Source organism: Psammomys obesus, unplaced genomic scaffold, assembly GCF_907164565.1.
Source record: "Psammomys obesus unplaced genomic scaffold, mPsaObe1.curated_primary_1811, whole genome shotgun sequence".
NCBI classification, from domain to species: Eukaryota; Metazoa; Chordata; class Mammalia; order Rodentia; family Muridae; genus Psammomys; species Psammomys obesus.
In genome coordinates this window covers 15,954,491-16,026,579 of record NW_026596166.1, presented here as the reverse complement: position 1 = coordinate 16,026,579, position 72,089 = coordinate 15,954,491, and positions in this window count along the sequence as shown.

The window sequence follows — 72,089 nt, the reverse complement described above, 5'->3', positions numbered from 1 at the left end:
TCTGGGAAATGCAAATCAAACCGACTCTGAGATTCCATCTTACACCCATCAAAATGACTAAGATCAAAAACTTAAATGACGTGGACTTGGAAAGGGGCACGGTGGAGATGAGGGAGGGAGAGAGGGACTGGGAGGGAATGAGGGATCGGGACACGGCTGGGATACAGAGTTAATAAAATGTAACTGATAAGAAAAAATAAAATTCAAAAGAAAAAAAATTTAAATGACAACACATGCTGGAGATGTTATGGAGAAAGGGGAACTCTCCTCCATTGATGGTGGAAATGTAACCTTGTACAACCACTTTAGAACTCAATCTGGCATTTTCTCAGAAAATTAGAAATAGTGATACCTCAGGATCCAGCTATATCACTCCTGGGTATATATCTGAAAGATGCTCAAGTATACAACAAGGGCATTTGCTCAACCATGTTCTTAGCAGCTTTATTCATAATAACCAGAATCTGGAAATAATTTAGATATTCCTCAATTGAAAAATGGATACAGAAGTTGTGGTAAATTTATACAATGGAATACTACCCAGCAATTAAAACCAAGGAAATAATGAAATTTGCAGGCAAATGGTGGGATCTAGAAAAGAACATCTTTAGTGAGGTATCCCAGAAGCAGAAAGACACACATGTTATATACTTACTTATGAGTGGATATTAGACATATAATATAGGATAAATATATCAAAACCTGTAGTCCTAAAGAAGCTAAACAACAAGGAGGACCCTAGGGAAGAGGCTAACCCCCATTCAAAAGGATATGTACTGTTTTAATTTGCTTTTGTTCTAGAATATCTTGTTTTCTTCCTCTATGGTGATTGAAAGTTTTGCTGGTATAGTAGTTGGGGCTGACATCTGTGGTCTCTTAGCTTCTGTGAGATATCTACCCAAGCCCTTCTGGCTTTTAGATTTTCTGGTGAGAAGTCAGGTGAAATTCTGATAGTTCTACCTTTTTTGTGTGACTTGGCCTTTTTTTCCTTGAAGCTTTTAATATTCTTGCTTTTTTTCTGTACATTTAGTGCTTTGATTATTATGTGGCAGGAGGACTTTCTTTTCTGGTTCAATCTATTTGATGTTCCTTAAGCTTCTTGTATGTTAATAGACATCTGTTTCTTTAGGTTGGAGAAATTTTCTTCTATGGTTTTTTAAAAAATATTTTTGGGGCCTCGGAGCTGGGAGTCTTCTTCTATTTCTAACAGTCATATGTTTGATCTTTTCATAGTGTCCAAGATTTCTTAAATATTTTGTGTCAGGAACATTTTAGATTTAACATTTTTTTTGACAGATGTATCAGTTTCTTCAATTGTATCTTCTATACTTGAGATTCTCTCTTCTATCTCTTGTAATCTGTTGGTGATGCTTGTGTGTGTAATTCCTGTTCTCTTCCCTAGGTTTTCCATTTCCAGGATTGCCTCAGATTTTCTTTTCTTGATTGTTTCTATTTCCATTTTTTGGTCTTGAATAGTTTTATTCATTTCCTTCTCCCTTTTGATTGTATTTCCTGTATTTCTTTAAGGGATTTATTCAGTTCTTCCACCTGTTTTATTGTATTATTCCATTCCTTCACCTGTTTGTATTTTACAGTATTTCTTTTTTTAATTTTAATTTTTAATATTAATTACAGTTTATTTACTTTGTACTCCAGCTGTAGCTCCCTCCCTTATTCCAACCAATCCCACCCTCCCTCCCTCATCTCTTCCCTGCCCCTCTCTAAGTCCACTGATAAGGGAGGTCCTCCTCCCCTTCCATCTGACCCTAGTTTATGTCTCATCAGGACTGGCTGCAATGTCCTCCTCTGTAGCATAGCAAGGCTGCTCCTTCCTCGGGGTGGGAGGGAGTGGAAGTCATAGAGCCAGCCACTGAGTTCATGTCAGAGACAGTCCCTGTTCCCCTTACTAGGGAAAACCCACTTGGATGCTGAGCTGCTATGGGCTATGTCTGAGCCCATAGGGGTTATAGGTTATATCCATGAATGGTCCTTGGTTGGAGAATCAATTTCAGAAAAGACCCCTGTGCCAAATATATTTGGTCCTCATGGCACTCTTGTCCTCTCCAGGTCTTACTAACTCCCTCTTCTTTCATATGATTCCCTGCACTCTGCCCAGTGTTTGGTTATGAGTCTCAGCATTTGCTTTGATACACTGCTAGGCAGATTCTTTCAGAATCCCTCTATGATAGGTTCCTGTCCTGTTTCTGGTTTTCTCCTACTTCCAATGTCCATCCCATTTGTCTTTCTAAGTGAGGATTGATCATGTTACCCCGGGTCCTTCTTCTTGCTTAGCTTCTTTAAGTGTACAGATTTTAGTCTTATAGGTCTAGTATCCACTTATAAATAAATATATACCGTGTGTGTCTTTTTGCTTCTGGGATACTTCACTCAGGATGATCTTTTCTAGATCCCACCATTTGCCTGCAAATTTCACGATTTCTTTGTTTGTAATTGTTGAGTAGTATTCCATTATGTAAGTGTACCACAATTTCTGTATCCATTCCTCCACTGAGGGACATCTGGGTTGTTTCCAGGTTCTGGCTATTATGAACAAAGATGCTACAAACATGGTTGAACAAATGTCCTTGTTGTGTACTTGAGCATATTTTGGATATATGCCTAGGAGTGGTATAGCTGGATCTTGAGATAGCGCTATTCCTAATTGTCTGAGAAAGCTCCAGATTGATGGCTCTAAGATCAACAATCAATAAATGGGACCTCATGAAACTGAAAAGCTTCTGGTAAAGCAAAGGACACTGTCGTCAGAACAAAACGACAGCCTACAGACTGGGAAAGGATCTTCAGCAACCCTATGCCTGACAGAGGGTTAATATCCAGAATTTATAAAGAACTAAAGAAGTTAAAAGGAAACAAATCAAGCAATCCAATTAAAAAATGGGGTACAGAGCTAAACAGAGAATTCTCTGTAGAGGAATATCGAAAGGGAGAGAAACACTTAAAGAAATGCTCAACATCCTTAGCCAACAGGGAAAAAAATCAAAACGACCCTGAGATTTCACTTTTACACCCATCAGAATGGCTAAGATCAAAATCTCAAGTGATAGCACTTGCTGGAGAGGTTGTGGAGAAAGGGGAACCCTCCTCCGCTGCTGGTGGGAATGTGAACTTGTACAACCACTTTACTGTATTTCTTTGAGGGATTTATTTTCCTCCTTTAAGGCCTCTATTAATCTCACGAACTCAGATTTAAGATTGTTTTCTTGCACCTCAGGTGTGATAGTATTTCCATGGCTTGCTATGGTAGGATAGCTGGTTTCAGGTAGTGTCATATGGCCCTGGGTTTTGTTGCTTGTGTTCTTAAACTGACCTCTAGTCATCTGGTTGTCTCTGGTGTTAGCAAGCCTGGTGATCCCTCTGCTAGCTGTGTACCAGGTAGGTCAGGCAGATCAGGAGTCAGCAGGAGAGTGGGGTCTAAGCTGAATGCTGCTCAGTCCCCCCAACAGGCCTCCTTGGGATGGTGGACAACGAGGGTCGGAGCCCATATATGGCTCACCTCTACTGGCTGTGTCCCAGCTATCTCAGGCTGATATTAGACCAGGGGATCTTGTAGGACAGTTAAAATAAACATGCATTCTTGTTCTCAGAGTCAGTTCTCAACGAGGTGTGACAACTTACTGACATAATATATATTGCAAGCACTTAATCCTCTAACACATAGCAAGACTCTTGTAAAGATTATTTAGTTTGCATTCTATTTTTTTACTACAACCAGGCTTTAAGCTATTTGTGTCTCACCTCCTTAAATTACAATAAGAATTTTGTTGAAAATATGTGTTTATTTTAACTTTTAAATTTACTTTATTTTATTTTATTTTTCTTATTAGTTACATTTTGTTAACTCTGTATCCCAGCTGTATCCCGCTCCCTCATTCCCTCCCCAATCCCACCCTCCCTCCCTCATCTCCTCCCTGCCCCTTTCCAAGTCCACTGATAGGGTTGGACCTCCACCTATTTCATCTGACCCTGTTTTATCAGGTATCTTCAGGACTGGCTGCAAAGTCCTCCTCTGTGGCCTAACAGTATTGCTCATCTCTCATACAATACATTCTGACCACAGTCTTCCCCTCCCCCTTCCTGCCAACCACTCCCCTCCTTTCTCCCACAAATCCACTACTCCTTCATTTCCCTTCAGAAAAGAGCAACATGGTTTTGACATGGAGATTTCAGTTTAGGATAAAAATAGCATGTGTCTTACTGAAGTGCCAGATAGTCCTTAATTATCTTTTTTAAAGTAGCAAGGATTTAAGAGTTCATACACTGACTTAGTACTTTAAGAGTTAACTAAAGTTCTCATCACAGGCAGACACCAGCAAATGAAAGCTGGCTGAATAAAAACTATTGGTGTGGGTACTAGAGTGCTATGCATATAAAATATGAGTCACCTCTGTGACAGTGTGAAAAAGATGTTGATTGCTCTGAATGTTCCCGTGGGGCACACACTGAGCTTAAGAACATTTCTCTTTGCTTTTATGTGACTTCCTTCTTGGTTGATTTCCTAAGATTTCTGTTTGTAAAATCATCCCACTTCAACACAATCTAACGACTTCTTCCAGACTATTTTCTGAGTCTCAGGACTGTCAGATGAGCAGGCAAGTTCCAAGACATGTTCCTGCCACATGCCACCCTTGGGCATAGCAACCTCTCTTAGAAAAGATACTAAATTTGGGCACTTTGAAAATGCTCTTAAGTGACTGGAGTATTTTTACTTTGACTTAATGTAGAGAACCCATCTCCCACACCCCACATACATACACATTCATCACCACAAAACACAATTCTAAATAGCATGCATTTCACATGTAATTGAACACTGAAGTTATTCAAGATCCCAGGTTTGAGAATCAAGGCAAGCTCACCTGGTCTCTTAAATGTACACTCTTAGCCAACTCACTCTAACAGAATATAATATTGTTTTCCATGTTGCAAGAACTGTGCTAAATGACAATCATGGATTAGCATACTAAATTCTGTAGTAAACTATAAAGTTGATGCTATTGTTATTCTCATCTTATAGGTGAGCAAATTAAATCTTATAAATAAAATTAATGTTACCTTGCTAAAATTACATAGATAATTAGTAAGGGACTTGGAACAACACTAAGGGCATAAGATTTGAAAGACTTTTTATTTGATGACTTTATTGTATTGGCTCTCAGAATTAAGGAAAGTGAAAGAAATCTACCAAAAAAAAAAAAACTCTCCAGAATACCGTAATAAAAAGAGTAGATTTTAGTATGTTTATCCTATATTATATGTCTAGTATCCACTTATGAATGAGTATATACCCTGTGTGTCTTTCTGCTTCTGGGATACCTCACTCAGGATGATCTTTTCCAGTTCCCACCATTTACCTGCAAATTTCATGATTTCCTTGTTTTTTATCGCTGAGTAATATTCCATTGTGTAGATGTACCACACTTTCTGTATCCATTCCTCAACTGGGCTGTTTCCAGCTTCTGGCTATTACAAATAAAGTTGCTACAAACATGATTGAGCAGATGTCCTTGTTGTATACTTGTACACCTAAGGAAGCTAATCAGGAAGGAGGACTCTGGCTAAGATGCTCAATCCCCATTCAGAAAGGCAAAGAGGATGGACATTGGAGGAGGGAGAAAACAGGGAACAGGACAGAAGCCTACCACAGAGGGCCTCTGAAAGGCTCTGCCCTGCAGGGATCAAGGCAGACGTTGAGACTCATAGCCAAACTTTGGGCAGAGTACAGGGAATCTTATGAAAGAAGTGGAAAATAGTAAGAACTGGAGAGGACAGGAGCTCCACAAGGACAGCAACAGATCCTAAATGTCTGGGCACAGGGGTCTTTTCTGAAACTGATACTCCAGCCAAGGACCACTCATGGAGATGACCTGGAACCCCTGCACAGAGGTAGCCTATGGCAGTTCAGTGTCCAAGTGGCCTCCATACTAATGGGAACAGGGACTGTCTCTGACATGAACTGATTGGCCTGCTCTTTGATCACCTCCCCTGAAGGGAGAGCAGCCTTACCAGGCCTCAGAAGAAGACAATGCAGCCACTCCTGATGAGACCTGATAGACTAGGATCAGAGGGAAGGGGAGAAGGACCTCCCTTTACAGTGGACTGGGAGAGGGACACAGGTGGGGAAGAGGGAGGGTGGGATGGAGAGGGGAGGAGGGAGGGAAGTACAGAGGGAATACAAAGTGAATAAACTGTAATTAATAAAAATAAAAAATTTTAAAGTAACGTTTATTCATCTGGTGAATTGTTAAAAAAAATAATAAGTACAGGTAGTTGCCTAATACCAAACCTAAGCTAGGAATTAGAAATTACCTGAGAAACAAAAATGGTTGATAGGGTACACAGGGAAATAATGTGGCAATTGTTCATTTGATGGATAAAAAGGGATTCCCCTATCCATCAGCTTGTCCTCCACAACTTTTAGAAGAAAAAAATGACACGTTTTGTGTTGTCACATTTAGTCCTTTAATGGGCTTCTGAAAGCACTAAATGGAAGTGTCAATAGAACTACTGTTCAGCTAGTACAGAAAAACATCAAAGTCCAGAATTGGAGCAAGGAAGCAGAAGGTTCTGCTGATAGACACAGATCTCCAGAAAGAATGAGTACAAAGGGGACTGAGAAGAGTGGAGATACTACAGGGAAATTATAGATAACACCGAAAAAGATATAGACCAGTTTTGCAGAAACGCATGCCCAAAAGTGTAATTTCTTGACTTTGTAGTGAACACGGTTTACTCAGCTGCAACTACTGAAACGCTAACAGCACTCAGCTTTTTAAAATAATCATTGGGAAGTTCCTTTTTTCAGAAATACAATATAGGAAATATAAGTCAGTAGAGCACTTGCTAAGCATGGACAAAGGGCTGGATATAATCCGCAGTGCCAGGTAGAATTGGGCACGGTGATTCACACCTGTCACCTGCTACTGGAATCAGACCAGCCTGGGAAACACTGGAGTCTGGAAGGCAAAGAAAGAAAGCAATATTGTAAGGTTAGTGTCTTGGTTTCTTTCCCTCTTATTATGATAAAATACCCAACAAGGCAACTTAAGGGGTGAACAGCTAAGTCTTTCTCACATCACAGTCAAATCTTGGTAGGGAATCAAGGCAGCATGTACACGAAGCAGATAGTCACATCACATCAGTAATCAGGAAGCAGAAGGAATGCATGCTGCTATCCAGTTTCTTCCTTTGTTTTACAGTACAGGGTCCCAAGAAAGAAATGCTGCCACCCATAGCAGGTAGGACTTCCTACCTCAATTAATGAGACCAGCACCTCTCCATAGGCATGCCCAGAGGACGGCACCTGCGTGATCCTTGACGCTGTCAAGTTGACAATTAAATGTTAACCATCACATCATATTGACTTCAAGTGTGGGAAGGAATCACTATGGGTGACTTAAACATAATGGAAGCTGATTGTCCTTCGACGAGAGCCCAGTGCTGTGGAAGTGAGTATTGTTTGGCAATTCCTTCTTAACTGTATGCACTGTATACACTGTATACACAGTATACACTGGGAAACAACCACTCATTAAAATTCAGGTGGTTCTTCTTGGTCATTCAAGACTCCTCTGTTGAGATTTCTGTTTAGCAATATACACCATTTTTTAAATTTATATTTTTACCACAATTTATTCACTTTGTATTCCTGCTATAGTCCCCTCCCTTCCCACCTCCTTCCCGATTCTCCCCATGCCCATTCTCTACTCCACTGATAGAGAAGGACCTCCCCCTCATCTATCTGACTCTAGCCTATCAGGTCTCATCAGGGCTGGCTGCAGCATCTTCTTCGGTGGACTGGCAAGGTTATATCTTCCAGACAGGGGTCATCAAAGAGCTGAGGTCATCTCAGAGACAAGCCCTGCCTCCCTTACTCGGGAATCCACTTGGAAACTGTGTAGCCCATGGGCTTCCTCTGAGCAAGTGGACCAGGTCTTCTCCATTCATGGTCCTTGGTTAGAGTATTGGTCTCTGCAGGCCCACCTGGGCCCAGGTTTTTGGTATCCTTGTGGAGTTCCTATACTCTCCAGGTCTTTCTATCTCCCTTTTCTTCCATAAGATTTCCTGCACTCTGTCCAAAGTTTGGCTATGAGTTGCAGTATCTTTTAGAGGCCACATGTGGAAGGCTCCTGCCTTGTTCCTTGTCATCTCCTACTTCCGATTTCTCTCCTGTTTGCCCTTGTGAATGAAGTTTCAGCATCTTCCCTAGGGTCGGCTTTGTTTTTTAGTTTCTTTAGGACTATAGATTTTAGTATGTTTATCCTATATTATATGTCTAAAATCCACTTATAAGTAAGTATATACCATATGCGTCTTTCTGCTTCTGGGTTACCTCACTCAGGATGATCTATTCTAGTTGACACCATTTACCTGTAAATTTCATGACTTCCCTGAGATTCCACCTCATACCCATTGGAATGGCTAGGATAAAAAAAATCAATGGATGACTCATACTGGAGAGGTTGTAGAGAAAGGGAAATCCTCCTCCACTGCTAGTGGGAATGTAACCTTGTATAACCACCTTGGAAGTCAATCTGGTGCTTTCTCAGAAAATTAGGAATAGTGCTACCTCAAAATCCAGCTATACCAATCCTGGGCATATATCCGAAGATGTTCAACCACACAGCAGGGACATTTGCTCAACTATGTCCGTAGCAGAGTTATTCATAATAGCCAGAATCTGGAAACAATTGAGATGTCCCTCAACTAAAGAATGGATGCAGAAATTGTGGTACATTAACATAATGGAATGCTACTCAGCAATCTATTATTTGGTTTGTTGGTGTCTAATTTTTTGAGTTTATATATATATATTCTGGATATTAGTCTTTTGTCACATGTAGTGTGGATAAAGACATTTTCCCAATCTGTAGACTGTCATTTTGTTCTGATGACAGAGTCCTTTGCCTTTCAGAGGCTTTTCAGTTTCAAGAGGTCTTATTTATTAATTGTTGATCTTAGAGATTGAGCTGTTGGTGTTCTGTTCAGGAAAGTTGTTTCCTGTGCCAATGAGTTCAAAGGCCAAGAAGCACTAAAAGAAATGCTCAGTGTTTTTAGTCATCAGGGAATTCAAAGAAAGAAACCAAAATTGTTAGGTTATTGTCTTAGTTTCTTTTCCTTTCATTATGAGAAAATGCACAACCAAGGCAATGTAAGGAATAAAGGGCTTAGTCTTTCTCACATTACAGTCAAATCAAGGTAGGGAAATTGATGTGAATCAAAGCGACTCTGAGTTTTCATCTTACACCCATCAGAATGGCTAAGATCAAAAACTCAAGTGACAGTATGGTGAAGATATAGAGAAAGAAGAACACTCCTCCATTGCAGGTAGGAGTGCAAACATGTACAACCACTTTGCAAATCATTCTGGTGCTTTCTCAGAAAACTGGAAATAGGTCTACCTCCAGACCTATACCACTCCTCAGCACACACCCAAAAGATGCTCCACCACACAACAAAGACATTTGCCCAATTATATTCAGAGCAGCTTTACTCGTAATAGCCAGAATCTGGAAACAACCTAGATGTTCCTCAATCAAAGAATGAATAAAGAAACTGTGGTAGAGATGTAACTGGATGTCTACGTGCAGAAAAATGCAACTAGATCCATATCCATAACCTTGCACAAAAATCAAGTACAGTGGATCAAAGACTTCAACATAAAACCAGACACACTAAACCTGTTAGAAGAAAAAGTATGGAAGAGCCTTGAACTCATTGGCACAGGAGACAACTTCCTGAACAGAAAACAGCTCAACCTCTAAGATCAACAATTAATAAATGGGACCTCATGAAACTGAAAAGCTTCTGAAAGGCAAAGGACACTGTCATCAGAACAAACGACAGCCTACAGACTGGGAAAGGATCTTCACCAACCCTATATCTGACAGAGAGCTAATATCCAGTATATATAAAGAACTCAAGAAGTTAAAAAGCAACAAATCAAGTAATCCAATTACAAAATGGCGTACAGAGCTAAACAGAGAATTCTCAATAGAGGAATATTGAATGGCAGAGAAACAATTAAAGAAATGCTCAACATCCTTAGATATCTAGAAAATGCAAATCAAAATGGCCCTGAGATTCCACCTTATGCCCATGAGAATGGCTAAGATCAAAAACTCAAGTGACAACACATGCTGGAGAGGATGTGGAGAAAGAAGAACCCTTCTCTATTGTTGGTGGGAATGTAATCTTGCACAACCATGTTGGAAATCAATCTGGTGCTTTCTCAGAAAATCAGGAATAGTACTACCTCAAGATCCAGCAATACCACTCCTGGGCATATATACCCAAAAGATGTTCAACCATACAACAAGGACATTTGCTCAACCATACTCATAGCAGCCTTATTCATAATAGCCAGAAACTGCAAACAACCTAGATGTCCATCAACCAAGAACCAGATACAGAAAGTGTGGTTCATTTACACAATTTACACTGCTCAGTAATTAAAAACAAGCAAATCATGAAATTTGCAAGCAAATGGATAGAACTAGAAAAGATCATCCTGAATGAGGTAACCTGGAAGCAGAAAGACAAACATGGTATATACTCATTGTGGATATTAGTAGCTATTAGACATAATATAGGATAAACATACTTAAATCTGTAGTCCTAAAGAAGCTAAACGACAAGAAGGACCCTAGGTAAGATGCTTAATCCGCTTTCAGAAGGCAAACAGCATATTTATTGGAAGCAGGAGAAGATAGGGAATAGGACAGAAACCTACTGCAGAAAGCCTTTGAGAGACTCTACCCAATAGGGTATCAAAGCAGATGCTGAGACTCATACCCAAACTTTGGGTGGAGTTCAGGGAATCTTATGGAAGAAGGGGGAGGTGGAAAGACCTGGAGGAGACAGAAGCTCCACAAGATCAAGAGAGCCAAAAAAAATCTGGGCCCAGGGGGCCTGTAGAGACAGATACTCCAAAAAAGGACCATGCATGGAGAGGACTTAGACCCCTCACCCTTCAGGGGCTGTCTCTGACATGAACTCAGTGGCTGGTTCTTTGATTACCTCCCCATGGGGATAGCACCCTTACTAGGCCACAGAGGAAGATGATGCAGCTAGCCCTGATGAGACCTGATAGGCTAAGGTCAGATAGAAGGGTAGGAGATCCTTTCCTCTCAGTGAACTAGGAAGTGAGCATAGGGGGAGAAGAGATAGGAAGGGTGGGACAGGAGGAGATGAGGTAGGGGGCTACAGCTGGGATACAAAGTGAATAAATTGTAATTAATAATAATAATAATAATAATAATAATAATAATAATAATAATTTTTTAAAAGGACCATGCATGGACTGGACCTAGGTCCCCTATTCAGATGTAGCTGATGGGCAGCTGGGTTCTCATATGGGTCCCCTAGTAAGGCAAATGGATGCTATCTCTGACATGTGTCTTCTTGGCTGATTTTCCATCACTACCCCCTGGCAGAGCTGCCTTGACAGGCCACAGGAGAAGAGGAGGAGCTCAACCCTGATGTAACTTGATATGCTGAAGTGGGTCGTTGGAGATGTTCCTCTTTTCTAAGGAGTTGGGGAGGAGATACAGGGAGAAGAGGTTGGGAGGGTGGGCCCTGGAGGAGAGGAGAGAGCTATGATCATGATATAAAGGAAAGAAAGGAAGGAAGAAAGAAAGAAAGAAAGAAAGAAGGAAGGAAGGAAGGAAGGAAGGAAGGAAGGAAGGAAGGAAGGAAGGAAGGAAGGAAGGAAAGGGAAAAAGGAAAGGAAAAAGAAAAGGAAAGGAAAGCAAAGCAAAAGAAAAGAAAGGAAAGGAAGGAAGGAAATTTTTGAAAGATTCAGGAAGTACTTTTAAGCTATTAGAGGTTCCTCAGTTGAATATTATCCATTTAGCTCTGTACCCCATTTTTAATTGGGTTATTTGGTTTGTTGGTATTTCATTTCTTGAGATCTTTATATATTTGGATATTAGGCCTCTGTTGTATGTAGGATTGGTGAAGATTTTTTCCAGTCTGTAGGCTGCCATTTTGTCCTGTTAATGGTGTCCCTTCATCTTACAGAAGCTTTTCAGTTTCGTGAGATCTCAATTAGTTAATTGTTAATCTTAGTGTCTGAGCTGCTGGTGTTCTGTTCAGGAAGTTGTCTCCTATACCAATGAGTTTAAGGCTATTCCCCATTTTCTATTCTATTAGGTTTGATATATCCTATTTTATGTTGATGTCTTCTATCCACTTGGACTTGAGTTTTGTGCAGGGTGGTAAATATGGATCTATTTGCATTCCTGTACACGCAGACATTCAGTTAGACTAGCACGATTTTTTGAAGATGCTTTTGTTTGTTCCATTGTATGGTTTTGGCTTCTTTGCCAAAAAAAAACAGTATCTGTAAGTCTTCAAGTTTGTTTCTGAGTCTTCAAGTTTATTTTTGAGTGTTTGATTCGATTCTATTGATCAACCTGTTTTGTGCCAATACCATGTAGTTTTTGTTACTGTTGCTCTGTAGTAAAGCTTGAAATCAGGAAATGCTCAGTGTTCTCAGTTATGAAGGAAATGAAAATCAAAATAACTCTGAGATTCCATTTTATTCTTGTCAGAATGATTACAAAAAAAAGTGTTAGCACATGCTGATAAGGATCTGGAGCAAGGGAACACTCTTCCATTGCTGGTTGAAATGCAAACTTATACAACTACTTTGGAGATCAATCTGGCATTTTCTCAGAGAATTGGGAATAGCTCTACCTCAAGACCCAGTTATACAACTTCTGAGCATATATTCAAGAGATGCTCCACCATACAAAAAAGACACTTGCTCAACTATGTTCATAGGAGCTTACTTCATAATAGTCAGAAACTGAAAATAACCTAGATGTTCCTCAACTGAAAAATGGATAAAGAAACTGTGGTATATTTACACAATGGAATACTACTCAGTTATCAAAAGCAATGACATCAAGCAATTTTCAGGCAATAGATGGAACTAGAAAATATCATCCTGCATGAGGTAACCCAGACCCAGTAAAACGCACATAGTATGTGCTCACTTGTAAGTGGTATTAGCCATAAAGTACAGGATAAACATGCTACAGTCCACAGACCCAAAGAAGTCCAAGTGGAGATGCTTAAATCTCACTCAGAAAGGAAAATAAAATAGATATCTCAAGCAGACGAATGGAGGGATCTGGATGGGAGAGGGGGTAGGGAGTGGATTGGAAGTAGGGATCAGATATGGGGAGTGGGGAGAAGACTGGGAGAGAACAGAAATCAGGGGTCCTCTCTGGGACTGGAGAAGCTACAGAAAGTCTGGGGGGGTGACTCTAGCTGAGACTCCTAGCAGCCTGAGATATGAAGCCTGAAGTCACCACTTTCTGTAGCCAGCTGGGACTTCCAGCAGAGGAAGAGAGACACCAACCCACCCATAAAACCTTCGACCCAAAAAATTTGTCCTGCATATGAGAAGTGTAGGGATAAAGGTGGAGCGGAGATTGAAGGAAAAGCCAACCAATGACTTATCCAACTTATGACCCACCTCATGGGAGAGACCCAACCCCTGACACTATTAATGATAGTCTGTTGTGCTTGCAGACAGGAGCCTAGCATAACTGTCTTCTAAAAGTATTCATCCAACAGCTGATGGAAACAGATTCAGAGTCCCACAGCCAAACAACAGGGGAACATAAGAAGTCTTATGGAAGAGTGGGAGGAAAGATTGAGGGAACAAGGCCACCACAAAAAGACCTATGCTGTCAACTAACCTGAGAGCATGGGGGCTCACAGAGACTGAACCACCACCCAAAGAGCATGCATGGGCAGGATGAAAGTCCCCTGCCCATATGTAGTAGGTGTGCAGCTTGTTCTTCATGTGGGTCCCCTAACACTTGGAGCAGGGGCTGTCTCTAGGCTGTTGACTTCCTTTGAATCTCTTTCCCTTCGCTGGGCTTCCTTGTGTGGCCACAGTGGGAGAGGATGCACTTGATTCTGCTGTGAATTGATGTGCCAGGGTGAGTTGGTACCTATGAGGGGGACACCCTTTCTCAGAGAAAAGGAGGGAGGGAGATATGAGGGTGAAACTATAAAGGGAGGAGAGAGTGGGCTGAGATCAAGCTGTAAAGTGGTTAAATAAATAAATTAATGGGAAAAAGATTCAGGAAGTAAACAATTCAGAAGTCTCTGAAAGTTTCTGAGACTTACAAAATTAACCAGGCCCCTGCCCAAGAATATATAAGCAGCGAGAACTACTAGGAAATGAGACTCTCCAGTATGTCAAGGTGGCTGCAAGCTATAGGAAGTTCTGGTGATGTCGTTTTTATTCATTGTCACCATGCAGACTTTTCAGTGATGCAGAGCCCTTTGAGGCACCCTTGCTCCTTTAAGTCACTCCAATAAATTCATGGATTTATCAAATTGGACTTTAGTGAAATCTATAGCAAGTAGATGTTTCACGTAGATAACTTTTCTCATCTCTCCATGAAAGCTAACACAATAGGGCTTCAAATATATTAAGGGTTTAAAAAAAATGAGGGAATGTGGTTACTATTTTAATCTTTTTAATGAGAAAATATGCCAAGTGCTACACAAGCAAAGCAAAAAACTACACTGAGGGAACAGACAACTTTAAGTCTTTGATTCATCTAGTTGATGGAATCTTAGGTCTATAAGAGCATCTGAAACATTTATGGTATGTTGATGAAGGTGTAATCTAATAAATATGATGACAACTAGCAACAGATGTGACTTTTTTATTGTGTTACTTTGTGTCATCTTTGAAAAATAGCCTGCGTTTCTGGAGCAATGCCACATTTAAAATTCTGCACTTTTGTATAACATCAGCACAATAGAACCTAATGTCAGCAATGTTTTCCTGAACTGCTTGTATCTTAGGGAGGAAGAATGTCATCTTGACAAAGAGAATATTATGTGCCAAACAGTACAGTATATCACACTAAATTCTACTATTCAATGGTTCAAAACAAAATTCAGTCAGGTGCACCTTTAATTCTGCAAGATTGTGATTACAATAAAAGAATCTACCAATCTTATCATTTAACAATGTTTGTCTACTAATGAGTGATTAGCTTTCTGCAGGTAATTTAATGTGTTTTGACATCCAACAAACCTAAGAACTTTAAGCACAAGTATTGAAAAATACAAAAAATGGGTATAGTCCTTACTATATTGAGTTTGTTGGGAAAAATGTATTAAATTTTTTTCCCCAATTAAAATTAGCCTTGAGAGTCAGGTCCCTTCAAACTGAGGCATTTTAGTAAGATCAAATTAACAGAAGCAGAGCTGTGACTCTCCTGGGTAAGGATTGCAACTTCTAGATCATAAAGGGTCAAATTTCTTTGGTAAATACAACTATGCAAATCTGTTCACCCAGGGGAAAGAATTTTATCAAGAAACAGAACACTAAACCGAACTCCCACAGCAGTTCTCTCTGGGAAATCTTTGCTATCTGTGGTTTCTTTTCACTATATATCACTTTGTTCTGCAAAGGCTGACAGGAAGAAATCTCCCCTTCATAACAGCAAGGCTGCTTCAGAACCGCTGACTTCAGAACACTTCATGCTGTCATGTGAGTGATAGAACAAAACATTTTAACAAGGAGTGGATTTATTCCCTGAACTTTGGCGATTTCTCTTTGCTATGTTTATCTACAGTTTTGCTGAAATTGTTCTAACTAAATGGGTAAAATTGCAGTCAAAACAAACATGGTTCTTCGGGAGCACAAATTTACTGCATCCTACTCAGGACATTTTTATGTCTTAATTTTACTTTTCAACTTACAGTTCAGAGTTGAGGCAACAGTGAGAAAAATATTTTGTATAAATAATCTCCTCAATCAGAGAGATAAGGCTGTTTGTGCTGGCTGCTGGGAAGAATTTCATTTCAAGGTAGCATTTTTTTAAGTATCTGGGTACAACATCTCTCTCTCATTTTCAGTGAGGAGCTCCCACATCCGCACAGTTTCTTCTTTGGCTTGCCCTCTTAAATTCCATAGCCTCTCTTGTCTCCTTTCTTATCCTCGTTCTTACTTTCCTCGGTCTTCTGAGTTTATCTGAATGTGTTTCCAATAATATCCTCTATGTAGATGACTTCCCTGACTACCCCACTAGAAACATCTGTTCTGAGCTGTAGTGCTATAAAACTGCCTACCAAGATGCCTTCTTGAATAACCTAGGGATCTATAATTGAACTTGTCTTCCTGCCCTTATATTGTATACTCCTTTGTACCATCAGTAAATGACGCTTTCATCACCTGATCTAGAAAACAGAATTCTCTCAAGCTTTCCTAACTTTCCATTCCCCAGATACCTAATCCAGCAATGTGTCAGGTATGTTTGTTAGATCAGAATGGTCCTAAGAGAGGCCAGCAGGAATGTGGTGCAACGAACTGCAAATGTCCTTATTTGCACACACCGAGAAATATGTTCTTGTACAGTTTAGTTAGGTACATTTATTTTGCCTGAATAAAAGAGAGAAGACATGGGCCCCAGGACATGGGAAAGACAATGAAGTGCTATGGAAATGGAGAACAGTATGATATTTGTTTTGCAAGCAATTCAAAAGACAAAGTTTGATCCTCTGTATAAAATGAAATGCAAGACTGTATGCAGTCTTGAGGAAAGTAACTATAAGATTTCTTACTATATTATTTCCTTTTTTACACTTATTTATTTTGTGTGTGTGCTCATGCACAATCGCACATGCCATGTCACATTTATGGAGGTCTGAGGACACCTTTGTGACAGTTGGCTTTCTCTTTTCATCATGTGGTTCAGGTGATCAAACTCAGATCATTGGGCTTGGCAGCATATGCCTTTACCCACTGAGCCATTTCACTGGCTCCCGATTATGGTATTTTTTTTCACAGTCTGGTCTTATCATCTCACTGGAAGACATCTATGTTTGTCTATTAAGGCTTTTAGCTGTCTGATAACATTATTGGAAGTAGCCTTTCTAACACAGCAACATAATTATTTCATTTTCTTCTTAATGGTATGCTGAAATCTATGCATAGCTTTCAAATTATATATCCAATTTTCTATCTTACTTTTCCTACAAGTACGAATCCTTTGGCTACATCAAACTCCTGGCACTTATCTGAACAAACAGTAATGTTGTGTGTTACCATGAATCCATCTGTCTGAAGTTAACCTCCTTCCCACACAACAAATATGGTAACCCTCATTACTCACTCATTCTTGGGGGAACCTTTACTGGTCCCTACAATTATTTCTATGGCCGTTGTCTGAGTCCAGAGGCCTCCACCACACCTGCTCGCTGTTGCATATCACGCACTGCCATGAGACTGTACAATCTCTGAGGAAATATTGGTTATTTTTCTCTTATATCTGAACTGCCTAGCACATAATACAAGCACACAAAAAAACTTTTCTGCATAAACAATATAACATTGTTTTCATAGAAACATATTTTTCTAGTTCCAAGCAAATTGCTATGCAAATATATCCTGTGAACTCAATCTGTTCATAAGTTTTATAGATTCTATTCTGGGAAATTGTAAGTCACTTCATGGACCACATGTGAGCATCCGTTGTGGAACAGAATAAAGTCAAATACGGCAACTCCAAACTCACATCAATTAAACTCAGCTTTTACTAATTTCATACCTTCTTCAGAGCTAACAATGTCCCATTGGCATAATCATGGGAATCAACGCATGTTATATTACATGTGGGATGCTTACATAATAATAAAGACATTTAGATTTGCTAAATCACATTTGGTGTATTGACACTGACTGTTACTGCCAGAATAATGCTAATATGCCTATCTCACAAGGAATGATCTTGGCTGTACCTAATAGGCAAACAATCACTGTATTTCAAAATGAAATATAGTAATGTCTTAGACTCCAGTCCCAAACTTATCTGGAACTAAAATAAAGCTTCACATTCATCAAATTGTATGTTAGTTTTAAAATATGTTGTAAAATCATAAAGCTTTCATTAAATGCCTGCCTGAGTTAACCCCTAAAACACTCCAGCATGTCTACTAACTGAGGATCACCTTTGCAAGTTGCTAGTGGTCAACGGTTTATGTGAAATTGTTGGGAATATCCATATACAAGGGATAAAACAGTCCTTATTTATCCTGCTAAGAATCTTCTATTTTCAGAAATAATGAATATTTTCTATAAATAATCACTAAGTGTTTTATTGTTAAAGAAAGACATCTAACAAATATAACTATAATAAAAACCCATTATTTGGAATGAATGGTATAGACCCTGTGCACAACTTGCTAACTCTACATGATGTAAAATGTTTTCCATGTTAAGACATTTGTTGTGTGGTATGTGAATATGAAACTCCTTAGCTCCCAGCAAGATGAGTTACATTTTGAGCAGCTTTTCAAATGGGGGCAAAAACAGGTGGAGAGTCTATTAACTACCCACATCCTGATCAGTGGCAAGTGGCCATCATTTACAGCCAAAATACAGAACTAATGCATATTGGTACTGGCTCACAGCCAAAGATAAACTGTCTCAGACCATTCAAATTCTAGCAATAAGAAGAAAATGCCTAGATAGTTTAAACAGCTCAAACAACAAAGAGTTCTGGGCAGGGAAAGCTACTGGCAAATTGTGTCTCTTTTAGAAGCTGAATTCCTGGATCCTAGCTAGCAGTGATGGTGTGGGCTATCACAGGATCTGTAGGAGAGCTCTTGGCAGTTCTTGAACAAGAGAGCTAAGCCCACCAGTGAGATATCCACCTCATGACTTCACTCTCTCCCAAAGGTCCCACCTACAAATATAACATCAAAGATTAGCTTTCAACCTACAGATTCTTGGCAACATACCTTGAGTCCACAGTGTTACCCAAACTCAGAAAAGTAAATCTTGCAGTCTAAATCCCCAACTTTGTGGGTTCTCTATACCATAGTTATGGATAGCATGGTCCCTGCCATTGACATACCCAGTAATTAAGTGGATGTCTCAATAGTATCAATCATGATCTGTTTTTTTTTTTTAATCAAAAGTTAGATTTTCGGTTAGAAGAAAAAGTGGGGAAAACCCTAGAACTCATTGGTACAGGAGAAAACTTCCTGAAGAGAACACCAACAGCACAGGCTCTAAGAGCAACAATCAATAAATGAAACCTCATGAAACTGAAAAGTTTCTGTAAAGCAAAGGACACCATCATCAAAACAAAATGACTGCCTACAGATTGGGAAAGAATCTTCACTAACCCTTTATTTGACAGAGAGCTAATATCTAGTATATATAAAGAATGAAAGAAGCTGAAAAGCAGCAAACCTACAGATTGGGAAAGAATTTTCACCAACCCTTTATCTAACAGAGGGCTAATATCCAGAATATATAAAGAATTAAGAAGCTGAAAAGCAGCAAACCAAGTAATCCAATTAAAAAATGGGGATCAGAGCTAAACAGAGAACTCTCTGTAGAGGAATATCGAATGGCAGAGAAGCACTTAAAGAAATGCTTGACCTCATTAGCCATTAAGAAAATGCAAATCAAAACAAACCTGAGATTTCACGTTACACTCATCAAAATGGCCAAGATGAAAATCTCAAGGGACAACACATGCTGGAGAGGTTGTGGAGAAAGGGGAACCCTCTTCTACTGCTGGTGGGAATGTAAATTTGTACAACCACTCTGGAAATCAATCTGGCGCTTTCTCAGACAACTAGAAATAGCGCTTCCTCAAGATCTAGCCATACCACTCCTAGGCATATATCCAAAAGAGGCTCAAGTACACAATAAGGACATTTGCTCAGCCATGTTTGTAGCAGCCTTATTTGTTATAGCCAGAAGCTGGAAACATCCCAGATGCCCCTCAACTAAAGAATGGATACAGAAACTGTGGTACATCTATACAATGGAGTATTACTCTGCAATGAAAAATAGGGAAATTATGAAATCTGCAGGTAAATGATGGGACCTGGTAAGGATCATCCTGAGTGAGCTATCCCAGAAGCATAAAGACACACACTGTATATACTCACTCATATAGACATATAACATAGGATAAACCTACTAAAATCTGTACATCTAAAGAAACTAATTAAGAGAGAAGACCTTGACTAAAATGCTCAATCCCCATCCCGAAAGGCAAAGAGGATGGACATCAGAAGAAGAAGAAAACAGGAAACAACCTAGAAACCTGCCACAGAGGGCCTCTGAAAGGCTCTGCCTTGCACACTATCAAAGCAGACGCTGAGACTTATGGCCAACTGTCGGGCAGAGTACATGGAATCTTATGTAAGAAGTGGGAAATAGTAAGATCTGGAGAGAACAGGAACCCCACAAGGAGAGCAACAGAACCAGAAAATTTGAACACAGGGGTCTTTCCAGAGACTGATACTCCAACCAAGGACCATGCATGGAGATAACCTAGAACCCCTGCACAGATGTAGCCCATGGCAGTTCAGTGTCCAAGTGGGTTCCATAGTAATGGGAAGAGGGACTGCCTCTGACAGAATCTGATTGGTCTGCTCTTTGATCACCTCCCCCTGAAGGGGGAGCAGCCTTACCAGGCCACAGAAGATGACAATGCAGCCACTCCTGATGTGATCTGATAGACTAAGATCAGAAGGAAGGAGAGGGGGACCTAACTTATCAGTGGACTTGGGGAGGAGCATGCATGAAGAAGAGGGAGGGAGGGTGTGACTAGGAGGGGAGGAGGGAGGGGCTTATGGAGGGATACAAAGTGACTAAAGTGTAATTAATAAAATAAAATTTAATTTAAAAAAAGTTAGACTTTGAGGGGAATGCTCACAGTTTCTAAGAGAGCTAAAAAAAAATGTTTAGTTAGCCCATGCCTCATCAGTGGAAACATTAGTCCTTTGATGCACGTGAAATCTACCAGTCACCAGCAAGCAATGTATCTTCCTTGTTCAGATGGATTTCAGATAAGCCTTCTTTTCATACTCTGCAATTTTTTAGTAGCATGTCCCTATAAAATGGGCCTTTTTATTTTTAGCTTTGCCTAGATTAAATTCCCTTTGATGTATATTTCAAGCATCTTCTATGACTAGCTCAGCATTATAGACCTCACTAAATCCTTATTCAAATGGCAGGCACGACACTGTTCCCTTCCCTAATCACAGCAGCATCCTCTAACAGAAGCTATTCCAAGGCTCTTGGTAAAAAGAAAATTTGTGTTTAATCTATGAGGAGAAATTTAAAGTGACAGGATTTTATTTCTCTAATGTTATATACTTGTGTATAAAATGTAAGAAACTGCTTAACTGTTTTTCCTTTTATTTTATCACAAAAGAAGTATGTAGAGCCTGCCCTAAATATAATTTTTCTGGCTTAATTTAAGCACTGTGAAACTTAGCATGCAATGTTTAAGAAAGTTCTAAAAGTCAAGTACAAATGAAGGACTCAGGTCTCAGACAAAGACAAATTGAGAGGTAATTAGTAGCCAAATTGTCATGATTGCCACAGATTTTTTTTCTATTAGCAGAAGGACCTTTATTTATTTAACTTGCTATTTTCAAGGGGAAATTACAAGAGAAAAACCATAATTATAAACTTTTACAGAAGGGTTGTTCTGTTCTTTTATACGCATTATACCTTTATGTCCAAGTAAAAACCACAATTTCATTAGGGGTTCAGAATTTACTCCAGCATTTCTCTACTGGAGCAAAACTTAATCTCCAGTTAAACACTTTAAACTTAGTACTCACTCTAAGAGTTAGTATTACCTGGAGAGGACAGGAGCTCCACAAGGACCAAATATATCTGGGCACAGGAGTCTTCTATGATACTGTTTCTCCAACCAAGGACCATGTATGGATATAAGCTAAAACCCCTGCTCGGATGTAGCACATCATAGCTCATTATCCAAGTGGGTTGCCTAGTAAGGGGAACAGGGACTATTTCTGACATGAACTCAATGGCAGGCTCTTTGACCTCCCCTATCAGTGGACTTGGAAAGAGGTAAGGAGAAGATGAGGGAGGGAGGGTGGGATTAGGAGGGAATGAGGCGGCAGGATACAGCTGGGATACAAAGCTAAAAAAACTGTAACTAATATTAAAAAATAAAAATGTAATTAAAAAAAGAATGTATATGAATGTATAGATATGATTTTATATATATTATATGTTGTATATATTCAAGTGTGTGTGTGTGTGTGCATGTGTATCTGATTTTTACAGCCTATGAGCAAGAACAATTATATTCACTTACAGCTTAATGGATGAACAGTACATACACAGGAATATATTTCAAAGCAGATTTAAGAGCCCAAAAGTTCAAAAATTGTAAAAATTGGGGCTGACAGAAAGTACAACTGATTAGAAAAATTAAAATCTCCCTGTAACAAAGACTAATTGAGATATCTCAAAAGTTAACTTTGATTCATAGAGACAGCACAGGAATCTAAAATATAAGACAGATGCATGAGAAGGAAGCATACTGCAATAGCTTGAGGTGTACAGAGAAGAGTGAGTAGCATGTAATTTGGCTGAACTACACAAAGCAAGAGAAAAAGAAAATAGAAAATTAAGTTAGAAAGAACTAAACTAGTCATTGAAGGCAAAAAGACGGAATTTGTATCTTCATAATAGCATATATGATTTTAGCTAAAAGAAACAATAGGACACATGCGTGTAATCTCAGGATCAAGGCAGGAGGATTGCCTTCAGTTTGAAGCCAATCCAGATAACAAAGGATTGCCTCAATAATCAAGAAGGAACAAAGAAGAGAGAGAGTGAAGAAAGGAAGGAGGCATAGAGCCATCTAGAAAAAAAAATCTGCCAATTTTTTATTGTAAAAATAAAAACCCAGAACCTCCCCTATCAGTGGACTTGGGGAGTGGCATGCATGCAGAAAGGGGAGGAAGGGTGGGATCGGGAGGGGAGGAGGGAGGGGCTTATGGGGGGATACAAAATGAATAAAGTGTAATTAATAAAAAATTTAAAAAAATAAAATGAAAAAATAAAAGCCCAGACAAATGTGTATTTTCAAAGATTATGCCTCTAGTAGGTGGCAAAACTAAGAAATCAAGGTTTCCAAGTTCCCAGTCCACAGCTCCTTTAGCTCTGAAACACATTCCGAACTGCAGAATGCACACATTGCCCTTGCCCATCCAAAAAGTAAAAAGTACAACGCTGAAAATGAGAAAAGAAGCACAGATCCTATTTGGGAAAGCACATAGACTAAGCTAGGTGGGTGATCATAAGCCCCCAGCTAAAGCAAAAGTAATGAGGATGAAGGAGTAGCAGTAGGCTCACCATAGGGTGATTCTCCTTAGTCCAGGGTGTTAGTAAATCAACCTGGGTAAAGGGTATGTGATTGAGTTTGGAAATACTGGGTTAAACCAAAATAAACAATCATCTCCACTGAGTGATATTTAAGAGCCGTCACTATGTTATTATGAGCCAAAGGAGAGTGTGTGTGTGTGTGTGTGTGTGTGTGTGTGTATAAGAGAGGGAGAGAGAGAGAGACAGAGAGAGAGAGAGAGAGAGATTTGCCCAGAGTGTTTAAAATAGAATAAATCACTATAGTGAGTTTTCATAGACTAAATAGTTTGTAAAATACTATACACTCACATGGTAAAAATAAAGGATGTGTCAATATGAAGACTGATCTTCAGAATCACAAGTCTAAGTGTGGGGCCGAATTATTTTAACTCTGCTTATTGACTCTAAATGATGGCCATAAATATCTCATCAGTATCAATAATGAAAACCCAGTTAGCATTATAGCCAACTATCCCTGTTGCTATGCAATCTCCACCAGCTGGGAGGTAATCTCTCAAAATTGCTTGGGAAAGCATAGCTGTTTCCTAAAGGAGTAAACATTTTTTTTTTTTAGCCACAGGAAAATTTAAAAATGAGCAGAAAATGTTTTAAAGAAATCAAACCATCTTCTTAATACTTGCTTGTAGATTAGTTTTATGTATGTGTATCTTTGAGAATATTGCTCCTATTCAAATAATATCTGAGACTTAAAATTCCAATTTAAAATGTATAATTGAATCTGCTAGCACTTTTAGTTGGCATCTCACTCTTAGCATAAATTAAATTTCACCATAAATAAGATAACTAAGAATAAATTTAAAAACAGAGAAAACTTTGTTATTGAAAATGTGGTATTTTTGAGACAAATGAAATATATCAAATTCATAAGGAAATGCTTTGTCTTAATAAATTCAGATAAATTTACACCATTCCCAAATACCAATCAAAGACCCCTTAAAAAGTGGTGTTTAGGGTTTTGAGAGACGGCTTAGTGTGTAAATTACTTGACCCACAAGTTAAAGAACTGATTCCAATCCCCAGCACCCACATCAAAAGCCAGGCATTGTGATGCACACTTGTCATTCCAACAACTGGAAAGCAGAGCAAGGAGAAGCTCTGATACTCCCTGGCCAGCCTGGCCAGCCAATCTGAGAGAGGCCTGTCCCAAAACACAAAGTGGAAAATAATAGAGGATATCTAATGTCATCCTCTGGCTTCTATATTTTCATGGCGATGGTCATACAAATGCATAACACACACACACACACACACACACACACGAAGTGATAACTAAAATTTCATGAACTGTATAATGGAAAATAGAGCTGGGGAAAGAATTTGTCTTTATGCTATTTGTTTTGTTTACATTTTTGTTTGTGATGTCAATGAACTGAATAATCATTTTAAATACCAAAGTCTCCTCTGGGGACAGTATTGAACAACACAGTCATAAGGGAGTTACTGCATCTGGTGAAACCTTTAAGAGAATTGGTTTAGCCAAGTGGCCAGAGCAAAGCATGTGAGAATCCAGTGGTGAAAAATGCAGGATGACCAAGCAATGTTGTATTAAAAAAGTGTCCCATCAGATGCTAAATAAATGAGCATAATTTTATTGTTATTTATTTCTCTACGCCTAAGTTAGAACATTGTCATCTTTAGTCTCCACAGAGGAGACTGAACAGCTAATCTGGACAAGAAGATAGATCCAATGTAGGATGTTCATCTCCAGCTCTCTGTGCTTTAACATGACTCTGGGCCATTTATGTGGGTCACACATAAATGGCACAGCTCTTTCCAGGCTTCGGGCTTCATAAGCCAGCATGATAGAGTTCACACAGGGGCTTTTCACTGTACATGCCGTTATCTGTCACTCCCAAAGGAGAAGCCATGTGCAGAAATCAGAACAGAAGGGGGCTAAGAAGGTGCAGATCGAAGTAAACAGGGCCAGTTAAACTGAACTGTTGGTATTCCTTTCAGAGTGTGAAAAATCTGCAAACAACCTTCCAAATTGTTGACCATTAATGGATAATTTTATGTATTAATTTGGCTAGTTCTTATTATTTGATCAAATATCAATTTCATGTTGCCCCAAAATGGGTTTTTAAAGTTATGAACAATTTAACCAGTAGATTTTGAGTAAAGTATATTAGTTACTTTTCTTTTTTTTAATTTTTATTAATTACACTTTACTCACTTTGTATCCCCCCATTAACCCCTCCTTCCTCCCCTCCTAATCCCACCTTCCCTCCCCCTTCTTCACGCATGACCCTCCCCAAGTCCACTGATAGGGTAGGTCCCCCTCTCCTTCCTTCTGATCTTAGTCTATCAGATCACATCAGGAGTGGTTGCATTTTCCTCTTCTGTGGCCTGGTAAGGCTGCTCCCCCCTCAGGGGGAGGTGATCAAAGAGCAGGCCAATCAGATTATGTCAGAGGCAGTCCCTCTTCCCATTACTATGGAACCCACTTGGACACTGAGCTGCCATGGGCTACTCTGTGCAGGGGTTCTAGGTTATCTCCATGCATGGTCCTTAGTTACTTTTCTTATTGTGACCAAGTACCTGACAAAGCGCATACTGAAGAGCAACAGGATTTATTTTAGTTTACAGTTCAAAGAGATACAGTCCGTCACAAAGGTGAAAGTATGGGTACAGGAATGGGAGGCAACTAGTCACATTGCACATGAAATCAGGAAGCACAGAATAACACATGCTACTCAGCTTACTTTCTCCTTTCTAGTCAGTCTAGGATCCCTGACCATCAAATAGTGTCACCCACAGATAAGGGTCTTTCCCCTTCAGTTAAATGATCTAAAAAAAACCATCGCTGCCATGCCCGAAAAATGTCTCCTAGGTAATTCTGTATCCTGTCAATTTCACAACAAATATTAAAAATATAGTTGGATCTCATCTGATCATTTTAAAGCCCTGGTTTCGATCCTCAATATAAAAAAAGAACTATATAAAGGATGTTAGCAACCAAAGAGAAGGCAGGGAATAGAGTTGCTGGGAAAATGGGCTTGCTTTATTCATAGTAAAGAATGCATGAGGAGTCAGCTTTCTTGTCTTTGGTACAGAGTTTTCTTGATGGAAATAAGCAAAAGGAATGATGAGAAAATGATATGGATGAGTACAGAGAGGTCCATGTTGAGATGCCAGTTAAGAAAAACAACGGCTTCAGAAACAATGCATTCATGAAAGCTGAGACTTTCCCTTGGGCTCTCCTTGGAGTGACACTTAAAAAACAGGGTACAAAAACTCAAAACACTGAATCTGATCCTGAAAGCTCAGGTCATGCCTTCTATTTCAGTGTATATTCAAGGAGTGCATAAAAGAGACTATTATTTTCTTTCCTTTCTCCATTTTCCTAAGTTGTCATTGAATACTTCATGCACGAGAGAAAAATTATATCTCAAAGAGAGAGCACTTACTTATTTGATGATATTATTGTTCTGCCTTCTGCCTTATTGCTTAATAGATTTTTGTGCAGTAGAAAAGATAAATGCAGTACACAGGTGTGTACTGACAAGAAAAAGCAAACACTGATCTGTAACAAAAATCTCTATAACCAGCCCCCTGGATTTCTCATTCTTGTTTTCAAGCATTTGTTGTCAATGAGAAAGTGCTTTTTTTCGGGTAAATAGGGTCACACCATAATCCCAGCACTAGGAAGACTGAAATAGGAAGATCTTAAGGTCAAGGCCAGCCTCAGATAAATAGAAAGATCCTGCCTCAAAACAGAACAAGCAAAAATGAAAGGAGAGTGAAGGGAAAAGAGAAAAGGATAAGAGAGAAAGAGAAGGTAATTTTTCAAGTTATATTAGTAAAACCAAATCAAAATGAGCCTGAGATTCCACCTTACACCCATCAGAATGGCTAAGACCCAAAACTCAAGTGACAACACATGCTGGAGAGGTTGTAGAGAAAGGGGAACTCTTTTGCATTGCTAGTGGGAATATAAACTTGTACAATCACTTTGGAAATCAATCTGGCAATTTCTCAGAAAAGTAGGAATAGTGCTACCTCAAGATCCAGCTATACCACTCCTCGGCATATATCTGAAAGATGCTCAATCATACAAGAACATTTTTTCAACCATGTTCATAACAGATTTGTTTGTAATAGCCAGAATTTGGAAAAAACATACATGTCCCTCATCCAAGGATTGGATACAGAAATTGTGGTACTTCTACACAATGTAATACTACTCAATAATTAAAAACAAGGAAATCATAAAATTTGCAGCCAAATGGATGGAACTAGAAAAGACCATCCTGAGTGAGGTAACTCAGAAGCAGAAAGACATGTGTTATATACTCACCTATAAGTGGATATTAGACATATAATTTAGTATAAAAACACTAGAATCTATAGTCCTAGAAAAGCTAAACAACAAAGAGAACCATTGGGAAGAGGCTGAAACCTCATTCAGAAACACAAACAGGATAGACATTGGAAACAGGAGAAGACAGGGATCAGGACAGAAGCCTTCCACATGGGGCCTCTGAAAGACTTTACCCATCAGGGTATCAAGCAGATGCTGTGACACATAGCCAAACTTTGGGCAGAGTGCAGGGAATCTTATGGAAGAAGGAGGAGATAGAAAGACCTGGAGCCAAGAAAAAAAAAAAAAACTGGGCCCGGGGGGCCTGCAGAGACCAATACTCAAACCAAGAACTATGCATGGAGATAACCTAGAACTCCTGCTCAGATGAAACCCATAGACTGCTCAATCTCCATACGGGTTCCCTAGTAAAGGGAGCAGGGGCGTCTCTGACATGAACTCAGTGGCAAGCTCTTTGATCACCTCTCTGTCAGGGTGCAGTCTTACCAGGCAACAGAGGAAGATGATACAGCCAGCCCTGATGAGACCTAGGATCTCATAGGCTAGGGTCAGATAGAAGGGGAGGAGGTCCTCCCTATCAGTGGACTAGAGGAGGGCATAGGGGAAAAATAGGGAGGAAGGGTGGGATTGGGAGAAGATGAGGGGGGGCTACAGCTGGAATACAAAGTGAATAAATTGTAACAAATAATGAGAGAGAAGGAAGGAAAGAAAGGAAGAAAGAAAGAAAGGAAGGAAGGAAGGAAGGAAGGAAGGAAGGAAGGAAGGAAGGAAGGAAGGAAGGAAGGAAGGAAGACAAAAAAGAAAATCTGTGATTATTTTACTCCATGTTGTTTAACGCCTTAAAAACCTCATATATTATAGCATCAAAAATCCAAAATCAAATACACTGTGAAAGTATCCTTAATACTAAAGCTTGTCTTTGGCTTCTGAACAACTAAAAGTATTTACTCTAAATTATTTTCGTACAATCCTGAATTGTCACAAATAACCTCATTGTTCTCTGGCTCCAAGTATGTGGTAAGACTGACTGTTCCTTTCTGTCCCTGGAATTTGGATACATGTACCATTTCCTGTTGGGTTTATCTGGCACTACTATGTATTCAAATGTTAATTGCCTGTTCCCCAAGATCTTTACCTGTTTGACAAGCAAATTCTCACATATCCAAAATGATGTTGTGTAAACTTTGCCTCCCAATTATCCCTGATTAGCCAAATAAAGTCACCTACAGCCAGGAATGGACAGCAAGTTTCAATGGGTTAGCGTGAACTAGAAGCATGCAGTGAAGAGCAACTTGCCTGAGGATTGGAATGATGGAAAAAGCAGCCCAAATAGAAAACATATGTAAGTATTTATGGAGGTTTTGGCTTGGATTCAGACAAGATAGCTTAGAGGGTTAATATCTGCCCAGCCCCAGTGCATTAAGGCTTATTAAAAACCTAACAGGCTTCTGAGTCTTTTGTTTATAAAATAGCTGGTTAAGAAACAACTTCCTGCAGGGTCTTTTCTGAGACTGACATTCAACCAAGGACCATGTATGGATATAACCTAGAACCTCAGCTCAGATGTAGCCTGTGGTAGCTCAGTAACCATTTGGTTTCCCATAGTAAAGGGAACAAGGACTATTTCTAACAGGAACTCAATGACTGGCTCTTTGGCCTCCCCACCCCCTAAGGGAGGAGCAGTCATGTTAGGCCACAGAGGAGAGCTTTGCAGCCAGTCCTGAAGATACCTGATAAAACAGGATCAGATGAATGGGGAGGAGGTCCCCCCTATCAGTGGACTTGGAAAGGGGCATGGTGGAGATGAGGGAGGGAGGGAGGGACTGGGAGGGAATGAGGGATCAGGACAGGGCTGGGATACAGAGTTAATAAAATGTAACTAATAAGAAAAAAAAATAAAATTAAAAAAAGAAAGAAAGAAAGAAAGAAACAACTGCCTGCACTCTGCCCAAAGTTTGGTTATGAGTCTCAGCCTCTGCTTTGATACCTAGATCAGTAGTCTTTCAGAAGCCATCTGTGGCAGGCTCCTGTCCTGTTCCCTATCTTCTCCTGTTTCCAATGTCTATCACGTTTGTCCTTCTGATTGAGGATTGAGTATCTTCCCTAGGGTCTTCCTTGTCCTGATGAGACCTGATAAGCTAGGGTCAAATAGAAGGGGAGGAGGACCTTTCCTATCAGTGAAGTAGGGGAGGGGCATTGGAGAGAAGAGGAAGGGAGGGTAGGTTTGGGAGGAGACAAGGTAGGGGCCATAGCGGGGATACAATTTGAACAAATTGTAATAAATAATAATAATAAAGAAAAAAGAAATAACTGCTACCTTAATAATTATATGACTCAATATAAAATACTGATAATCTTTCAGCATGTCCAGGTGGATAATTAAAGAGCCAAGACATGTTTTCCAACTTCCTTTCTTTATCCTCTGCCACGGCAATGCTCTGGAAGGCAGGTGCTTTCCCTCAGCACCTGTCAAAAACATCAATGGCAAACACTCAACGATGCCTCCAGAAAGGCATTTTTAGTAAGCAAAAAGTATACTCAATTGATTTGAAGCCACGGAGTCTTAGAGGTGGCTGTTGAATATGTGCTACTGTATCCTGATAACACAAAGCACTGCAGCGTCTCTGTACTTCTCTACAACATTTAACCTAATATACAGTGTTTGAACTCCAAATTGGAAAATACAGATTCTTTACTCAGGAACAATTTCTCAGGGACTAAGGAAATACACAGGGCTGGTTTTCCTGCAGCATCTGAAAAGAAAATGGTATCTGATCTCACTTTGGCTGTGTGTTTGTCTAATGATAAGGCTATATCCCCTGCAACCACCCAAAATTTCTCCAAACCTTATGGTTTCCCCATCTTTAGCATAATGCCATAAAGGAAATGAAATAGGTCACAAAAATATAGAATTCCTATTCTTGATTAGTCAGCAATTTGATAGACTAAGTTATTTTAAGAGTCTCAGCCACTTTTGGTACTATTAAAATAGCAGTGATGCATTGTAACCAGCCTTCAGCCACATTACTTGAAAAAAAAAAAACCCTAAAGGATCATGGGTCATGGGACTGCTGAAAATAAACACAGAAAGATTAAACTAATTACTTTTTCATTCATTCAAAAATATGCTAATCATTTAACTGAATTTCAAACACTAGGCAACACTTCACATATAAAAAGGTAAATGGGACCTTAAAGATGAGGTCACCCAAACATTAACTATGTGCAGGATGCTATAGAAGAAGAAAGATGGAGCCGTGAGTGATCACGGATGAAGAAGCAATAATAAGCAGGGCATATGCTAAAGAAAAATATCCCAGGTATCAAAAATAGTTGCTAAAATTAAATGTGCACACATACATATACATTTACAAATACATGAGATAAATCAGCACATACACATGTGTGAATATGTATGTACATACATTTATAAATGCATAATTTATGTCTTCATTTATCAAAAATATTCAAAAGAATTGTAAAATTGACAGACAGAAATAGTAAGATATAGCATACTGAGGTTTATTAATTTTCAAAAGCCACCCTAAAGATGATGACATCTATCTTTGATCATTCAAAGAAGATCACAGAGTTATAAAAGGTCTTAAGTTAATTACCCACAGCAAGTAGCCTTGACCCCTTAACCTCAATATTCTTGATCTGGGAGTGGAGAAAAGGCCTCCCTTACCAGCCTTACAAATACAATGAAAGGTACCTACCTGGTACTTACCTTGCAAGTAATTTACTTCAGTACATTGTGAGGTTTGTAGCTGTAGTTTTTGTATTTACTATCATTTAAATAACTGAACTGAAGCAAATCCCCACCAACCATAAATCATCTTACACATCACCATTTGAACCCCTTTGAGGACTTTGTTACATATCCATCCAATTTTTGTTCTCTCTTTGTAAAAGTATAAAATAAGCTTTGCACACCTCCCTCTCCTCCCCTCAGAAACTCAACATCTGGGCTTTGGGGTTATTTGGATGCAGAATTGATAGGGGTTTATACGTTTTGTTGGAAATGAAAGGAATTGAAGCAGAAATATGATAGAGTAGAAAACACGTAAGGAAATAAAGAATATAAAGACATCTGGTAACTTCAGTCATTGACTCAAAATAGTACCGCTGGAGGCTCCTTCCAGGCAGAAAGCAACAGTATCGCCTTCAGCATCACATCCCCATAACAGAAGCAGAGGAAGTTATCCCACACCTAGAGAAGCACGTGCAACAGTGTTACAAAGCTACCAGACACAGTACCTATGCTTCCTATGTATCTATGCAATATTTAAACAGTGGGTGATATAATGGCATAAGAGCAGATATAATCTGCTCTAATAAGATCTTAACATGTGTATGATTTGGGGTTAAATTAAATTAAAATACAGTCAAGACATAAAAACAACTTTTCTTTAGCCTATAACTAAAGATGACCAGAAAGAGAAAATTCAACCATTACAGTTAGTGTTAATCACAAAACTACATAAATACTTCAAAATGTGTATATTGCATAGACACAGTGGAGAACCCCCAGTAGTTTCATGTTTCTGCACGTTTTACAAATAGCAACAAATTTTATTACAAATTACCATTCTCCTAACATTGATACAATACTTTTCTCAGTTTTTACATGTTTTTTTTTTACTCAGGTATAATAAAATGTGTCACTAAAATGGGCAAATCGACATTTTGATATAGGCATACATTGTGAAATAATCACCATAATCAAAGAAATTAACATATTTATGATGAGCATGCATTCTTGTGTTTTTAATCCCAGTGCTCAGAAGGCTGAAGATGAAATATTATTACTTTGAGGTCAAGGCCAGTCTGAGCTACATAGAGGAAGACGTCTCAAAATGAAAAATTGCCTTTATAGTTAGCATTTTTTATGTGTATGTGGTTTCTAAAAAAATAAAATTAAGATTTTAAGATCTCTTTTAATAACTTTCAAATATACAGCATACCATTTTTAATTGTATCCATGATATACAATAAGTCCAGAATTCATTCCTCTTCCATCACAATCCTATTTCAGGGTGTGTATCTGTGGTGGTTTGAATGAATCGGCGCTATAGGCTCATATATTTTCTTTTTTTAATTTATTTTTTTATTGAATTAAATTATTTTTATTACAGTTTATTCACTTTGTATCCCAGCTGTAGCCCCTCCCTCATCCCTTCCCAAACTTCTTCATCTCCTCTCATGCCCCTCTCCAAGTCCACTGATAGGGGAGGTCCCTATCCCCTTTCCTCTGACCCTAGCCTATCAGGTCTCATCAGGACTGGCTGCATTGTCTTCCTCTGTGGTCTGGTAAAGCTGCTCCCCACTCAAGGGGAGATGATCAAGGAGCAGGCCAATCAGTTCATGTCTGAGACAGTCCCTGTTCCCATTACTATAGAACCCACTTGGACACTGAGCTGCCATGGGCTACATCTGTGCAGGGGTTCTAGGTTATCTCCATGCTACATCCTCGTTTGGAGTATCAGTCTCAGAAAAGACCTCTGTGCACATATTTTTTGGTTCTGTTGCTCTCCTTGTGGAGCTCCTGACCCCTCCAGATCTTTCTATCCTCCCTTCTTTCATAAGCTTCTGTGCACTCTGCCCAAAGTTTGGTTATGAGCCATAGGATCTCCTTTGACACGCTGCTGGGTAGAGCCTTCCAGAGGCCCTCTGTGGTAGGCTCCTGTCCTGTTCCCTGTTTTCTCCCTCTTCCAATATCCATCCCATTTGCCTTTCTGAGTGAGGATTGATCATCTTACCCAGGGTCCTCCTACTGTCTTAGCCTCTTTAGGTGAACAGATTTTAGTATGTTTATTCTACATTATATGTCTAATATCCACTTATAAGTGAATATATAACATGTGTGTCTTTCTGCTTCTAGGATACCTCACTAAAGATGATCTTTTCTAATTTCCACCATTTGCCTATAAATTTCATGATTTCCTTGTTTTTAATTGCTGAGTAGTATTCCATCGTATAAATGTACCACAATTTCTGTATTCATTCCTCCATTTAGGGACATCTGGGTTGTTTCCAGATTCTGGCTATTATAAATAAAGCTGCTACAAACATGGTTGAGCAAATTTCCTTGTTGTATAATTGAGCATATTTTGGATATATGACTGGAGTGTGATAGCTGGATCTTGACAAGGAAACACTATTCCTAATTGTCTGAGAAAGAGCCAGATTGATTTCCAAAGTGGTTGTACAAGTTTACATTCCTCCTTGACACAGGAGACAACTTCCTGAACAGAACACCAACAGCACAGGCTCTAAGATCAACAATCAATAAATGGGACCTCATGAAAATGAAAAGCTTCTGTAAAGCAAAAGACACTGTGATTAGAACAGAACAAGAGCCTAGAGACTGTGAAAGGATCTTCACCAACCCTATATCTGACAGAGGGCTAATATCCAAAATATATAAAGAATTTAAGAAGTTAAACACCAACAAGCCAAGTAATCCAATTTTTAAAATGTGGTACAGAGCTAAACAGAGAATTCTCAATAGAGGAATATCGAATGGCAGAGAAACACTTAAAGAAATGCTCAACGTTCTTAGCCATCAGGGTGATACAAATCAAAACTATCCTGAGGTTTCACCTTACACCCATCAGAATGGCTAATATGAATAACTCAAGTGACAACACCTGCTGGAGAGGTTGTGGAGAAAGGGGAACCCTCCTCCACTGCTGGTGGCTCATATATTTTCAAGCTTGGTCCCCAGCTGATGCGCTATCAGGGAAGGAATAGGAAATGTGTCCCTGTTGGAGGAGGTACGTCTCTGAGGATGGACTATAAAATTTCAAAAGCCCACCACAGCACCCCCACCCCGTCCTACCCACAGATCAGTGTAAAGCTCTCGGCTACTGCTCCGGTGCCCGCCTGCAAGCAGCCATGCTCCCCAAGGTGATGAAATGGACCAACCCTCTAAACTTTAAGCTAGCCCCCAACTGAATGCTTTCTTTTATAAGAGTTGCCTTCGTCAAATAGAACATTGATTAAGACAGTATTCAAATATATATATATCATGCATACTCATGCAATATTCTCCAAACCCATTCATACCCACAGCAATATTCTCTATCATAGCCGATATATAGAAAGAATTAAACATTCATTGACAGAATCGGTGGGTAAAGAATAGAATATAAGAGCAAAGGCTTAATGGAATGCTAATTAGTTTAAAAAAATCATAAGGAAATGTTGACATTTGTTCATGTCAACATGAACCAACCTGAAAGCTACTACACTAAGTGAAGTGAGCCAGGCATAGAGAGCCAAGTACCACATGATTTCACATATACACAGACTCTTAAATGCCAAACTCATAACAGTAGAGAGAAGAAAGATAGGTGCCAGTAGTTGAAGGAGAGATGGGGAGATATTGATTGCAGGGTACAGAATGTCAATTATGTACTACATTTTCAAGGCTGGTCAACATATGGCCTTGATAACCGGCAAACGACTCTTTCTTGGAACAGAAAGAAAGTTATTTTGCTGACCAGAATAATAAAAAAAAAAAAAAAATCAATGCTCCCACACTCCCCAAAGTAAGCACCAGACAGTTTTGTTTAAAATTCACAATACAAAACTGCATATCCATGAGCTCAGTATTTCTTAGCTGTGGTACATTCTGTGGTGAATCATTTTCTTTGCCAATGTGACTGGGCTAAGAGAAACCATGCAGTTGGTAAAACATTGTTTCTGTATGTTTGTATGGGAGGGTCTTAGGAAGAGACTCACATTTAATCCAGTCGTCTGAATGAAGCTATTTTTATCAGTGTGTATGGGAGGGTCTGAGGGAGAGATCCACATTTAACCCAGTCGTCTGAATAAAGCTATTTTATCAGTGTGTATGGGAGGGTCTTAGGAAGAGATTCACATTTAACCCAGTCGTCTGAATGAAGCTATTTTTTATCAATGTGCACAGGCATCCTGCAATGCACTGAGGGCCTGAACAGAACAGGGACAGAATGAGAGGAAAAATACTTCCTTTTCCTTGATCCAGGAAACCCATCGTGCCAGGACTGTGGACACTAGTGCTCTTGGCTCCCAGCTTTCAGTCTTGGCTGAGAGTTACATCATGGACTCATAGGGCCCCATATGTGTGATGGTTGGGCTGAAACTAAGCCACAAGATTTCCTGGCTAGCAGCTTGCAGTTGGTAGATTGTAGAACTTCTTAGCCTTCATAACGCCATGAGTTAATTCTTTATAATAAACCTTTGTCTATATATCTTATTATTTCTTACTGTACTATAACTGAGACTTCCTTCTTTTGAGTCAGAAGTCTTATGCTTTTTACTAGAACCTACTGTTTCATAAAAGGATAACATGTTAGCCTGTATCTAATGTTTATCTCACACCCTCATGGTTCTTGACACAGTACACTGTAAAAGAATGTCTTTCAAGAAAGGAAATATTCATTGAGAAGCTTATACATACAAGAAACACTGCCTCAATTCTCAAGTCCCAAATTCTATTTATGGCAATTTACTAGATAAATAGATGTATGAACAGTTTCTTTGAACAGAAATCAACATGATATCATTTCTTCAGAAGACTTGAAGAAGAACAATACTTAAGTGTGGTTGTGATAAAACAATTCAAAGCATTCAGATTCACACACATGTTTCACCAAAATTAGAAATTCTGACATTTCATGGGTCTTCAAGTGAATACCAGTTCATAACAAAAGGATTGAACAGGCTCTTAGGATTTAGAGGAAGGAAGTGATATTTCTCATGGTTCAAAACAAGTCCTTGATCCATTGCTAACCCACTATTTTTACACCCAGTCACTGCTGAAATTATCTAAGAACATGTTTTTTTACAAAAACCAAACAGCTTCATCCTCAAGATTTACTACTGTTCCAGGAACCGTATAATATGCCATTCAACCAGGAACACTTGCAAAGTAGAAAGGGACACTGTTAACAATTATACTGAAGAAATAAGCATAAACCAGGCCTAAACAAGGCAAATTAAGACATATTGCCAGGCTGAATATATGAGGTACATTACAAGGAGTTCAAGGAACTCTCTCACTGAGGCTATTCAGAGTTGGAGAAAACATTGTTCTGTACACATCTGTTTTCATTAAGCTTCTCTCACTTTCCGGTTGAGTTAAAACTTATAATTAGAGAAAAGCTACCCCAAGTCAAACACATGTAAACAAGGTAGCTTTGCAAGACATTTCTAAACATTCTTCGGGACTGGCTCAGTGCACATTATCTTCTCACTGAGGGTTATTATATTTTGAAGTGTCTTGGAAGATTTCATTCAGTGTTGTTCCTGCAGGGGCACAAGTTGCAACTAGCATGGAGAGAAATTGTGTTGCTAATTCCCTAAATGCAACACTGTTAATGAATCTCAGTGAGTAATACGGTTTTAAATATGAATTATTCTGATGTCATCACTACCAACAGTATTTGTAATGACCTATATTGTTAAATATCAGGAGACATGCTTTAGTAGCCATGTGATAGAGAACTTGTACAAGCAAACAGTGTTATGTGGTTGACTGAAATCAGTGCTATCTAGGTCAACAAAAGGCTGTTTAAAAAGAACTTGAAAATTTTTCATTTCCAAGGAGTTGTTTTCTGTTCATTAGGAGTTATGGCAACGGAATCAGGACAGACATCAAATTTCACTAGTAAGTGACTACAAAGCAAAATGAGTAATGCAGAGCAATGCTGGCCATTTCTCTTCATGGAAAACTTCCAGACAGTTTTGATTTCCTATTTCTTTAAGCATTGTAGGTAGTTGCCAAGGAATGCCTATTGACATTGTTATTGTGATCTAAGTTTATATTCTAAAGAAAAAGGATTTTTCTATAATCAAGATTTTATAAGCCAAATCATACTGTTGTTTCTTCTCACCTTCATTTTCTTTTCTATGTTGTACATCTTAGCTATATATGAACCATACGCTCTGTAATAGTGGTAAAGATTCCCATATCCTCCTATTGTTGGTTCTGCCAAGAAAAAAAAAATAATTCTAGTTTCTTTTGCATTTTCCTTGGCTCTTTCAGCTGTAAAGATTGTTTTACTTCAAAGAAGTGCAGGCTAGAAATCTATTTATCCACAAAATTCTGATGTTTTTCTGAGTTCTTTGAGATAGGATTTTTAAACTAGGTAACAGAAACAGGCTCATAAATCCTACTACCTCAGCCTTAAACCTTGATGTCTTTGAGATTACGTATTTGTGATTTTAAAACTACTTGATTTTCTCATCCACCTATATTATGGCAGTCTTTTTATTAGTGTTAAATTCTCCAAATTTAAATTAAGCATATTGTTTTCTGGCTAGAGACTTTTATCCCCAGCTTTCTTAAAGATAGATACAAACTACTACTTCTGTAGTAGCCAGAAGTTCCCAAAACCAATAGAATGGCCTAACATACAACAGCCATTCCCCTTCATCCTTTCTCCCTTTCTAGGTTTCTAACAAGGAAATCTAGCAAGGAAATCACAGCTCAAGATGACACCTGCATTCTGAGGCAGTGGGTTAGAGGATGTCAGGGTCCCTGAGATTCCTTGTGGAGAAGGGCCACCTTTGAAACGTGGGCTACCTTACAGCCCTAAATTTTATGTCAGAGAAAAATTCCCTAACTTCTTTAACCCAATTCATTTTGATCTCTTTCAAAGGCTACAACTAGCACCCCAGTCAACAAAAATTAAAAGCTAATTCACTTCAGTAGTTTAATGATTACTTCTTTAAAGACTAGAATATGACAGGTAAATGCCCTTGTTAACAATATAATTTAGGAATCTGTTAGGAAAAAAAATTAAACTCATTTTCTAATAACACTTTACTCATTTCAATGAAAAACTTTCACGAAAACAGAGATTATACTAAAGTACCTTTTGCAAATGCTATTTTCTATTTTCAACTTAATTCTTCCCTGGATTCTTGCAACTTCCCAATCACACATTTGGCATCAAACTGACAGTACTTTCCCACTACTGCTAATCTTTCTAAAGGAGGAGAGCCCCGAGTTTAATCATCTACAGCTGACTACTGGAAAATTTTTCTCCAAAGAATATTATGTGCAGGAAGCTTTGGACTCTGCTGGCACCTTAACTTAAAACTCTTAATAAATGCCTCACTTCCTTCATGTTTGTATCAGTCATCTGTCAGTCAGTGGGACCAGAGAGCAGGAGTGAAATATTTCTGACAACTGTTCTAACAAAAACATAATGAAATTCTTCTGATGAATTCTATTTTAACAGGTCATGACTTCAGATTGACAGGTCTAGCAATTCATTTGATTGCTGGAGCTTTGCAGAGAAAAATGAATCTGAGAAAACCAGCTGATCAAAAAGTACAGCAAAGGTCGAACAAATCGGAGAAATGATCAGCCTAATGAGCCGCAAAATTATTTATTTGGTTGTAAAAAAGAAATTAGCCATAGTTCATCATACATCACCAATACCTGTCGGAGCCGATAGAACACAACTGCTCGAGGAGAAACAGGGTGGAGGTGTTGAGGTGCGCAACCGCTGGGGAGAAATATTGGATTTTGAGCAATTTAAAACCCACCAGAGACATAATGAAAGGCAAAATAATTAGAAAACCATTAATGAATGACTCCAACGTCTTGTCTGATGGGGCTCCCAGTTTGGTAAGGTGGGTGCTACCTAAATAAATGAAAGCCATGACTCCTACTTCATTTTCTTATTTGGCTTCTTATCTTTCGTATTCCTTAGAATGTGGTGAAGTTTCTTTTGTTCTTTAATCCTTCTGCTTTCAGGATAATCTACCTTTCCCTCTCTTAAAATAAACTATATGCACAGCAGCCTTTGCCCATCTTAGCTAAATCTTTTTAGTTGTTATTCTTGTGTGTGTGTGCAGTGGAAGTCCCTTGTATGGGTATGTCCTGTGGAACACATGTGGAGATTAGAAGTCAGCTGTGTGGATTTGGTTCAACCCTTTCATCTTTATATGGTTTCCAGGATTGAACTCAGGTCATCAAGCTTTCAGTGGAGGGTGCTTTGTCCACTGAGGAATCCCTCTTAAATAACTTTAATATCACAGGATTTTCTTGACACAGCCCTTTCTGCTACAATGAGTGCTAAAGTTGAATCTCTTGACCTTGAATTTATATGCATTTTATGCATATAACACTAATATTCATTCATAGATAACTCAAATTCCATATCTTATGTTCTACCCCTAGATTTAAAAAAAGAAAAAAGTACATATACCTAGTCCTTAGTCTGCTGATCAAATATATGTGAGATGCAGCAGTATGAGCGAGCCCTGTGAAAGGAGGGGCCTTTTCTCTCCCCAGTGCAGCACTGGCAGGTGGGTAGTCAGCTCTGAGCAGGCTAGAAGCCACCAAAGATGGAGTCCTCTCTGAAATCAGCAGTTTGGGAGACTAAGAGCTGAACTCTAAGACAAAAGACTAGGATTACTGAGTGAGCAAATGAGAGGAGCCCTAAACTTGACCATTGAGGGTAACATGACATTCTAATCTGCCTAAAAGATCACAATGTGATCTTCAAGCCTCATGTTTTTATTTAAAAAAAGAAGAAGAAGAAGGAGCACAAGCCTGGGTCAGATGCTGCACACCTTCAATCTCAACACTCAGGACACAGAGACAGGCAGATACCTGAGGAGTTCCAGGCCAGCCTGGTGTACAAAGTGAATTCCAAGACAGCCAGAGCTACACAGAGAAATCCTGTTTCATTGGTGGGGGGCAGGCTTGGTGGTGCAGGATCATAATCTCAGCTCTGGGAAGGTAGAGACAGGTAGTTTCTGGAGCTTGCTGGCCGGAAAGTCTAGCCCACTCGACAAGTTCTAGGACAGTAAGAGACCCAGTCTCAAAAAGAAAAAGTACAAGGCACTCAAGGGAAAAACTACATGTTGTCATGTGGCCCTTCCATACACACACACACACACACACACACACACACACGCACCTGCCTAGATATGCATATCTGTAGACATATGAAGATGTATGCACACACATGCATGCACATGTACACAGAGACATGAACATATGAATGCACATTCATACACATGTGCATACAGAGTTGATCCAAATGAGTTTGACAGAAAAATGTACCTCAGAAAAACTGTCAGTCCGAGAAACTTTAAGAAAGGGTACTGTGCAATAAGACAACTAAAGGAGATCAAGGGGATACAAATCGGAAAGGAAGAGGTCAAAGTGTCACTATTTGCAGATGATATGATAGTATACATGAGCGACCCCAAAGATTCAACCAGAGAACTTCTTCAGCTGATAAACACCTTCAGCAAAGTGGCAGGATACAAAATCAACTCAAAAGAATCAGAAGCCCTCTTGTATACCAAAGACAAAAAGGCTGAGAAAGAAATTAGGGAAACAACACCCTTCACAATAGCCACTAATAACATAAAGTACCTTGGTGTGACTCTAACCAAGCAAGTGAAAGACCTGTTTGAGAAAAACTTCAAGTCTTTGAAGAAAGAAATTGAAGAAGATCTCAGAAGATGGAAAGATCTCCCGTGCTCATGGATTGGTAGGATTAACATTGTGAAAATGGCCATCCTGCCAAAAGCAATCTACAGATGCAATGCAATTCCCATCAAAATACCAACTCAATTTTTTACAGACCTTGAAAAAGAGATTCTCAGCTTCATATGGAGAAACAAAAAACCCAGAATCTCCAAAACGATCCTGTACAACAACAGATCATCTGGAGGTATCTCCATTCCCGATCTCAAGCTGTACTACAGGGCAACAGTAATAAAAACTGCATGGTATTGGCATAGAAACAGAAAGGAGGATCAATGGAATCGCATAGAAGACCCAGAAATAAACCCACACACCTATGAATACTCAATATTTGACAAAGAAGCCAAATCCATTCAATGGAAAAAAGACAGCATCTTCAACAAATGGTGCTGGACCAACTGGATGTCTACATGCAGAAAAATGAAAATAGATCCATACTTATCACCCTGCACAAAACTAAAGTCCAAGTGGATCAAGGACCTCAACATAAAACCAGATACTCTAAATCAGCTGGAAAAAAAAGTGGGAAACAGCCTAGAACTCATTGGCACAGGAGACAACTTCCTGAACAGAACACCAACAGCACAGGCTCTAAGAGCAACAATCAATAAATGGGACCTCATGAAACTGAAAAGCTTCTGTAAAGCAAAAGACACTGTCATCAAAACAAATAGACAGCCTACAGATTGGGAAAGAATCTTCACCAACCCTTTATCTGACAGAGGGCTAATATCCAGTATATATAAAGAACTAAAGATGCAGAAAAGCAGCAAACCAAGTAATCCACTTAAAAAATGGGGAACAAAGCTAAACAGAGAATTCTCGAAAGAGGAACATCGAATGGCAGAGAAACACTTAAAGAAATGCTCAACCTCATTAGCCATTAGGGAAATACAAATCAAAACGACCCTGAGATTTCATCTTATACCCATCAGAATGGCCAAGATGAAAAACTCAAGTGATACCACATGCTGGAGAGGTTGTGGAGAAAAGGGAACCCTCCTCCATTGCTTGTGGGAATATAAACTGGTTCAACCACTCTGGAAGTCAATCTGGCGCTTTCTCAGACAACTAGGAGTAGTGCTACCTCAAGACCCAGCTATACCACTCCTAGGTATATACCCAAAATTTGCTCAAGTACACAACAAGGACATTTGTTCAACCATGTTCGTAGCAGCTTTATTTGTAATAGCCAGAACTTGGAAACAACCCAGATGTCCATCAACGGAGGAGTAGATACAGAAATTGTGGTATTTTTACACAATGGAATACTACTCAGCAATCAAAAAGGAGGAAATCATGAAATTTGCAGGCAAGTGGTGGGATCTAGAAAAGATCATTCTGAGTGAAGTATCCCAGAAGGAGAAAGACAAACTTGGTATATACTCGCTTATATAGACCTACAAGACATGATAAACATAATGAAATCTACACACCTAAAGAAGATAATCAAGAAAGTGGACAGAGGCGAAGGTGATTAATCCTCATTTAGAAAGACAAATGGGATGTGCATTGAACTTATGACAGGAGTCTACCACAAAAGGCATCTGAAAGACTCTACCTAGCAGTGTTTCAAAGCAGACACTAAGACTTATAACCAAACCCTCGGCAGAGTGCAGGGAATCATATGAAAGAAGGAAAGTTAGTATGATATGGAAAGGATAGGAGCTCTACAAGGACCAAATATATCTGGGCACAGGGTCTTTTCTGAGACTGACACTGAACCAAGGACCATTTATGGATATAACCTAGAACTTCTGCTCGGATGTGGCCTGTGGTAGCTCAGTAACCAAGTAGTTTTCCAAAGTAAGGGGAACATGGACTATTGCTAACAGGATCTCAAGGGCAGGCTGTTTGACACCCCCCCCAGGGGAGGAGCAGTCTGTTAGGCCACAGAGGAGGACTTTGCAGCCAGCCCTGAAGATACCTGATAAAACAGTGTCAGGTGAAAGGGGAGGAGGTCCTCCCCTATCAGGGGACTTGGAAAGGGGCAGGGAGGAGACCAGGGAGGGAGTGTGGGGTTGGGGAGGGAATGAGGGAGCGGGATACAGCTGGGACACAGAGTTAACAAAATGTAACTAAAAAGAAAAAAAAAGATATAGTAAAAAAAAAAAGGGTACTGTGAAAAGAGATGGGGAAGGACATTTCATACTCAAAGAAAAAATTCTGAACATGTATGCTCCAAATGCAAGGGAACTCACATTCATAAAAGAAACATTATAAAGCTTAAATCACATATCAAACCCTACACATTAATAGTAGGAGACTTCAACACCACATTCTCAATGGACAGGCCATTGAGACAGAAACTAAACAGAGAAATAATGAAAATAACCAGTGTGATGGATCTAACATATATCTACAGAACTTTCCATCCAAACACAAAAGAATATACCTTCTTCTCAGCACCTCACAGAACCTTCTCCAAAATTGACCACATACTTGGTAACAAAAGCAAGCCTCAACAGATACAAGAAAATTAAAATAACACCTTGTATTTTATCATACCACCACAGATTAAGACTGGATTTTAACAACAAAAGAAACAACAAAAAGCCTATACTCACATGGAAACTGAACAACTCTACTCAATGACCACTGGGTCAGGGAGGAAATAAAGAAACAAAGTAAAGACTTCTGAGAACTCAATGAAAATGAAAGCACAACATACTCAAAATGATGGGACACAATGAAAGCAGTGCTAAGAGGAGGTTATAGCACTAAGTACCTTCATAAAGAAACTGGAGAGATCTCACACCAGTGACAGAACAGCACACTAAAAGCCCTAGAACAAAAAGAATCAAACACACCTAAGAGGAGTAGATGACAGAAATCATCAAACTCAGGGCTGAAATCAATAAATTAAAAACAAAGAGAACAGTACAAAGAATCAACAAAACCAAGAGCTGGTTCTTTGAGGAAATTGACAAGATAAACAAACCTTTGGCCAAACTAAGAGGCAAAAAGAGTCAGTATCCAAATTAACAAAATCAGAAATGAAAAAGGAGACACTAACAAAATCCAAAGAATCATTAGGTCTTATGTCAAAACCTGTGCTCTACAACATTGGAAAAATTAAACAAAGTGGACTACTTTCTTGCTAGATACCACTAACCAACATTAAATCAAGATCATCAAAAAAAAAACCTAAATAGATCTATAACCCCTAAAGAAATATAAGCAGTCATTAAAAAAAAAAATCTCTTAAAAAAAAAACAAACTTAGGGCCAGATTATTTTACAGAATTCTAAAGAAGAGCTAATTCCAATACTCATCAAACTATTCCACTAAATAGAAACAGAAGGAACACTACCAAACTCATTCCATGAAGCCACAGTCACAGTGATACATAAACCAAAGACTCAACAAATAAAGAGAATTTTAGACCAATTTTCCTTATGAAGCCTAATGCAAAGAAATACTCAATAAAATACTTGCAAAATGAATCCAAGAATGCAGCAAAACATCATACACCATGATCAAGTAGGCTTCATCCTAGGGATGCAGGGATATGGTTCAACATACAAAAATCCATCAATGCAATCCACTGTATTAACAAACTGAAAGAAAAAACCACATGACCATCTCCTTAGATGCTAAAAAGCCTCTAACAAAATACAACACCCCTTTATGATAAAAGTTTTGGAAAAATCAGAGAAATAAGGTATACCTAAACATGATAAAGGCAATATACTGCAAACCCAAAGCCAACATCAAATTAAATTGAGAGGAACTTAAAGCAGTTCCATTAAAACCAGGAACAAGACAAGGATGTCCATACTCTCCATACCTCTTCAACATAGTTTTTGAAGTCTTAGCTAGAACAGTAAGATAACAAAAGGAGATCAAGGGGATACTTGATCTCTCAAAGAAAGAACTCAAAGTATCACTATTCACAGATGATATGATAGTGTACATAAGTGACCCCAAAAAGTTTAACAGGGAACTCCTACAGCTGATAAACAACTTCAGCAAAGTGGCTGGATACAAATTTAACTCAAAAAATCTGTAGCCCTCCTGTATACAAAAGACAAACAGGCTGAGAAAGAAATTAGGGAAACTGGACCCTGGGTAAGATGATCAAGCCTCACTCAGAAAAAGATAAACGGGATGACGGACTTTGGAAGAGGGAGAAAACAGGAAACAAGACAGGAGCCTACCATACAGGGCCCCTGAAAGACTCTACCCAACAGAGATGGGTATCAAAGCAGATGCTGAGGCTCATAACCAAACTTTGGGCAGAGTGCAAGGAATCTTATGAAAGAAGGGGGAGATAGAAAGACCTGGACAAGAGCTCCATAAGGAGAGCAACAAGAACCAAAAAATCTGGGCACAGGAGTCTTTTCTGAGACTGATACTCCAACCAAGGATCATTCATGGATATACCCTAGAACCCCTGCTCAGATGTAGCCCATGGTAGCTCATTCTCCAAATGGGTTCCTTAGTAAAGAGAACAGGGACTGTCATAAAAGATCTTCTGGAGGTAATCCCCATTTCTGATCTCAAGCTGTACTATAGAGTAACAGTAATAAAAACTGCATGGTACTTGCATAGAAACAGACTGTGGGTCAATGGAATGGAATCGAAATCCAGAAATAAGCCCACACACATGTGGACACCTGATTTTTGACAAAGGAGCCAAAACCATACAATGGAAAAGACAGCATCTTCAACAAATGGTGCTGGTCTAACTGAATATCTACATGTAGAAAAATGCAAATAGATCCATATTTATCACCCTGTTGTTACAAATGCTCTTAGCTAGACATTATATACATATTACATTTTTATCTTTTCACTGTTTTCTATGTAGTTTTTTTATTTGTATGTGTATGAGTATGTGTCAATCTGTCTAATATTGTCCAGTATACACATTCATGAAGCCATCAGGGCTGTCAAGACTTTGATCTGCTCAATTGTCACAAAGGACACCTTCATATCAACCTTTTGTACCAGCACTACTACCCAACCCACATTTACCCAGCTTTCTTCTGTGGAAAACACTTATCTGTTCTCCTTATCTATGTTTCAGCATTATGTATTTCATGGAGGTTATTTAAGTTGCAATTACATAACAGGCAAAGGATTAACTTTTTTGCTGCAAAATCACTATCAGCATTTTTTTCTTCACTGTTGAGTAACATTTTATTATATGCATGCCCATAATTTACCTATTCAACCACTGATGGGTATTTGGGTTTCTTCTAAATTATATTACTACAAATAAAATGACTAGCAACATTCATCTTTATGTAAAAATTTCTGGGCCATATGATCTTACCATGTTTAGCCTTAAAAGAATCGGTCATTTTTTGGGGCAGACTTATCATCCCACCTTAGTCTCTAATGCACAATATATAAAAGTTCAGCTTTCTCTATTTTACCATAAGCATTTGGTATTAACACATATTTTATCTAATGTGAGTACCACACTGTATCATTGTGGTCAAAAAGTAATTTTGGGAGTTGACATCTAAGGATATCAAGGAAGTTATTGTCCAGGTCAAGTTGGGAAAACTACAAAATTTGGTCCAAGGAAGGGATGTTGCTACTGTGAGGCACATGGAAGTCTTATCTCTGTGAATGAAGGACACAAAAGGTCTTGGCTTTGCTGTACAAGCAGGCCTTTAACGTTGTAATCTATGTAAACTTGTCACCAGAGAAATCAAATATGAACCTCTCACCTAAAAGAATGTCACTGGATCAACATGTTCACTGTGTCAAAGTGTCAACCCTTTTGACTTAGAGACATGACACTGTGATCTACATATGTAATTGTCCACATTCACAGCTATTTTCCTAGGACACATGCAGCCCACAGGCCACAAGCTTAAATACAGATCTATGAAATAGCTTTCTTGAGTTAATGATTTATTAGTTTTTTCTACAGCTGAGTTTAAAATTGTTAGTATGGATTAACAACACAAAAATTGCTAAAAAATAATGTGATCTCATTCGAAACTAATATTAAAACACATGTCTTATTAATAGATTAGGAACGACTTCATTATTTTTTTTTAATTATATGAATGCATGCATTTGCTCATTCTTGGTCTCATAGCTATCTCAAACCTCATTTAGGACAACACAACTGGCATTTAGGAAATTCATGAAGTTGTACCATCCAGAATCGTTACATCCTAAACAACAACAAAAAATGAAAGATTCCAGAAGAAATCATCAGGAGCATAATGGTTCGTTATAGAGAAACCCCGAGCATGAGTGGGAGAAGGAGAGCTTCAGAGAAGCGCCTCAAACAGGACCTTCCAGATAACATTTAAGTCTCAACAGTACCAGAACTAAATTTAAAAGAGTTCATTTAGATTTTAAAATAAATTATAAAAAGATCCTTTTTTTTTTTTGTATATCCCAGGGCATTTAGTTATAATGGTATGAATACATGCTCTGGAGCCAGGAAGATGACTCAGCAGATAAAGGACTTGCTACCAGGGCTGAAGACCTGAGTTTGATTCCCAGGGTTCACAGGGTGGAAGGAGAGAACTGACTTCTGCAAGTTGTTCCCTGATTTCCATTCATGTACAGCGGTACACATATGCATGCTCACAAGTTAAATAAATAAATAACAAATGAAGAGAACACACATTCTAAGGGGCCCATGTAAAGTTACAAAACCACACGTAAGTTTTCATTCTGGGTTTCTTTTTTTTTTTTTTATTAATTACACTTTATTCATTTTGTATCCCCCCATAAGCCCCTCCCTCCTCCCCTGCCAATCCCACCCTCCCTCCCCTTTCTGCATGCATGCCACTCCCCAAGTCCACTGATAGGGGAGGTCCTCCTCTCCTTCTTTCTGATCTTAGTCTATCAGTTCTCATCAAAAGTGGCTGCATTGTCCTCTACTGTGGCCTGGTAAGGCTGCTCCCCCCCAGGGGGAAGTGATCAAAGAGCAGGCCAATCAGATTATGTCAGAGGCAGTCCCTCTTCCCATTACTATGTAACCCACTTGGACACTGAACTGCCATGGGCTACACCTGTGCAGGGGTTCCAGGTCATCTCCACAAATAGTCCTTGGTTGGAGTAGGAGTCTCTGGGAAGTTCCCTGTGTTCAAATTATCTTGTTCTGTTGCTCTGCTTGTGGAGTTCCCGTTCCCTCCAGCTCTTACTATTTCCCACTTCTTACATAAAATTCCATTCACTCTGCCCATCAGTTGGCCATCAGGCTCAGCATCTGCTTTGACAGTCTATACTGCAGAAGCTTTCAGAGGCCCTCTGTGGCAGGTTTCAAGGTGGTTTCCTGTTTTCTTCTGGCTTTCAGAGGCCCTCTGTAGCGGGTTTCGAGGTTGTTTCCTATTTTCGTTTTCTTCTGATGTACATCCTCTTTGCCTTTCAGGATGGGGATTGAACATTTTAGTTAGGGTCCTCTCTTTTGCTTAGTTTGTTTAGATGTACAGCTTTTAGTGGGTTTATTCTATATTGTATGTTTATATGAGTGAGTATATACCGTGAGTGTCTTTTTGCTTCTGGGTCAACTCACTCAGGATGATCCTTTCCAGGTCCCACCATTTACCTGCAAATTTCATGATTTCCTTATTTTTCATTGCTGAGTAATACTCCATTGTATAGATGTACCACAGTTTCTGCATCCATTCTTCAGTTGAGGGGCATCTGGGTTGTTTCCAGCTTCTGGCTATTACAAATAAAGCTGCTACAAACATGGTTGAACAAATGTCCTTGTTGTGTACTTGCGCCTCTTTTGGGTATATGCCTAGGAGTGGTATGGCTGGATCTTGAGGAAGCGCTATTCCTAGTTGTCTGAGAAAGCGCCAGATTGATTTCCAGAGTGGTTGTACCAGTTTACATTCCCACCAGCAGTGGAGAAGCGTTCCCCTTTCTCCACAACCTCTCCAGCATGTGTTGTCCCTTGAGATTTTCATCTTGGCCATTCTGATGGGTGTAAGGTGAAATCTCAGGGTTGTTTTGATTTGCATTTCCCTAATGGCTAATGAGGTTGAGCATTTCTTTAAGTGCTTCTCTGCCATTCGATATTCCTCTGCAGAGAATTCTCTCTTTAGCTCTGTTCCCCATTTTTTAAGTGGATTACTTGGTTTGTTGCTTTTCAGCTTGTTTAGTTCTTTATATATATTGGATATGAGTCCTCTGTCAGATAGAGGGTTGGTGATGATTCTTTCCCAATCTGTAGGCAGTCGCTTTGTTTTGATGACGGTGTCCTTTGCTTTACAGAAGCTTTTCAGTTTCATGAGGTCCCATTTATTGATTGTTGCTCTTAGAGCCTGTGCTGTTGGTGTTCTGTTCAGGAAGTTTTCTCCTGTACCAATGAGTTCTAGGGTATTCCCCACTTTTTTTTCTAGCCGATTTAATGTGTCTGGTTTTATGTTGAGGTCTTTGATCCACTTGGACTTCAGTTTTGTGCAGGGTGATAAGTATGGATCTATTTTCATTTTTCTACATGTAGACATCCAGTTGGACCAGCACCATTTGTTGAAGATGCTATCATTTTTCCATTGTATGGTTTTGGCATCTTTGTCAAAAATCAGGTGTCCGTAAGTGTGTGGGTTTATTTCTGGGTCTTCTGTTCGATTCCATTGATCCACCATTCTGTTTCTATGCCAGTACCATGCAGTTTTTATAACTGTTGCTCTATAGTACAGCTTGAGATCAGGGATGGAGATACCTCCAGAAGATCTTTTATTGTAGAGGATTGTTTTAGCAATTCTCGGTTTCTTGTTATTCCATACAAAGTTGAGAATTTTTCTTTCCAGGTCTGTAAAGAATTGTGTTGGCAATTTGATGGGAATTGCATTAAATCTGTAGATTGCTTTTGGTAAGATGGCCATTTTTACTATGTTAATCCTGCCAAGCCATGAGCATGGGAGATCTTTCCATCTTCTCATATCTTCCTCTAATTCTTTCTTCAGAGACTTGAAATTTTTTTCATACAAGTCTTTGACTTCCTTGGTTAGGGTTACGCCAAGGTACTTTATGTCATTTGTGGCTATTGTGAATGGTGTTGTTTCTCTAATTTCTTTCTCAGCCCTTTTGTCTTTTGTATACAGGAGTGCTACTGATTTTTTTGAGTTAATTTTATATCCGGCCACTTTGCTGAAGGTGTTTATCAGCTGTAGGAGTTCCCTGGTAGAGTTTTTGGGGTCACTCATATATACTATCATATCATCTGCAAATAGTGATAATTTGACTTCTTCCTTTCCCATCTGTATCCCCTTGATCTCCTTCGACTGTCTTATTGCTCTAGCAAGGACTTCCAGCACTATGTTGAAGAGATATGGAGACAGTGGGCAGCCTTGTCTTGTCCCTGATTTCAGTGGGATTGCTTTAAGTTTCTCTCCGTTCAGTTTGATGTTGGCTATAGGCTTGCTGTATATCGCCTTTACTATGTTTAGATATGTGCCTTGTATCCCTGATCTCTCCAGTACTTTAAACATGAATGGATGTTGGATTTTGTCAAATGCTTTTTCAGCATCTAGGGAGATTATCATGTGGTTTTTTTCTTTCAGTTTGTTAATATGGTGGATCACATTGATGGATTTCCGTATATTGAACCACCCCTGCATACCTGGGATGAAGCCTACTTGGTCATAGTGGATAATATCTTTGATGTGTTCTTGGATCCGGTTTGCAAGTATTTTGTTAAGTATTTTTGCATCAATGTTCATAAGGGAGATTGGCCTGAAATTCTCTTTCTTTGTTGAGTCTTTGTGAGGTTTAGGTACCAAGGTGATTGTGGCTTCATAGAATGAGTTTGGTAATGTTCCTTCTGTTTCTATTTTGTGGAATAGTTTGAAGAGAATTGGAGTTAGCTCTTCTTTGAAGGTCTGGTAGAATTCTGCACTGAAGCCATCTGGTCCTGGGCTTTTTTTGGATGGGAGACTTTTGATGACTGCTTCTATTTCTTTGGGGGATATAGGACTATTTAGTTGATTTACCTGGTCCTGATTCAGCTTTGGTGAGTCAAATCGATCAAGAAAATTGTCCATTTCATTTAGATTTTCAAATTTTGTGGCATATAGACTTTTGAAGTAAGTCCTAATGATTGTTTGGATTTCCTCAGTGTCTGTAGTTATGTCCCCCTTTTCATTTCTGATTTTGTTGATTTGGGTGGTGTCTCTCTGCCTTTTAGTTAGCTTGGCTAAGGGTTTGTCTATCTTGTTGATTTTCTCAAAGAACCAGCTCTTGGTTTCATTGATTCTTTGAATTGTTTTATTTGTTTCTAATTGATTGATTTCAGCCCTGAGTTTGATTATTTCCAGCCGTCTACTCCTTTTTGGTGTGTCTGCTTCTTCTTTTTCTAGGGTTTTTAAGTGGGCCATTAAGTTGCTTGAATGAGCTGTCTCGAATTTCTTCTTGAAGGCACTTAGTGCTATGAACTTTCCTCTTAGCACTGCTTTCATTGTGTCCCACAAGTTAGGGTATGTTGTGTCTTCATTTTCATTGAGTTCTAGAAAGGCTTTAATTTCTTTCTTTATTTCTTCCCTGACCCAGCTGTCATTTAGTAACAAGTTGTTCAGTTTCCATGAGTGTGTAGGCTTTTTGCTATTTCTGTTGTTGTTGAAGTCCAGCTTTATTCCATGGTGATCAGACAGGATACAAGGGATTATTTCAGTCTTCTTGTATCTGTTGAGGCTTGCTTTGTGACCAACTATATGGTCTATTTTGGAGAAGGTTCCATGAGGTGCTGAGAAGAAGGTAAATTCTTTTGTGTTTGGGTGTAAAGTTCTGTAGATGTCTGTGAGGTCCATTTGATTCATGACCTCTGTCAGAGATATTGTTTCTTTGTTTAATTTCTGTTTTGTTGACCTGTCCTTTGTCGAGAGTGGGGTGTTGAAGTCTCCCACTATTAATGTGTGGGGATCTATATGTGGTTTAAATTTTATCAATGTTTCTTTTACAAATGTGGGTGCTCTTGTATTTGGGGCATAGATGTTCAGGATTGTGATGTCTTCCTGGTGGAATTTTCCCTTGATGAGTATGAAGTGTCCTTCCTCATCTCTTTTTATTATTTTTGGTTGAAAGTCTATTTTATCAGATATTAGAATGGCTACTCCTGCTTGTTTCTTGGGTCCATTTGCTTGGAAAGTCGTCTTCCAACCTTTTACCCTCAGGTAATGTCTATCTTTGTGTCTTAGGTGTGTTTCTTGTATGCAACAGATTGCTGGGTTTTGTTTACGTATCCATTCTGTTAATCTGTGTCTTTTTACTGGAGAGTTGAGTCCATTGATGTTGAGAGAGATTAATGACCAGTGGCTGTTAGATCCTTTGATTTTGATGTTGGCTGTGTTCATAAGTTTGTGTGCTTGGTTGCTTTTTGTTTTGCTGTAGTAAGGTTAATTATTTCCTGTGTTTTCTTGACAGAAGCTAATTTTCTTGGGTTGTATTTTCCCTTCCAGTGTCTTCTGTAATGCTGGATTTGTGTGTAGGTATTGTTGAAATTTGTTTTTGTCATTGAATATCTTGTTTTCTCCGTCTATGAGGACTGAGAGTTTTGCAGGGTATAGTAGCCTGGGTTGACATCTGTGTTCTCTTAGGGTCTGCATGATATCTGTCCAGGCCCTTCTGGCTTTCATAGTTTCTGTTGAAAAGTCAGGTGTGATTCTAATGGGTTTGCCATTATATGTTACTTGGCCTTTTTCCCTTGCAGCTTTTAGTATTTTTCCTTTGTTCTGTATACTTACTGTTTTGATTATTATATGGCGGGAGGATTTTCTTTTCTGGTCAAATTTGTTGGGTGTTCTGTAGGCCTCATGTATCCTTATTGGCTTCTCCTTTAACTTGGGGAAATTTTCTTCAATGATTTTGTTGAAAATATTTTCTGGGCCTTGGAGAAGGGAGTCTTCTTTTTCCTCTATTCCTATTATTCTCAAATTTTGTCTTTTCATATTGTCTTGGATTTCTTGGACGGTCTGTGTCAGGAATTTTTTGGATTTCACATTTTCTTTGACAGATACATCGATTTCTTCCATTGTATCTTCTACACCTGAGATTCTTTCTTCCATTTCTTGTATTCTGTTGGTTATGCTTACCTCTGTAGTTCCTGTTTTCTTCCCTAAATTCTTCCTCTCCATTATTTCCTCCATTTGTGTTTTCTTTAATTTTTCTAGTTCTATCTTCAGGTCTTGAGTTGTTTTGTTTACTTCCTTCACCTGTCTGCTTGTATTTTCCTCTTTTTCTTTTAGTTCCTTCAACTCTGTCTCTTTGATTTCTTTCAGTGATTTAATTATTTCTTCTCTGAAGGCCACAAGCTGTTTGGCTGCATCTTCCCGTATTTCTTCACGAATGGCCCTAATTTGCTTGTCTTTATCTTCCTCCATTTCTTTACGGATAGCCATGATCTGTTTGGTTTTATCTTCCTCTAATTCTTTACGTATTTTATTTGTCTCCTCTATTATCCTCTTCATCAACATAGATGTAAGGTCCTCTTCTTGATTTTCTATTATGCTGCATTGTTCAGGGCTGTTCGCCCCTGGATGGCTGGGTTCTGGAGATGCCATATTGCTCTGTCTTTTGTTGGTTGAGCCTTTACGCTGACCTCTACCCATTGGGCTGATTTAGGTTTTGGCTGTTAGTTTCTGTGCTTCCTGGAGTCCTGAGGTAGGGAGTATCCCCTTGGCCGGAAGATGATTTTTCCTGAAGGAGTCCTTCTCTGATTTTTGGTTATGGTCACTGTATGGCCAGTGTTTCTCCGGAGATGCCACTGCTCACCTCAGGTTTATAGCCCTGAGTAGTAGCTGTGGTCTATGTTAGGCAGGGGTGGATCTCCTCTTACCCATAAAATTTCTCAAGACAGCTGCCCCACTGCTGGGTTTCTTGTTATAAATTTAGTGTGCTGCTGCTCACTAAATTTCCATGTACAGTCCTCTTGAAGAAACTGCTGATTCCCTAGCTATGGGGTTTTCTCCCAACACGGAAACTCAGTCTGTTATCCTGGGGCGCACAGTTCTGTCTGAGAAAGTGGGAGGTGCACTCAGCAAGTCTCTGGGCCAAAGGCTGATTGCTCTGCTCTGGACCTGGAGAATGTGCACCTAGGTTGATTTGGCACCTGGGGGCACTGTTCTGGTCTGGAGGCTGGGTGCCTCACTCTGGACCAGAAGCTGTGTGTCTCTGTCTGGGATGGCGGCTACAGGCACTGCTCTGGTCCAGACGCTGTGGGTGCAGCCCCCCTGAAGGATCAGGGATTCCTATAGTTTTGGCAGTCCAGCCAGGGACAACTGGCCGATCCCTGGCACAGTATCTGAGGGCTGCTGTAATGGCTCTTTGACTCCTGCAGGTCCGAGGATGCAGCTGTGTGTCCCAGTGCCCCAGGGGAACGCAACAATGGCGGCAGAGCACAGCGCTTCTGCCTGCACTAGAGTCTGCGTGAGTCCAGGAAGTGTTTTGGTGCTGGGTGTCCTAAGCGTTAGAGCTGCTGACCCCCTCCGCTGGGGGTTTCCTCCTGCCAGAGACACGCAGTCTGGTGCCCTGTTGCCCTGGTGCCCACAGTTCTATCTGAGGCGGCGAATCACGCGCGCAGGCAGGGCTCTGTGCAGGCAGGCGCCTTTGTCCCTCCCGGCTCTGGGTCCGGGCTGGCTCCTGGGGCACCCGCGGAACCCGAGTCTTTTCCAGGGGATGTCTGGGTAACCTGGGGTCGGTCCCAATTGTTTCCTGCTCCGTGGGGTTATCTCTCGACTGGGAGATCCAGTCTATGGTGTTGTGGGCCCACAGTTCAGTCTGGGACCGTGACCAGATCGCGCTGGCGGGTAGCTCTGGGCTGGCGACCAAGCGCCTGGCGGAACGGGGATCTCTTCCGCGGTTTTGCCGGGTGAGTTAAAGCTGATCGAATCCCCCACCGTGGGGTATCCTCTCACCTGAGAAACACAACCACTTGTGTTTTATGGCCGCGAGTTCTGATTGCTGGTCACTGTGCTAATCCTGCTGTGCTGCTCCTCAGAATGAGAGTCCTCCCGGCGCTGCCATCTTGCCCCGCCTCCCCCATTCTGGGTTTCTTAGGGAAAGGGTCGCTAATAAGTTTACCGAATTCTGTTCTTCATGCCTCAGTGACACTGTGACACTACTTGCATCCTTATTCTTCCAATGCTTGAACTGATTGAAAGTTTGAAGATGAGAAAGACTTCTCTATAGATATCCGAGATCCAAACATCACATTGTTCATTGTTAATGAACTTCAGAGATAGCTGGCATCACTAAAACCTCCTTTGTACATGGTTTCATGGGTCTTCTTGTAATACTCAGGGCCGAATGTGTGGGGTGTCTGGCTTGCTTGAGTTTCCGGAGCACGTGCAGAGAGATTCAATGTGACTGTGTGCTCAAATGCACTGAAGAGAAAACCCTTGCTTCCATTTCTACATATTTTGTTCTCTGGAGTGGTGGGTTTCTATATTGGTATAACGGTTTTCCACCTACGTACTCTAAACCAAAATGATACTTTAACCTCTTAAGTCAGAATGTAATGGAAATATCCACTGAAGGATAGCATACTGAAGCAAGCAGAATTACAATGTAATTTTTCACTCTACCTAGATGAGATCATAAGAATAAAATTAAGAGAATCTTAAACCTCTTGTGATGAAGACTTCATCAGAAAATAAAGATGGCATTGCGGTGATATTTAAAGGATTATCATAGAAGACGACTTCATTACAAATATATATACCCCTGTGGGCATTGTTCTTTTAGGTGTCCTGGGCAATTGCTCAGCCAACCTAATAAATCTGAACTGTTTTCTAATTTGTGGGTAAAGATGAAGTTATTGGAAACTTACCATGAATACTAAGGAAGAACTCTGTACACTGGGAGAAATGCACCTGTGCATTGCTATTCTCTGGCTGGCTCTCTAACTGCCACCATTAATATTTTTTGTGTTTCTCACAGCTGTCAGAACGTGCTGGCTTCTGCTTTATTCTCAGCACCTAAACACATCTCTCCAGCTGCATGGCTTGCATGCTAATGTTCAACCAAGGCATATTATTCACTCTAATTTTGATCTTATCAAAGGCAGGACATGGAGTTTTAAATGCTACAACAGTTCATACTAATTAGAAGAGCTATTTAACCACCAGTCTTGAGTTTCTAAAAGACTAAGGCATAAAGAAGTGGGCTTTACAATTAAGATGACAACAAGAGCATAGAAATATTTTAAATGTTTATTTTGTGTTTTAAATCCAATTGGGTAGTATTTTCAAATATCATAAAGCAGAGGATTATAACCTCATACAAGAGCTGACCTGAAGACTTTAAGCCAAATGTTGCTCCAGAAATTGTTTAGCATTCGGATGAAGAACCCTGAAATGCACGAAGAGTTTGACAATCTCACTCAGAATCACAGCGCAACTTAAACGAAGAGTTTACAGTCACACAGTACAACTTGAGATGAAGCAGAAGAAAAATCTAAAGCAATTAAAAATTATTGAACACACCTGGCATTTTGTTGTTGTTATTTGAGACAAGGTTTCACTATGTAGCTCAGACTGTACTCAGATTTGCAATCCTCCTGTGTTAGCCCCTGGATTGTGAGAACTAAAAATATATAGAGTTATACCATACATGACTTAAAACATAATTGCCATATTCTATGTGATTAAGTTACAATAGCTAAGCTTTCTTTCTTACACATTTTTTGCATATGTTTATGAGTAGAAGCAAAAACATCATGTCTTCTCCATCCTGTGGAAGTTGGTTTTTTTTTAAGACAAAGCAGATTCATTAATATGTAATTGCACATCATACAATTCACCCATATAAACTGTATAACTCACTGGCGTTTGTTATTGTTCACAGGTTGTGCCACTATCTCCACAACTAATTTTCGGACATTTTAATCACATGAAGGAGAAAGCTGAAACTGTTTTCACCCAGAAACTTTTAAGATTCTGAGTCGAAGAGTCAAACTTTCCTGGGAAAAGTGTTCACATATGTGCCAGTATGCAGCCCTCCTTCTAAACCTGGTCAACTTTTGTTTTCCAGAGCTCCCTTTCTTCAGGAGGGTTCAAGTGTGCATCGTCTGACAGCATTCTTTGATCATTCTTGCTCGAACTCACCCTGTATTGTAATGGGCATACACTTCCTGTTCTCAGGCACCTGTGGAAGTCTTAAATATTATTGCACCAGAAGAGCTGTGATCGACCAGCATGCCACATTTCAAAATATCACACCAGGGGCTGGAGAGATGGCTCAGTGGTTAAGAGTACTGACTGCTCTTCCAGAGGATCTAGGTTCAATTCTCAACACCCACATGGCAGCTCACAACTGTCTCTAATTCCAAGATCTGACACCCTCACACAGACATACATGTAGGCAAAACACCAAAGCACATAAAATATAAATAAATAAATAAATAAATAGATAAATAGATAAATAAATAAATAAATAAATAGGTGAATGGGTGAATAAATAAATAAATAAAATATCGCGCCATTGCACCTGTTCCTACCAATCTTATCCTGCCGGCTCCACATCCATCCTCCAAGCTCAGCCAGGTCCACACAGCCTGTGCTCCAGACAAGCCTGACAAGTGTACTTCTCACCCTTCGTCAAAGAGGCCTCGTTTCCCAGGAGATGGAGACCATTACAGAAAGCCACAATTGGTCAAAATGCAGAAAATAACTGATCACAGAGTGGCTCCAGTTGACACATCTAGAATTCAAGCCCTATAAATAAGGCTCACAGACTATAGAAGCTAGAGCCAGAGAACCAGGACATCTGCTCTGAGATTGTCTCTTCTATACATGACAGGGAGGCACACCCATAAAATCTCAAACATATGGCTACCTAAACAAGATCTGAGCAATTTTAACACCAGCCAGCATGGATGAGGAAAGTCTCATGGGCCACATCCCTAGATAAAGAGCTACAGACAATTAATTACTGCTGAGAGAGGGAGAATTAGTCTTCTCCAGAGATGAGCCCTTTAGGTGGTTTCACTAAATGAATTCAGCAGGTTGTATTTACATATGCACGCACACAGAGAGGGGGTTCATACTTTTGAGAGGGAATTGGGAGCATGGAGGAGCAGCTGTAAGAGGAGACAGGATGGGGAAAGGTTGTAAATACAATATATACATACATATATATATGAAATTTTAAAAAATTAATTCAATAAATAAAAATTTCACAGTATTCTGCTGCAATCATTTTCCACTTTATGTAAAATATTGACGATCTCGGTATTTACAGATTTTGCAGGGCCGTGATTTCTGCATCAAAGACTCTTCAGCAGATACAACTTAGCTCAAGTGAATACTTAGGATATTAATTAGCTCGCCATTATTAAGTCACCTGCTCCTCTCAGGGCCTTGCAGTGTGCCCACAGCCCATCTAGTCAATGCTCGCTCTAGGGTTTCCAAGTGCATAGGACTTTGCAGTCCTCAAACACCAATTACAAGATTAAACCTGAAGGAGCGCTGAGCACACCTGCTGCTTTAATTGTGCAGAAGAGGCTCTGCTTACAAGAGAAGGGAACACGTCAGCCAAGCTGCTTTGAAAATGGTTCTTAAGGCTATTCAAATTAGTGAATTTATAAATACGCTACAATAAATAAATCACTAATAGCCTGATAAGAGTTTGTGAGTTTTCTATAAGACAGAGGGAAAAAAATATAACTAAGTTCAGTTGGTCCTCCAAATGTGTGGGTTCAATGTCCATAAATTCAGCCAGTCTCAAACTGGAAATACTTCTCTTTATATTCCACAAAGCTCCATAAAAGTAAATTTGAAATTGCTGAGTGCTGATGCTAAATCCATGCAAACTGATGTTCAGGCAATCTATTGGGAATTTTAAGTAATCTAGAGACTGTTTGAAGCATAAAGGAAACAGGCATCAGACCTCAACAAAGACAAGATCATTTATGTGAAGCACCCAAGCATTTTGTTAAGCATGGGCATCTAGCATCCAACTCCCCTTAGACATAAACATCTATTCTATTAACTAGACTTTTTATTTATAAAGACAAACAGGATGAACTCAGTTTGAAGAGAAACTTTTTTTTTTTAATTTCTTACATCGTACATTAATTGAAAACTTTGTAAGGCAACGTGTACATATTATTTTATTTAATTTTTTCTTCACAATTTACTCATTATTTATCCCAATTGAAGCCCCTCCCTCAACTCCCCCAGTCCCACCCTCCCTCTCTCTGCTCCTCATCCCATTCCCCTAGTCCACTGAAAGAGGGAGTTCTCCACTATTGCCATCTACCCAAAGCTTGTTAAGTCTCATCAGGACTACCTGAATCCTCTTCCCTCCGTGGCCTGGTAAAGCCACAGCATCAGGGGTGAATGATAAGAGAGCAGTAAACTGAGTTCATGATAGAGTCAGCCCCTGTTCCCCTCACTCAGAGATCCACATGGAGACTCAGCTGTCACTCTGCCAAATCTGAGCAGGGGATCTAGGTCCTCTCCATGCATGGTCCTCCATTGGTGCATCAGTCTCTGCAGGACCCCTGGGCTCAGATCTTTTAGTTTTGTTGGTCTCTTTGTGGGGCTCTGTACATGTTCTTGTTTAAAAAAAAAAAAAAGACATGGTTTGTAGAAGGGGGTCTAATCTACTTGGGAAGAGGAAGTGGATTAATAGGACTGAGAAGAAGGTCAGAAAAGTTAATAGGTAAGGATGAATGTAATCAGCTTGCACACTCTACATGCATGAAGATATCATAATAAAACCCATTATTATGCATAGCTACTGAGTGAGTAAAACATTTTTTAAATTATGAAACAGTACAATATTGGTAAACTGACAAGAGACGAAAATATGGCTATTTTTGTAAATTGTTAAATAAGATATTTTCTGAGATGTCACTAAATTCATTATATTGGACTAGTTACAACCATACATGTAGGCTGGAGAGATGGCTCAGAAGTTGAGAGCACTGTCTGCTCTCCCAGAGGTCCTGAATTCCATTCCCAGCAACCACATGGTGGCTCACAGCTATCTACAGTAAGATCTAGTACCCTCTTCTGGCATGCAGGTATATATATAGATAGAGCACTCACTAAAATAAATAAATAAATAAATAAATAAATAAATAAATAAATAAATAAATAAATAGAATATATAAATTAAATAGAATAAATAAATAAATAAATTATTTAGTCAAACATACATATAAAAATACAAACATATTAGTCAAATTTTTTTCAAAGAATGAGAAAAAGAAGTACCTACAAAAAGTAAATGCACAGTGGGTGATTGGCCGATATACACTAAAAGATAGGACAATTAATAAAATTTGTTTGAGCAAATGTCCTTATTGTTTACTTGAGCCTCTTTTGGATATATGCCTAGGAGTGGTATAGCTGGATCTTGAGGAAGCGCTATTCCTAGTTGTCTGAAAAAGCACCAGATTGCTTTCCAGAGTGGTTGTACAAGTTTACATTCCCACCAGCAGTGGAGGAGGGTTCCCCTTTCTCCACAACCTCTCCAGCATGTGTTGTCACTTGAGTGTTTTAATCTTGGCCATTTTGATGGGTGTAACGTGAAATCTCAAGTTTGTTTTGATTTGCATTTCCCTGATGGCTAATGAGGTCGAGCATTTCTTTATGTGTTTCTCTGCCATTCGATATTCCTCTACAGAGAGTTCTCTGTTTAGCTCTGATCCCCATTTTTTTATTTGTTGTTTGTTATTATTAGTTACATTTTATTAACTCTGTATCTCAGCTGTATCCCTCTCCCTTATTCCCTTCCAATCCCACCCTCCCTCCTGCAGCTTCTCCCTGCCCCTTTCCAAGTCCACGGATTGGGGAGGACCTCCTCCCTTTTCCTCTGGCCCTATTTTATCAGGTATCTTCAGGGCTGGCTGCGAAATCTTTCTCTGTGGACTAGCAGGACTGCTTCTCCCTTGGGGGGGTGGGGAGTCAAAGAGTCTGCCATTGAGTTCCTGTCAGAGATAGTCCCTGTTCCCCTTACTATGGGAAACCAATTGGTTATTGAGCTACCACGAGCTTCGTCCGAGTAAAGAATCTAGGTTATATCCATACATGGTCCTTGGTTGGAGAAACAGTTTCAGAAAAAACCCTTGTGCCCAGATATATTTGGTCCTTGTGGGGCTCCTATCCTTTCCCTGTCATACTAACTCCCCTTCTGCCGAAGGTTTGGTTATGAGTCTTAGTATCTGTTTTGAAACGATGCTTGGTAGGGTCTTTCAGATGCCTTCTGCAGTGGACTCCTGTCATACATTCAATGCATATCTCATTTGTCTTTCTAAATGAGGATTGATCATACCTCGTGTCTGCTTTCTTGTTTATCTTCTTTACCTGTGTAGATTTCATTATGTTTATCATATCTTGTAGGTCTATATAAGCGAGTATATACCATCTTTGTCTTTCTCCTGCTAGGATATTTCACTCAGAATCATCTTTTCTAGATCCCACCATTTGCCTGCAAATTTCATGATTTCCTCTGTTTTGATTGCTGAGTAGTATTCCATTGTGTAAAAATACCACACTTTCTGTATCCATTCCTCCGTTGATGGACATCTGGGTTGTTTCCAGGTTCTGGCTATTACAAATAAAGCTGCTACAAACATGGTTGAGCAAATGTCTTTGTTGTATACTTGAGCAAATTTTGGATATATACCTAGCAGTGGTATAGCTGGGTCTTGAGGAAGCTCTATTCCTAATTGCCTGAGTAAGCGCCAGAGTGACTTCCAAAGTGGTTGTACCAGTTTACATTCCCACCAGCAATGGAGGAGGGTTCCCCTTTTTTAAATTGGATTACTTGGTTTGCTGCTTTTCAGCTTCTTTAGTTCTTTATATATACTGGATATCAGTCCTCTGTCAGAGAAAGGGTTGGTGAATATTCTTTCCCAGTCTGTAGGCAGTCGCTTTGTTTTGATGATGGTGCCCTTTGCTTTACAGAAGCTTTTCAGTTTCATGAGGTCCCATTTATTGATTGTTGCTCTTAGAGCCTGTGCTGTTGGTGTTCTGTTCAGAAAGTTTTCTCCTGTACCAATGAGTTCTAGGGTATTCCCCACTTTTTTTTCTAGCCGATTTAATGTGTCTGGTTTTATGTTGAGGTCTTTGATCCACTTGGACTTCAGTTTTGTGCAGGGTGATAAGTATGGATCTATTTTCATTTTTCTACATGTAGACATCCAGTTGGACCAGCACCATTTGTTGAAGATGCTATCTATTTTCCATTGTATGGTTTTGGCATCTTTGTAAAAAATCAGGTGTCCACAAGTATGTGGGTTTATTTCTGGGTCTTCTGTTCGGTTCCATTGATCCACCCTTCTGTTTCTATGCCAGTACCATGCAGTTTTTATAACTGTTGCTCTATAGTACAACTTAAGATCAGGAATGGAGATAGCAGCTTTATTTGTAATAGCCAGAAGCTGGAAACAACCCAGATGCCCCTCAACTGAAGAATGCATGCAGAAATTGTGGTATATCTACACAATGGAGTATTACTCAGCAATGAAAATAAGAAAATCATGACATTTGCAGGTAAATGGTGGGAAAAGGAAAAGATCATCCTGAGTGAGTTGTCCCAGAAGCAGAAAGATACACATGGTATATACTCACACGGTGTATATAACATAGGATAAACCTACTAAAATCTGTACATCTAAAGAAACTAATCAAGAGAGAGGACCCTGACTAGAACACTCAATCCCCATCCTGAAAGGCAAAGAGGTTGAACATCAGAAGAAGAAGAAAACAGGAAACAACCTAGAAACCTGCCACAGAGGGCCTCTGAAAGGCTCCGCCCTGTAGACTATCAAAGCAGACGCTGAGACTTATGGCCAACTGTTGGGCAGAGTGCATGGAATCTTATGTAAGATGTGGGAAATAGTAAGAGCTGGAGAGGACAGGAACCCCACAAGGAGAGCAACAGAACCAGAAAACTTGAACACAGGGAACTTCCCAGAGATTCATACTTCAACCAAAGACTATTCATAGAGATAACCTAGAATCCCTGCACAGATGTAGCCCATGGCAGTTCAGTGTCCAAGTGGGTTCCATAGTAATGGGAAGAGGGACTGCCTCTGACATAAACTGATTGGCCTGCTCTTTGATCACCTCCCCCTGAGGGGGGAGCAGCCTTACCAGGCCACAGAAGATGACAATACAGCCACTCCTGATGTTATCTGATAGACTAAGATCAGAAGGAAGGAGAAGAGGACCTCCCCTATCAGTGGACTTGGGGAGGGGCATGTGTGAAGAAGGAGGAGGGAGGGGTGACCAGGAGGGGAGGAGGGAGGGGTGACCAGGAGGGGAGCAGGGAGGGGTTTATGGGGGGATACAAAGTGAATAAAGTGTAATTAATAAAAATTATTAAAAAATAAAAATATGAAATAAAATTTGTTTGCCCTTTGCCTTATGAGGTATAAAGGGAAGTATGACTTCTAACTCCAATTTAAAGAACATTTGTAGAAACAGGTGTAAAATTATCCTGTTCTAAAATTAAAGCACTCTTACATGTCAAGCTTTTTCAGAACCAGGATATGAGTATGTAGTATAACTGTGCTGTGCAGGTAGGCTTAGACAAGCGTTGTAAGCACAGGCCTTCAACCACAACCTTGGCCTACACAAAATCACAGTGGCTTTATAAGTCAGTCTCTTTGATTTTTTTTTTTTTTTTGTCTTTTTGTTGGCTTTGGTTTGCGTGGGAGTGGTTGGCGGTAGTGGTGGTGGTAGTGGTGGTGGTGGTTGGAGAAAGGGTCTCACTATGTGCTTCTGCTGGCCTGGAACTAACTATGCAGACCTGGCTGGCCTCAAGTTCACAGAAACTCACCTGCCTCTGGCTCTGGCTCACATTCTTAATAATTTATCAAGTTGCCATTGCTGTGGTAAACACTCCTTGACCAACAGCAAGCTGGGGAGGAAATGGTTTATTTCAGCTTATAGTTTATATTCATACATAAAAGAAAGTAGGGGCAGGGACTCCAGACAGGCACCTGACAGCAGGAACTGAATCAGGGGCATGGAGGGGTGCTGCTTACATGCTTGTTCCTCGGGGCTTGCTCAGCTTTCTTATACAACCCAGGACAACCTACCCAAGGATGGTAGCACCCACAGTAGGCTGGACCCGCCTGCCTCAATCATTAATAAAAATATGAAAAACAAAACAAAAAAACAAAAAATCTACAGACTTGCTTACAGGCGATCTGGAGGCATTTGTTTTTAATTGAGGGTCCTCTTTCCAGATAGGTCTCGGTTTGTGCCATGCTGACAAAAACCAACCAGCAAATCACCACATTAATCTTATAATGAATCAGAGACACAGGAATGTAAATAATCTAATTTCCATATTCTATAAAACTTGAGAATTACACTATGAACGTAAGACTGATAGGAAATGAGGACAAGTATAACCTGTACACAGCTTGCTTGCCAATAGATTAGTAAGAATTGATATACACTTTATATGAAGCAGCCATTTAACAAACATGGTATTTTCTTCAGTGACCTGGAAAACACAGAGTTTCTACCCACTGAACTATATTGCCTACTAACATGAGGACTAAAAGACTAAAAACCCAATAAACCTTCCCACTCAAGAGTTTTAAGTTTCTATAATCTTTTCGGAAAAATTTGGAAAAATATCTCCTTCGTATACTAGAAATAGTTTGTTACATTATGCAGCGCACTCTGTGCTTTCTGAAGCATGTTTCGGTGGTTCTGCTTCACAGCACCCACGTCCCCGTGGCAAGCAAGGAAATCTGTTTCTGTTATGACTGTCACCACTATTTTGACTGCCTTTAACCTTCTTGGCAACTTGAGAATCGTTTTGTCAGCATCTGCACCCATAAAGTCGCCATGGGGTGGCCTTTGTTGATAAACTGTTCTCACTTCGCTGACATATTTTCTGATGTCTTGAATACAGTGGCAATGATTTCACAGAGACAGTTAGCACTGGGAAAATTGTACACTGCACTTTTATGTGTGAGATGTAGGTAGATGGTCTTGCAGAAATGTGGGAGAGTGACTGCCTTCCACGCTTCCTTGACAACAGATATTAAGCTCTTTTAAAATATTTACCAATTACATTAAAACATAAAAAGTCAGTATCTACCTTATTGATTTGTATTTGCTATCTTTGCATGTTTATTTGTCTGTTTCTCCGCTGGGGATACTGTGTTTGTTAAACTGGAATAGTACCTGACATCATGAATACCATTCTTCACTTGAGGATATATTAAGGGATAAACAGCCAATATCTCTTTGATCTAAAATGCCCGTGACAGAATAGAGAAAATGTTATTCATTGAAATTCCACAGGGGCTGGTAGAGTGGCATTTCTCTACTGCCTGTAAATGAAGAAAGTTGCTTTAAACTTTGATTTTTTTCAGGCTTTGCCGATAGAACAGGCCTGGGAAAAGCAGTAGGCAGTTGTGAGTGTGTGATTGGAAGCAATCTAAATGTCTACTAACAGAAGATTAGCTCAGTGGCTGGAGAGCTGCCTTAGAAGTTAAGAGGACTGGCTACTTTTGTAGGAAGAGGAGCCAGGCTTTCAACCACGCAACCTGTCTCCAGAGACCCACTTTCTCCAGCAAAGCTCCACCTCCTATAGTTTTTCATATCCCCCTGCCCTTAACAAGTTGAAGTTCCCACTTTTTATGTGGGTATTAGGAACCCAAACTCTTTTTTTTATTATTTTTATTTTTATTTTTTATTATTAGTTACATTTTATTAACTCTGTATCCCAGCTGTATCCCCTCCCTCATTCCCTCCCAATCCCACCCTCCCTCCCTCATCTCCACCCTGCCCCTTTTCAAGTCCACTGATAGGGGAAGACCTCCTCCCGTTCATCTGACCCTGTTTTATCAGGAATCTTCACTGCAAAGTCCTCCTCTGTGGCCTAGCAGGGCTGCTCCTCCCTTGGAGGGTGGGGAGGTCAAAGAGCCTGCCATTGAGTTCAAGTCAGAAATAGTCCCTGTTCCCCTTACTAGGGTAACCCACTTTTTTACTGAGCTACCACGAGCTACATCCAAGCAGAGGTTCTAGGTTATATCCATACATGGTCCTTGGCTCTCCAGCCAAGTCTCATATAAGACCCCTGTGCCCAGGTATATTTGGTCCTTGTGAAGCTCCTATCCTTTCCAGGTCATACTAACTCCCCCTTCTTTCATAAGATTCCCTGCACTCTGCTGAAGGTTTGGTTATTAGTCTTAGTATACACTGCTAAGTAGAGTCTTCCAAAGCCCTCTGCGGTAGGCTCCTGTCCTGTTACTTGTTTTCTCCTACGTCCAATGCCCATCTTATTTGTCTTTCTAAGTAAGGATTGACCCTCTTATCCTGGGTCTTCTTTCTTGTTTATCTTCTTTAGTTTAGGTGTATAGATTTCATTATGTTTATCATATCTTATAGGTCTATATAACTTGCTTTCTCCAGGGTATTTTATCACAGCAACAAGAACTAAAGTAGTTCCCAAAGCCACCCTCTTAATAGTTATATCCTGATTACCTCTTCTCCCTGATGCCTATGAAAGCTTCCTGGTAGGCTCCTACCAACAACTGCGATATGCCCTTAATCTGTCATTAGTGTCACAACTTTCACAATTCAATCTGCACATTTCACCCTGCTGCTTAAAATCTCTGTGAGCTCTTCACTGTCTGCCAATGAAAATCCAAAGCAGGCATGCAAAGCCTAGCAAGTCGCCACCCCCTTCTTACCCAGCACTGCTTCTAAACACATGCCCACTGAGCCACAGCTTTTTGCATCTTATTAAATATCTGCATATCTAAGTTGAACCTCCTTGAATTTCTTTGCCTTCTTCCAGACTTCCACAGCGCATACCTCAAATATCCAGCAGAGCCTTTGCTATGGTGTGAATGTTTACACTCCCTCAAATTCATATGTTGGAATGCTAGTCCACATGCTATTGGTATTAGGAGACAGAGCTTTGGTGAAGTGATTATGTCATGAGGGCAGAACCCTCCTGAAGAGAATTAACATCCTTATAAAAATCTCAGAGAATTCCCCTGCTCCCTGCCATATTAGCACAGCGAGAGGATGATAAATGAAAAAAAAAAAAAAACAAGATGCCCTTCAACATACACTAGATACCTTTGATCTTAGGCTTCTCAGCCTCTAGAGGTGCAGGAAGTAGATGCTGTTTATAAGCTATCTGGCTTATCGTGGCCTGATGCAGCGGCCTGAAAAACTCAAGCAGCACCCTCATCATAAAGAAAGGGGGTGTCTCAAGTTCTGTGTGCCCATAGGATTAGAAGTTTCTTGAATATGAACTATACATGAGTTACACTTGTGTCTCTGAGCCTGATTTAATCAGAAATGTTACTGAAGTTGTAATTACCGTTTTAAAGAACAAAGTGTAGAAAATAAAACAGTTCTCTTTATCATTTAAAATAAAGAAAAAATTCTGACAATGGCATTTACATGTACACTATTACTTAAAACTTAGTAAGATTCCTCTTCCCTCAAAATTGAGGAAGACTAGGATTCCCCAAGCTTAACTGAGACTAAAACTCATCAGTGTTTGATTGTAGACAACACTTTAAAAATTAAAGTTTATCTTACTTCAGTCACTCTTTTATAACACGTATGAAGGAGCTCCTAGAGTCATTTCTTAAATCATAATAATAAAAGAAATTGAAGTTAAATACCTTAAAGGCTGTTCTAAGAATAATATATAACTTACCAATGTATTTTATTAATACTATGATTTTTAATTAAAATTAAATTTAAATTTAAAAATTATATTCTGAAATACAAAATATTAAAATTACTCAGCAATAAGTGATCCTGAATGGAGCAATAAAATGTATAGATATACAAGTTCATTGTTTGGAATACTTTCTCTGCTTTACCAAGTAAACAAGCTTTGACTATTTCAAACTACTTATGTTTGTAAACATAATCATTTTAACTATCATGTGACAAATTTTATAAAATATTAATTTCAGGGGTTGGAGAGATGGAGCAGTAGTTAAGCTCACTGGCTGCTCTTCCAGAAGACCTGAGTTCAATCCTTAGCCACCTACATGGCAGCTCACACAGTCTGTAACTCTAGTTCAGGAGATCTGCTGCCCTCTCCTGGTTTCTTTAAACATCAGTCATGTTTATGGCACACAGAAATACATGCAGACAAAACACCCATACACATGAAATAAATGATGATGATAGCTTTAAATTTTTAATTATAAATAACACCTTAATTATTGTATAATCTATCGCCAAATTCTGTCATCTCTATGATTTATTTGATGATGTAGAATTACTGTGAATTACAATTTAAATATTTTCAGGCATTTAGAACATGTCCTGGGCAGACAGATTATTAACCATTGTGCTGGTTAGTTTTGTGTCAACTTGCCACAAGCTAGAGTCATCAGAGAATAGGAAGCCTCAGCTGAGAAACTGCCTTCGTAAATTCAGGTTGTAGCCAAGCCTGAAAGGCATTTTCTTAGTGATTGATGTGGCAGGGCCCAACCCATTGTGGGTGGTGCCACCCCTGGGCTGCTGGTCCTGAGTTCTATAAAAAACCCAGCTGAAATATGCTCAAGTACACAATAAGGACATTTGTACAACCATGTTTGTAGCAGCTTTATTCATAATAGTCAGAATCTGGAAGCAACTAAGGTGTCCCTAAATGGAGGAATGTATACAGAAATTGTGATGCATTTACACAATGGAGTACTACTCAGCAATTAAAAACAAGGAAATCATGAAATCTACAGGCAAATGGTGGGATCTAGAAAAGATCATCCTGAGCGAGGTATCCCAGAAGCAGAAAGACACACACAGTATATACTCACTCATAAGTGGATACTAGACATGTAATATAGGATAAACCTACACAAATCTGTACACCTAAAGAAACCAAGCAAGAAGGAGGACCCTGGGTAGGATGGTCAATCCTTACTCAAAAAGACAAACAGGATGGACATTGGAAGAAGGAGAAAATAGGAACAGGACAGGAGCCTACCACAAAGGGCCTCTGAAAGACTCTACCCAGCAGTATATCAAAGCAGCTATGGAGACCCTCACCAAACTTTGGGCAGAGTGCAGGAAATCTTATGAAAGAAGGGGGAGTTAGTAAAACCTGGAGAGGACTGGAGCTCCACAAGGAGAGCAACAGTATGAAAATATCGGGACAAAGGGATCTTTTCTGAGGCTGATATTCCAGCCTAGAACCATTCATGGATATTACCTAGAACCCCTGCTCAGATGTAGCACATGGCAGCTCAGTGTCCAAGTGAGTTCCCTAGTAATGGGAACAGAGACTGTCTCTGACATGAACTCTGTGGCTGGCTCTTTGACCACCTCCCCCTGAGGGCAGAACCGCCTTGCCAGGCCGAAGAGGAGAACAATGTAGCCAGTCCTGATGAGACCTGATAAGCTAGGATCAGATGAAAGGGGAGGAGGACTCCCCTATCAGTGAATCTGGAGAGGGGCTTGGAAGGAGATGAGGGAAGGAGGGTGGGATTGGGAGGGAATGAGGAAGGAGGCTACAGCTGGAATACAAAGTGAATAAACTGTAATTAATATTAAAAAGTAAAAAACTTTAGAAAATTGTGGGTTTTTTGTTTCTCCATATGAAGCTGAGAATCTTTTTTTCAAGGTCTGTAAAAAATTGAGTTTGTATTTGGATGGGAATTGCATTGAATCTGTAGATTGCTTTTGGCAGGATGGCCATTTTCACAATGTTAATCCTACCAATCCATGAGCATGGGAGATCTTTCCATCTTCTGATATCTTCTTCAATTTCTTGCTTCAGAGACATGAAGTTTTTCTCAAACAGGTCTTTCACTTGCTTGGTTAGTGTCACCCCCAAGGTACTTTATGTTATTAGTGGCTATTGTGAAGGGTATTGTTTCCCTAATTTCTTTCTTGGCCCTTTTGTCTCTGGTATACAGGAGGGCTTCTGATTTTTTTGAGTTGATTTTGTATACTGCCACTTTGCTGAAGGTGTTTATCAGCTGGAGGAGTTCTCTAGTTGAATTTTTGGGGTCACTCATATATACTATCATATCATCTGTGAATAGTGACACTTTGACCAGAATCTTCAAAACAATCCTGTACAACAACAGATCATCTGGAGGTATCTACATCCCCGATCTCAAGCTGTACTACAGAGCAATAGTAATAAAAACTGCATGGTATTGGCATAAAAACAGAAAGGAGGATCAATGAAACCGCATAGAAGACCCAGAAATAAACCCACATACCTATGAATACTCGATTTTTGACAAAGAAGCCCAAACCATTCAATGGAAAAAAAAGACAGCATCTTCAACAAATGGTGCTGGTCCAACTGGATGTCTACATGCAGAAAAATGAAAATAGATCCATATTTATCACCCTGCACAAAACTAAAGTCCAAGTGGATCAAAGACCTCAACATAAAACCAGATACTCTAAATCTGTTAGAAGAAAAACTGGGGAACAGCCTAGAACTCATTGGCACAGGAGACAACTTCCATAGAACACCAACAGCACAGGCTCTAAGAGAAACAATCAATAAATGGGAACTCATGAAACTGAAAAGCTTCTGTAAAGCAAAGGACACCGTCATCAAAACAAAACGACTGCCTACAGATTGTGAAAGAATCTTCACCAACCCTTTATCTGACAGAGGACTTATATCGAGTATATACAAAGAACTAAAGAAGCTGAAAAGCAGCAAACCAAGTAATCCACTTAAAAAATGGGAAACAGAGGCAAACAGAGAATTATCAACAGAGGAATATCGAATGGCAGAGAAACACTTAAAGAAATGCTCAACCTCATTAGCCATCAGGGAAATGCAAATCAAAACAAACCTGAGATTTCACCTAACACTCATCAGAATGGCCAAGATGAAAAACTCAAGGGACAACACATGCTGGAGAGGTTGTGGAGAAAGGGGAACCCTCCTCCACTGCTGGTGGGAATGTAAACTGGTACAACCACTTTGGAATCTATCTGGCGCTTTCTCAGACAATTAGGAATAGTGCTTCCTCAAGACCCAGCTATACCACTGCTAGGTATATATCCAAACTTTGCTCAAGTACACAAAAGGGATACTTGCTCAACCATGTTTATAGCAGCTTTATTTGTAATAGCTAGTACCTGGAAACAACCCAGATGTCCATCATCGGAAGAATGGGTACAGAAATTGTGGTATTTTTACACAATGGAATACTACTCAGTAATCAAAAAGGAGGAAATCATGAAATTTGCAGGCAAATGGTGGGATCTACAAAAGATCATCCTGAGTGAAATATCCCAGAAGGAGAAAGACAAACACGGTATATACTCACTTATATAGACCTATAAGATATGATAAACATAATGAAATCTATACACCTAAAAAAGATAATCAAGAGAGTGGACATGAGGTAAGATGATCAATCCTCGTTTAGAAAGACAGATGGGATGTGCATTGAACGTATGACAGGAGTCTACCGCAAAAGGCATCTGAAAGACTCATAACCAAACCTTTGGCAGAGTACAGGGAATCATATGAAAGAAGGGGAGTTAGTATGATGGGGAAAGGATAGGAGCTCCACAAGGACCAAATATATCTGGGCACAGGGTCTTTTCTGAGACTGAAATTCAACCAAGGACCATGTATGGATATAACCTAGAACCTCTGCTCAGATGTAGCCTGTGGTAGCTCAGTAACCAATTGGTTTCCCATAGTAAGGGGAACAAGGACTATTTCTAACAGGAACTCAATGGCTGGTTCTTTGACCTCCCCACCCCCCAAGGGAGGAGCAGTCCTGTTAGGCCACAGAGGAGGACTTTGAAGCCAATCCTGAAGATACCTGATAAAACAGGATCAGATGAATGGGGAGGAGGTCCCCCCCATCAGTGGACTTGGAAAGGGGCAGGGTGGAGATGAGGGAGAGAGGGTGGAATTGGGAGGGAATGAGGGAGTGGGTTACAGCTGGGATACAGAGTTAATAAAATGTAACTGATAAGAAAAAAATAAAATTTAAAAAAAATTTAGAAAAGAACCCAGTTGAACAAGCTATGAGAAAAAAGCCACTTAGCAGTACCCCTCCATGGACCCTGTCTCCAAGATATGGGTTCCTACCCTACTTGAGTTCCTGTCCTGACTTCCGCTGATAATGAGCTATGATGTTGGAGCAT